This window comes from Microcaecilia unicolor, chromosome 3, assembly GCF_901765095.1.
Source record: "Microcaecilia unicolor chromosome 3, aMicUni1.1, whole genome shotgun sequence".
Classification (NCBI taxonomy): domain Eukaryota; kingdom Metazoa; phylum Chordata; class Amphibia; order Gymnophiona; family Siphonopidae; genus Microcaecilia; species Microcaecilia unicolor.
Genome location: NC_044033.1, coordinates 344,492,654 through 344,564,742, shown reverse-complemented (window position 1 = coordinate 344,564,742; position 72,089 = coordinate 344,492,654).

Genomic DNA, 72,089 nt, shown 5'->3' with positions numbered 1-72,089 from the left:
GAAAGGAAAGAGGTTGGTGAGGAGCAAATGGAGTTCTTTTGCTCAGGACAAAAGGAGGTGGAAAAGGAAGAGACTGCAGAGAGAAGCCAGAGATTTGGGGCCGCTAAGTGACATTGCCTAGATGCGGTCTGGCTTCATGGAACTGTGGGAATTAATTACCTGAAAGAGGTCAGTCTGAACATTTGTGGGAGGTTGTCAGAGTGTTGGTGTCTGGCAAATGAGGGTGGTGAAAATGCCTCTAACGCCTAGGCAGTAGCAGAGAGGAGCGGAGGAATAGACTGAACCACAGGTTTTCCCAAGTCTTTAGCTAATTCTAAGACTGAACAGTTGTTTGTTTGGTGTGTTGGAAAAGTGAAGCAAAGTGCACGGAGACCAACAGCTGTGGTACAGTGAACATACTGTTTTTCCCACTGGTACCGCGGTGTAATAAAGTACTCTGCAGGATAAATTTGGTACTGTGAATAATTACTTTTTGCAAGTGAGCAGAAGCAGTGCCTCTTAGGAGGTGGATTAGCCCCAATTGTGTGGGTGAAGACAGACAGCATGGAGAGGTGCGGGTCGAGAGCGGACAGCACGGAGAGGTGCTTACTGACAATACACTTGCCTAAAGTTAAGCAAACAAACATATCTCATTAACTTTAAAACAGCCAGTTGTGCAGCCGTAGTTAATCAATCAAATTCAACTGGATTATGCTGTGATAATATTCAGTACTACCTGGCTAAAGTCTAAATGGAACCCAGACACACCTTAAATAATTTGGCTAAACAGAATTTAATCAGTGAGCAGGAATGGGACATTTCATAAGACTTGTTCAAGTAATTCCCAAAGCTATGCTGACACATTTTTTGAGTAATAACAGAGGATAAAGGTATTCTGCAGGGATCAGTCCTTAGTCCTATTCTAACATTTTTAAAGCAATAGTTCAGAAGGGTGTTGAGTAAGGCTTGCCTCAACACCCTAGATGGTGTAGATAACATGAGGATGAAATCTAGCAAAACTTGAAAAATGCTCTAGAATTTGGCAGCTAAAATTTAGTTTCTCAAAAAATACTAAGAAGCCTTAGTATTTTTTTTCCAAATTTTTCAAAACAATTCTTATGTGCTCAGAGTGACAAAAGTTAACCAACTAGCACCCACCGGTTGCTTTTAGTCTCAAAATATCAGCAACTTCAAAAAACAAATTGCCAGTCCATTTTCCAACCATATCTCAATCATTCAAATTCCTTTCAATATCTGCTACATTAGAAAAGCTGTCCAATATTATCAGTCTTCTGTAGTCAATGTTTCTAATATACTCAAATGCCCATTATAAAAAGCATTCATCAAAAGGAAATGTACTTATCTGCATCCATTCTGCTTTCAGATGGACTGCTGATTTGTTATGGACAGCTTGATCTCTAACATTCTCCATTTATATTAGATAGGTTTCTCATTCTTATTGGATCCTGGCAAAGTGCTCAAAAACAATCTGATCTGCAATCCAGTGCTAAATACATGATAATGTGAAAACAAACAACTCTTCCAAATTCTTGTTCCGTTCCCAACATGGAACCATATTTTGCTTTCTTAAACATCATCAAGGAATCTCCACATCATTGTTGATGACACATTGAAACCCTCTGCTCAGTGTGTTGCGATGGCCAAGAAAGCAAATAGAATGTTAGGTATTATTAGGAAAGGAATGGAAAACAAAAGTGAGGATGTTATTATGCCTTTGTATCAGTCCATGGTGTGACCGCACCTTGAATATTGTGTTCAATTCTGGTTGCCACATCTCAAAAAAGATATAGTGGAATTAGGAAAGGTACAGAGAAGGGTGGCGAAAATGATAAAGGGGATGGGACAACTACCCTATGAGGAAAGGCTGAAGCATCTAGGGCTCACCAGCTTGGAGAAAAGACAGCTGAGGGGAGATATGATAGAGGTCTATAAAATAATGAGTGGAGTTGAACGGGTAGATGTGAAGTGTCTGTTCACGCTTTCCAAAAATACTAAGACTAGGGGGCATGCGATGAAGCTACAAAGTAGTAAATTTAATTTGAATCAGAGAAAGTTTTTCTTCACTCAACGGGTAATTAAACTCTGGAATTCGTTGCTTGAGAATGTGGTAAAGGCAGTGTTTAGCGGGGTTTGAAAAAGGTCTGGGTGGCTTCCTGAAGGAAAAGTCCGTAGACCATTATAAATTGACTTGGGGAAAATCCACTGCTATTTCTGGGATAAGCAGCATAAAATGTATTGAACTTTTTCGGGATCTTGCCAGGTATTTGTGACCTGGATTTGCCACTGTTTGAAACAGGATACTGGGTTTGATGATACGTACATAAATTAATTAAATAATCACATAAATCACATAATCTGCCATGCTTTGCTTTTTCTTTTTTACTTTGGAGAGTTTTAATTTGTGTTGAGTTCATGGATCATGTTCAAAAGTTGGTTCCTGTGCACTACTTTCATTGCATGCAAATCTAACTCATGCATATTCATTGTGGATATCCTGAAAACCTGACTGGCAGTGTGTGTCCCGAGGATTGGGTTGAGAACCACTTCTCTAGGCAATTTTATAGGATCCCACTTGAGTATATAAAATTCTATTCTACATGCTCAAGGGCCATATATAATTTCCCACCATGAAAAGCAGGTGCAAAAGTCAGTGGGTACTTTACAGGGCCGGTCCTAGGGTCTCTGGCACCCCCCTGCAGACTATCAGTTGGTGCCCCCCCCCAGCTTCTCCTTTCTCTCTACTCCCACCCTGCCCCGTCCAGCGATTCTCCTTCTCCCCCACCCCCCTCCCATTTATGGCTACCTGCCCGCCCTCTTCTCCCCCCAACATCCTCCTTTTTCTTCTTGCCACCCTGCGTGGTTTGTCTTTTTTAATTTACTTCCATCTCAGCGGCTGCATCATTTCAAAGCCCTGCCTGTCTCTAGCCTTCCCTCCCTTCGTCAGTTCGTTCTCGCAGAGTCCCGCCCTCGAGGAAATGATGTCAGAAGGTGGGACTCTGCGGGAACAAACTCACGAAGGGAGGGAAGGCTAGAGACGGGCAAGGCTTTGAAATGACGCGGCCGCTGGGATGGAGGTAAATAAAAGATTAAACCCCCAAGGGCGGCGCGGTATGGCTCCGCAGCGGCGCCCTTGAAGGCAGGCGCCCCCCTGCGGTGCTTACCCTGCTTACCGGGTTTGACCGGCTCTGGTACTTTATACCTGTGACAAGTGTCAAAGTGAAAAAATGTGCTTAATTCCTCTTTAAAAACTAGTGCAAAAGTAACTGTGGATTCCGTCTCAAGGTACCCACTTTGAAAATGGTTCCCTTAAAGTTGCAGCTCTTGAAATTCTGTAGCTGGCAAAATAGTATAACAACAAAGTGGCAGCAAGCAGCTGTTCCTAGCATAAATGTGACAGTGAACTAAAACATCAGTGAGCATGACGACATTGGTGTCTAAATGTCAATGATTTATTGAAACAGCGAAGTGAACCCGAAGCTCAATTTAAAATCAATCACATAGCTTGGAAACTGATGGCCAGGATTTAAACTTCAAAATAAAAGAGCCGAAGGGATTTAAAAAATGGATGAAAAATTGAATAGTATTTCTTGAAAAAAAAAAGAGGAAATATGAAGCATAAATAAAAACATAACAACTGCAATATTGGGTCAGACCAAAGGTCCATCTAACCCCATATCCTGCTTCCAACAGTGGTCAACCCTAGTCATAAGTACCTGCCAGAATCCCAAAGACTAGTAAAATTCCATGTTACTTATCCCCAGGGATAAGAAATGGTTTTCTTTGGTCTACCTTAAATAATGGAGTATGGCCTTCACATTCAGGAATTTCTCCATACCTGTTTTTAAACCCAGCTATGCAAACTGCTTTTACACATTCTGTGGCAATTAGTTCCAGAGCTTAACTATGCATTGACTGAAAAACATATTTTCTATTTGTTTTAAAAGTATTACTGTGCAATTTCATGCTATGTTCAGGATTTTGTAGACCTCTATCATATCCTTCCTCAGCCATCTCTTCTCCAAGCTATAGAGCTCAAATCTCTTTCGTCTTTCCTCAAATGAGAGACAATCTATCCCCTTAATCATCTTGGTTGCCTTCTCTATACCTTTTCTAATTGTGATAAAGGAGATGGAACGCGTCTCATATGAGGAATGGCTAAAGAGGTTAGAACTCTTCAGCTTGGAAAAGAGACAGCTGAGGGGAGATATGATTGAGGTCTATAAAATCTTGAGTGGTATATAATGGGTAAAAGTGAATCAATTTTTCACTCTTTCAAAAAGTACAAAGACTAGGGGACACTCAATGAAATTATAAATAAATGGTTTGAAAACAAATAGGAGGAAATATTTTTTCACTGAAAGCATAGTTAAACTCTGGAACTCGCTGCTGGAGGATGTGGTAACCGGTTAGCATATCTGGGTTTAAAAAAGGTTTGGACAAGTTCCTGTGGGAAAAGTCCATACTCTGCTATTGAGATACACGTGGAGGGGCATAATCGAACGCAAACGCCTATCTACATGGGCGTTTATCCCCGAGAACGGGTCAGTGAAGGGGCGGGCCGAACTGTATTTTCAAAAAAATGGACGTTTTTGAGCTGGGCGTTTGTTTTTTTTAGCGATAATGGAAACTAAAAACGCCCAGCTCAAAAACGTCCTAATCTGAGCCTTTTGGTCATGGGAGGGGCCAGGATTCATAGTACACTGGCCCCCTGATATGCCAGGACACCAACTGGGCACCCTAGGTCAGTGCAGTGGACTTCAGAAAAAGCTCCCACATGCATAGCTCCCTTACCATGAGTGCTGAGCTCCCAACCCCCTCCCCCAAAACCCACTACCCACAAATGTACAACACTACCATAGCTCTTAGGGGTGAAGGGGGCACCTACATGTGGGTATAGTGGGTTTTGGAGGCCTCCCATTTACCAGCACAAGTGTTACAGGTAGGGGGGGATGGGCCTGGGTCCACCTGGCTGAAGTGAACTGCGGTACCCACTAAAAGTGCTCCAGGGACCTGCATACACGCAGGCCTCTAGGACTTGTTACTGCTGTATAACATTGGCACACCAGTTGACACCTGAAGACTAATCTCTCCGAAAACGTCCTCTGTTGGAATAAGCACTTTTACTCACAGTTAACTGCAGATCAGAGGTTGTGCCCCACTGGCAATGAGTCTCCCTGGTACTGAGATTAGCAGTAGGTCAGAACTGGCAGAATGCTGTACAATGCCCTCTTTCAGCCACATTCAAGGTAAGAACTAAGTTCTCTAACGTGGCTAACACATGAAAAGATCTAAAACTGGCTTACAAAAATGGCCACTACCTCATGGACTACCGGAAACAAAACTGGACACCCTCTGACCCAGTAGGCAGGGGGAAAAGCACCATGGGAGAAGAGCCTACCAACTACCAACATCGTGAGACTGTAAAACAAGCTAATGAAATCACGGAGACCAATACCCTACACCCACCACAATGCAATGCTGATGTGACCCTGTAGTGCACACGAGAGCCACATCTGACCCAGAGAAAGGCTGTGACAGGATCGAACACATTCTGCTGTCATGGAGGTGGGTACGGCATTTGAGGCTGGCATAGAGGCTGGAAAAAAAGTTTTTAAAGTGGGGTTTTTTTGGTGGGAGAGGGTTAGTGACCACTGGGGGAGTCCGGGGAGGTCATCCCCGATTCCCTCCAGTGGTCATCTGGGCAGTTGGGGCACTTTTTTGGGACTTGTTTGTGAAAAAAAGGGTCCAAAAAATGACCCATAATCGTGCCAAAAACGCCTTTTTTTTGATTATCAGCTAAAGACGCCCATCTCTCCTCGGCTGATAACCACGCCCCAGTCCCGCCTTCACCACGCCTCCGACATGCCCCTGTCAACTTTATTCGTTTCCGCGACAGAGTGCAGTTGGAAACGCCCAAAATTGGCTTTCGATTATACCGATTTGGGCGCCCATGCGAGAAAAACGCCCATCTCCCGATTTAGGTCGAAATATAGGCGTTTTTCTCTTTCGATTATAAGCTGGACAGGGGACTACTTGCCCTGGGATTGGTAGCATGTAATGTTGCTACTGTTTGGGTTTCTGCCAGGTAGTTGTGACCCGGATTGGCCATTGTGGGAAGCAGGATACTGGGCTAGATGGACCAGTGTTGGTTCTGCTACAAACTTCCTTGTTTTCCAGGGAAGTCTTGTATCAAAGTTTCCAGGTAATGCCAAGTTGTCATTGAAAATCTGTAGTTCTGTATCTACGATGGCACTTTGGTGGTCGGTGTCTGGTCTTTCATCAGCTGGTTGATGAAATGAAGGTGCAATGTTGGTGGCAAGATGATCATCTCTGGATAGATCTCTGCATCAGAGTCCTGGTCTATAAGTTTAAAGGAGTTCTCCATCACTGGAGATGTATGGTCAGGTTTTAGAAGAAAGTCTGGTCCTGATAACCACATGGTTTCCATTAGACAGGATGCTGGCACTGCTCTGGTGGTATAGCCTGCTGGAATTTGGTTAGTTGGCATATATTGCCACTGTTCTGGTTGTGTTGCTCAACTCTGTTGCTGATGTACATGTAAAATCTTCTGATTTGGTTGTAGATGTAGCCCAGGATGACTTTACTGTCAGTCTAAATATTGACTGTATCTATTTGAACGCCCATTTCACTGAGTATAATCTCTGCCATCTCTATTGCCAGCACTGTTCCACACAATTCTAAGCATGGAATGTTGTGGTGCTAACTTGGTTTCAGGGGAGATCTGGGAAATTATAGACCGGTGAGTCTGACGTCGGTGCCGTGGAAAATGGTAGAGGCTATTATTAAAAACAAAATGACAGAGCACATCCAAGGACATGGATTACTGAGAGCAAGTCAGCACGGCTTTTGTGTAGGGAAATCTTGCCTGACCAATTTACTTCAATTCTTTGAAGGAGTAAACAAACATGTGGACAAAGGGGAGCCGGTTGTTATTGTGTATCTGGATTTTCAAAAGGCGTTTGACAAGGTACCTCATGAAAGGCTACAGAGGAAATCGGAGGGTCATGGGATAGGAGGAAAATTTCTATTGTGGATTAAAAACTGGTTGAAGGATAGGAAACAGAGAGTGGGGTTAAGTGGGCAGTATTCACAATGGAGAAGGGTAGTTAGTGGGGTTCCTCAGGGGTCTGTGCTAGGACCACTGCTTTTTAATATATTTATAAATGATTTAGAGATGGGAGTAACTAGCAATGTAATTAAATTTGCTGATGACACAAAGTTATTCAAAGTCGTTAACTCGCGACAGGATTGTGAAAAATTACAGGAGGACCTTACGAGACTGGGAGACTGGGCGGCTAAATGGCAGATGGGATTTAATGTGAGCAAGTGTACAGTGATGCATGTGGGAAAAAAGAACCCGAATTATAGCTACATCATGCAAGGTTCCACGTTAGGAGCTATGGACCAAGAAAGGGATCTGGGTGGTGTTGTCGATAATACACTGAAACCTTCTGCTCAGTGTGCTGCTGTGGCTCGGAAAGCGAATAGAATGTTGGGTATTATTAGGAAAGGTATGGAAAACAGGTGTGAGGATGTTATAATGCCGAAGTATCACTCCATGGTGCGACCACACCTTGAGTATTGTGTTCAATTCTGGTCGCCTTATCTCAAGAAAGATATAGTGAAATTGGAAAAGGTGCAGCGAAGGGCGACTAAAATGATAGCGGGGATGGGACGACTTCCCTATGAAGAAAGACTAAGGAGGCTAAGGCTTTTCAGCTTGGAGAAGAGACGGCTGAGGGGAGACATGATAGAGGTATATAAAATAATGAGTAGAGTGGAACAGGTGGATGTGAAGCATCTGTTCACGCTTTCCAAAAATACTAGGACTAGGGGGCATGCGATGAAACCACAGTGTAGTAAACTTAAAACCAATCGGAGAAATGTTTTCTTCACCCAACGCGTAATTAAACTCTGGAATTCATTGCCGGAGAACGTGGTGAAGGCGGTTAGCTTGGCAGAGTTTAAAAAGGGGTTAGACAGTTTCCTAAAGGACAAGTCCATCAACCACTACTAAATGGACTTGGGGAAAATCCACAATTCCAGGAAAAACATGTATAGAATTTTTGTACGTTTGGGAAGCTTGCCAGGTGGCCTTGACCTGGATTGGCCGCTGTCATGGACAGGATGCTGGGCTCGATTGACCCTTGGTCTTTTCCCAGTGTGGCATTACTTATGTACTTATGAATCCCACATGAGCTAGCCCATTTGTGTCTATAACTATCAAATAGGCCATTGTAGCTATGGCTTTTTCAAAAGCGCCTGAGAAGATGCAGATCTATTTGTTACAGGCAATACTGAGTGCTGCAGGGATATAAGTTAATGGGATGTGCAGTTGCTCAAGAGTCTGTAAAGAATCTTTCCATTTCTCCCACTCTTGTTGCATTTCTGGTAGCAGTAAGAGTAAGATCTTGGCATTTGGGTTCAAAGGGTGCAAATAGTCAGCTATGGGCTACAAATGAGGGCGATGTTGCTCAACCTCTGGGGAGGGAATTTCTTCCCTGTTGTCAGGTATCTGATTACACTCAATAAAAGTTGTAACTGGGTCTTGTTGCTGCTATCCATCACTTCATCACATTTCCTCCTGCTTTTCTCCCTGTCCTCTTTGTTATTCCTGTACAGGTTTTGAGGTGATAGGAATAGCGGTCTCCCTGGATGTCAAATAGGTCAAAGAATTCTGTCCTTGCCAGGGACTGGTTACTCTGCTCATCTATGATGACATACACCTTTATTGACTTTTCCGGTTGCTCTTTTGGATATACTTTAGGTACACAAATCTTGGTGCATCTTGTTTGCAATATTCTGCACCCTGCACTTTTCCCAATTTTTCACTGCATCAGATTTTCACTGAGGTCACACATTAGAAGCTTTAAAGCAATGCACTTAACTTGGAATATATTTCATTATCCACACGTGATACTTTTGAGAAATGTCCACCAAAATCTTTATTAGAAGAATCCACTGGATAATTCCAAAATTCTTCACTTTGCTGTTCAAAGCTAGGTGAGGTGATAAGGCTTCAAAAAGCCAGCTAAACCATTCCCAAGTAAAAACTTTACCAGTAGACTCTCAATTCTTAATCCAACTCTTCTTTAATGTAGCGGGCTTTGATCCTGGTAACCTGAGTTTGATTCCCACTGCAAGCTCCTAGTGACCCTGGCCATGTCACTTAACCCTCCATTGCCCCAGGTACAAAAAACTTAGGTTGTGAGCCCCTAGGGACAGAGAAAGTTCCTGTATATGATGTGTACAGCGCTGTGTATGTCTAGTAGTGCTATAGAAGTGATTAGAAGTAGTAGTATTGGTAGTAGATAAGTGGATTTGAATGGGAAAACATAAATTGCATGTTTACTCTTTCCAAAAATATAAAGACTAGAGGGCATACAATGAAACTATTAAGTAGTAAATTTAAAACAAGTCAGAGAAAATATTTCTTCAATCAACATGCAATTAAACTCTGGAATTCATTGCCAGAGAATGTGGTAAAATCAGTTAGCTTAGCAGGCTTTAAAAAAGGTTTGGATAAGTTCCTAAAAGAAAAAGTCCATGAACTATTGTTAAAATGGACTTGGAAAGGTCCTCTGCTTATTCTGGGATAAGCAGCATAGAAATCTGTTTTACTCTTTTGGGATCTTGCCAGATAGTTGTAATCTGGATTAGTTACTGTTGGAAACAGGATACTGGGCTTGATCGACCTTCAGTTTATACAAGTATAGGATGCTTATGTATTCATGTCCTTATGCAGCAAACACACAATGAACACCTGGCTGATGTTCACAGGGACACTACTTTCATTTCCATCTCCCAAATGAAACTGGCTTTTAAGCAAATCAGAGATGTTCTCTAATTAGGGATCTGCTAGTTTAATTCCAATGTTACACTGGGCTTTAATGTTCGATGTGTAAAGTAGAAAGATGCAGAACACATGGAAGGATGCAGGAAGGGAGTTCACAACCAGGTAAATAGGAATTGTCCATCATCACCTACAAGCACAGAAATAAAGTAGCTTATCTTATATAAATGCTTGTTGGATGAAGACATTATTAGCACCACATTATTAGCACAGTCGATTACAACAGTTCCAATACTTAGGGGGGAAGTTATCAATGTGGCCTACCATTAAGATGAGTTATTTAACCACAGGGTCCCATTGAATAAAATGGGAGCCTGTAATAAAATAGCATGATTTGTGGTAAAATAACCTGTCTTGACAGTAGCCCAACTTCCCCCCCTTACTCAGATGGCCAATATATTATAAAATCATCTTTTACAGAGGTAAGCAGGATTGCCCTCTCAATCACTGGTGGAGACCTGAGGTCCAAATGGGCAGATGACTGCCATTTATGCCTACCTCAAAGCAGGTAGAAAATAAATTCTGATGGGGAAGGTTTTTTTTTTAAATATACATATATTTACATTATTAAATGAGAAATGCACAACTATTTTGGACTGCCCAAACCATGCCTAGAACATGCCTTTTTTGAATCTGTGCATCCTGTTGTTTCTACACATGTAAATAACAGCACTGCAAAATCAGCACACATATAGTGCCTTCTAAAATGATCTCCTTAACAAACTGGCGTAAATTATACAAAACCAACCTACGTATAACCTTCAATACTCATCAGTCACAGCATATTACTCAAACTTAGATTTCTATAGCCATGATTTAACCTGGTTCATAAAGGGCACCAGATCTTTCACTATTCAAACTAGCCCACTCCTCAAGTCACTTCACTGACTCCCTGTCCGCTTCCGCATACACTACTACTACTACTACTTGACATTTCTAAAGCGCTACTAGGGTTACGCAGCGCTGTACAGTTTAACATAGAAGGACAGTCCCTGCTCAAGGAGCTTACAATCGAAAAGACAAATGTACAGTCAGTCAAATAGGGGCAATCAAATTGGGGCAGTCTACATTTCCTGAATAGGTTAGGTGCTAAAGGCGACATTGAAGAGGTGGGCTTTGAGCAAGGATTTGAAGATGGGCAGGGAGGGGGCTTGGCGTAAGGGCTCAGGAAGTTTATTCCAAGCATAGGGTGAGACGAGGCAGAAAGGGCGGAGCCTGGAGTTAGTGGTGGTGGAGAAGGGTACTGAGAGGAGGGATTTGTCCTGTGAGCAGAGGTTACGGGTGGGAACGTAAGGGGAGATAAGGGTAGAGAGATAATGAGGGGCTGCAGACTGAATGCATTTGTAGGTTAGAAGGAGAAGCTTGAACTGTATGTGGTACCTGATCGGAAGCCAGTGAAGTGTCTTGAGGAGAGGGGTGATATGAGCATATCGGTCCAGGAGGAATATAACACGTGCCACAGAGTTCTGAACGGATTGAAGGGGGGATAGATGGTTAAGTGGGAGGCCAGTAAGGAGTAGGTTGCAGTAGTCAAGGCGAGAGGTAATGAGAGAGTGGACGAGAGTTCAAACTTCTCTTACTGACCTTTAAATGCATCCATTCTGCAGCCCCCCCATTACCTCTCCACTCTCATCTCTCCCTATATTCCTCCCCGTGAACTCCGCTCACTGGACAAATCTCTGTTGTCATCCCCCTTCTCCTCCACTGCTAACTCCAGACTTCGTTCCTTTTCCCTCGCGGCACCTTATGCTTGGAATAGACTTCCTGAGCCTGTACGTCTAGCTCCATCTCTACCTGTTTTCAAATCTATGCTGAAAACCCACCTTTTCATCACTGCTTTTGGCTCCTAGACACTACTCAATTGCCCTCCCCTTGTTCCTTCTCACCCAATACTTCCTTCGCCCTTAATTGCCTTGTCTGTCTGTATTTTTACATTGTAAGCTCTATTGAGCAGGGACTGTCTCTCTGTGTCAGGTGTCCAGCGCTGCATGCGTCTGGTCATGCTATACAAATGTTAATAATAATAATAATAATTTAGACAAAGAATTCCAAAGGATAGATCCCCCATAGGAAAATGTCCTCTTCCAAGTAAGTTTAGAGTGCACTTTTTTCAAAGAGGGTAAAACGAGGAGAACCTCTTCTGCTGATCTTAAGGACAAATTAGAAATTAGATTCAGTCATCCAGTGACAGGGAAGGACCTAGTGTACCTGAAAAGAAAAGAAAAGGTGTGACCAAAATCCAAATAAATAAATAAAGTAGGGGATTATAAACCTCTTAAAAAAAGATGCTCTCAAAACGCTTGAGGCACTCGTAGATCAACGTAAGGATTTTGAACTTAAAGTAGGCTCCTACCCGGTTAACTAGTGCTGACCAGGTCAAACTCAGATGCTGAGTGGCAAATAACTGGATAGTGTTACAGAATATTCATACACATTGCTGTGCCACTATCTGGTTAGTGACAGGGCAGTCTGGGGGTGGCTTTGGAGCAGAGCCAGGAGTTACCTGGGCAATTTTAATATTTAGAGGTAAAACCTGAATAACTATCTGGTTGACTTAGGGGCCGGGGCCCTTTTGCTAAATGGTGGAAAGACCACTGCGGGCTTACCACGAGCCAGTCTGGAGCCACCGCCAGCCCAACATGGGTGCCGGCAGTAGTTCCACACCCAGTGTATGGCATTTCTGCTGTTAGTGGAAATATTAAAAAAATATTTCTGCAGGGGTATACCTGGTAGTAATCGGGCAGCGCCACTTGCTATTCGGTTACCACCGGATTAGTGTGGGAGCCCATGCCGCCACCTCAGTGGGTGATGGTAATTGCTTTCCCTCCCCCTCCCCCCCCCCCCCCCCCCCCCCGCACGGCCATGTCTTTTTTCAGCCCTTTAACCCGCTATGGTAAAAAAGGGCCTCAGCACGTGGCAAAAACGACTCCCGCCGCTAGCGCAGGGTCCATTTTACTGCACCTTAGTAAAAGGGCCTGTTAGGACAGCAGAAAGGCTGGGTATTGCCTCTGAATAGCAGAGACACCTAGGTAACCCATGGCAGACTACTGAATACCTAGAAATGGTCCTGTTAACCACATGGATCTGGTAAAGCTTGGCTATTTATAATAAAACATAATATCTGGGTTCAATACAGCTGGCAGCAGCCAGTGTTTAAGAAAATGCTGATGCCGGCTGGCAGAATATTGTTCAGTAAGATTTTAGGGATGTGCATAAGCAAAAACAAAACAATTATAATGTTCTAGTACATGTGGAGGGGCATAATCGAACGCGAACGCCCATCTCCATGGGCATCTATGTCCGCGAACGGGTACATGAAGGGGCGGGACAGACCGTATTTTCGAAAAAAATGGGCACACATCTTTTTTTTTTCGATAATACGGTTTGTGCCTGGCAAATGCATCGGATTTGTGCAGATTTGAGCTGGGCAGTTACTTTTTTCAGCAATAATGGAAACCGAAGGCGCCCAGCTCAAAAACGAACAAATCCAAGGCATTGGGTCGTGGGAGGGGCCAGGATTCATAGTGCACTGGTCCCCCTCACATGCCAGGACACCAACCAGACACCCTAGGGGGCACTTGTAACAATTAAAAAAAAATTAAAATACCTCCCAAGTCCATAGCTCCCATCTCTTGGGTGCTGAGCCCCTCAAATCCTCCCCAAAACCCACTGCCCACAAATCTACACCATTACCATAGCTCTAATAGGTGAAGGGGGGCAACTACATGTGGGTACAGTGGGTTTTGGGGGCGGTTTGGAGGGCTCCCATTCAGTGGCGTTCCTAGGGGGGGCTGACACCCAGGGCGCATCGCCGATGCGCCCCCTCCCCCCCGGGAGCAGCGCCCCCCCCCCCCCCCGGAACAGCACGACGCCCCCCCCCGGCGAAAGAACCCCCCATGGGTGCACGCCGCTGGGGGGGGGGGTGCTGCGCGCCTGCCAGCTCTTTGTTTTCATGCTCCCTCTGCTCTGGAACAGGAAGTAACCTGTTCCGGGGCAAAGGGAGCATGAAAACGAAGAGCCGACAGTTGCGCGGCACCCCCCCAGTGGCGTGCACCCGGGGCAGACTGCCCCCACCGCCCCCCTTGGTACGCCACTGCTCCCATTTACCACCACAAGTGTAACAGGTGGGGGGGGAGGATGGGCCTGGGTCCACCTGCCTGAAGTCCACTGCACCCACTAACAACTGCTCCAGGGACCTGCATACTGCTGTGATGGAGCTGGGTATGACATTTGAGGCTGGCATACAGGGTGGCAAAAAAAGTTTTTAAAGTTCTTTTTTTTGTGGGAGGGGGTTAGTGACCACTGGGGGAGTCAGGGGTGGTCATCCCCAATTCCCTCCGGTGGTCATCTGGTCATTTGGGGCACTTTTTTGACCCAAATTCGCGCTAAAAACGCCTTTCTTTTTTCGATTATCGGCCGAAGGTGCCCATCTCTCCTCGGCCGATAAACATGCCCCAGTCCCGCCTTCACCACGCCTCCGACACACCCCTGTCAACTTTGCTTGTCAACTTTGCCCAATTTTGCCCAACTTGCCCAACTTGGCGTCAACTTGGCTTTTGATGTATGTACATACACGGTAAGGCGGTGGAACACCAAATGTGCAATGATGGTTCCATCTGTGACATCACCACATACTCCCTTTGGGGATATAATGGTTGGAATGGGTATGGTCTGAGCACATTTAAACACTTTATAATTGCATTATAAAAAATTAAAAAGTATATAGTTTATCCAAGGTATAGTAGGTAGTGAGGTTGCAGACTTGGTATTGTATATTTTGTGGTCTTCCGTTGATATTATTTTATGGACCTGAGTATGACATCTGAGGCTGGCATAGAGGCTGGCACGAAATATTTTTAAAGATGTTTTTGAGGGTGGGAGGGGGTTAGTGACCACTGGGGGAGTAACGGGAGGTCATCCCCGATTCCCTCCAGTGGTCATCTGGTCATTTTGGGCACCTTTGAGGGGCATAATTGAACAGGGCGCCCAAGTTTTCCTGGGGCCATCCTCGCAGGACGGCCCCCGTGAAGGGGCGGGGAAACCCGTATTATTGAAACAAGATGGGCAGCCATCTTTCGATTTGATAACATGGTCGGGGGCACCCAAATCTCAACATTTAGGTCGACCTTAGAGATGGTCATCCCCAATTTTCGGTGATAAAGGAAACCAAGGATGCCCATCTCAGAAACGACCAAATTCAAGGCATTTGGTCGTGGGAGGAGCCAGCATTCATAGTGCACTGGTCTCCCTGACATGCCAGGACACCAACCAGGCACCCTAGGGGGCACTGCAGTGGACTTCACAAATTGCTCCCAGGTGCATAGCTCCCTTACCTTGTGTGCTGAGCCCCCACAAACCTCCCCAAACACCCACTCCCCACAACTGTACACCATTACCATAGCCCTAAGGGGTGAAGGGGGGCACCTACATATGGGTACAGTGGGTTTCTGGTGGGTTTTGAAGGGCTCACATTTACCACCACAAGTGTAACAGGTGGGGGGGATGGGCCTGGGTCCGCCTGCCTGAAGTGCACTGCACCCACTAAAACTGCTCAGGGGACCTGCATACTGCTGTCATGGAGCTGGGTATGGCATTTCAGGCTGGCAAAAAAATTGTTTAAAGTTTTTTTTTAGGGTGGGAGGGGGTTGGTGACCACTGGAGGAGTAAGGGGAGGTCATCCCCGATTCCCTCCGGTGGTCGTCTGGTCAGTTCGGGCACCTTTTTGAGGCTTGGTAGCAAGAAAAAATGGACCATGTAAAGTCGGCCAAGTGCTTGTCAGGCACTCCTTCTTTTTTCCACTATCAGCCAAGGACACCCATCTCTTAAGCATGCCCCAGTCCTGCCTTCGCTACACTGCCGACACGTCCCGTGAATTCTGATCATCCCTGCTACGGAAAGCAGTTGAGGGTGCCCAAAATTGGCTTTCAATTATGCCGATTTGGGCCACCCTGAGAGAAGGATGCCCATCTCCCGATTTGTGTCGGAAGATGTGCACCCTTCTTTTTAGAAAATAATCCTGTTTTTGAAAAAAAAAAACACGTACGGGTGAAAACGTCCAAGTGTTCGCCATGGACGTCCTTGCTTTTATCGATTATGGGTCAAAAATGCTCAAGTGTTAGGCACGCCCAAGTCCCGCCTTCGCTATGCCTCTGACACGCCCCCTTGAAATTTGGACGTCCTTGCGACGAACTGTAGTTGGAGACGTCCAAAATTGGGTTTCGATTATACCGATTTGGAGGTCTCTGGGAGATGGACGTCCATCTTCCGATTTATGTCGAAAGATGGATGTCCTTCTCTTTCGAAAATGAGCCCGATAGTAATGTGATGCAAAGTATGCAAATTAATGCAAAATACTTCATCACAATGTAAATAGGATAATCCAGCTTGCCTTGCAGCACTGGCCACAGCAAAATGTGCTTCCACCCTTCCCTTTCCCTCTTCCCAAAGATTACCCTTGAAAATTCCCCCACCGAAGAGCCCCACCATAGAGGACTTCCTCCATAGAGGCTCCCTCCCACTGAAAATAGGCCTGTCCACTATGGATCCCCTTCAACACAACTTCCTTTAAGGCTCCACCAAGCCTACCTTATATCTCCCTTGTGGTCTAGCGTAAGGCAGGCAGGAACAAGTTGCTTCTGCTTATACCAATTCAAAATAAGAACCTAACCCCTAGCAATACTACTGTGAGACTGTTATATTATGTTGAAGGAAAAATGCATTTTTAGTTTTCTTTTTCTCCCATGGGAAATCATGAGAGCTCGCCCATGCCATATTAATCTTTTACTTTATACAATTTTAATGAATATAAAATAACAAAGGCTTGGGAGAAAGTTAAAGAACAATAATATCCATTTGCAGATGTTTCTTGCTTTTTTTTAAAAGACAATGACATCATTTCTGCAGCACACAACCCAGTAGCCTTCTGAGAACAGTTAAAACATATCCTGTGCACAATTCCTAAAATTCACAGGAGCCTGTATAAAAGGATATACTTGGACTGGTTCTTTCCTTGCTATTTGGTGCAAGAGGGTATGCATTTGTTGTACGCTGCATCCATTAGCATGCCTTAAATAATTTAGATTGAAAGTTATTAAGGTGTGGTAAAAATTAGCCTTTTACCACACCTTAATTTACCACCAGAGTCAAAAATCTGAGGTAACACACTACTGCAGGTCAGTAACTCCCACAATAAAAGCAGAACACAACATGTGATCAACCTCTTAAGCTGCATTGTTATGCTTCCTGGGAGCATCATACAAATAACATGCAAACCCCAGTGCTCCCAGGGAACATTTCTTAAAGGGTTTAGAATATAAGGTACATTCCCCCTCTAAAGGCACTTCTTAGAGATCCCCCTTAGAAGGTCCTCACTGAAGATGCCCTTTTATGAATCCCCCCCCCTATAGTAGTCCCCCTCATAGAATCCCTCTTCATTGAAGATGCCACCTTGTAAAAAGCCCCCTATCAGTAGAGCTTCCCCGACTCCCTACTCCCTCTTCAGTTAATCCTGCACATGCCAATTCTAGGTTCAAAATGGCTGTAGTATATTACTATAGATTAGTGACTCCAGCAGTAAATAGGATAATGAAAATTACCTGGACTTTAGTGCCCAATGTTAGGGAGGAAGTGGCATTGAGGGTTGCAGACCCAACATTGCTCTATGGCTGGCAGGATGCAGGGAGCCACTGTACTGAGTTGGAGGCAGAGTCAGGAGCAGCCAAACCCGGAAATGCTACTGATTGCGAGAGAAGGGGGCATTTTGGGTCCAGCACTGCTCTGGGTAGGTAGGTTGGGTGGTGTAGAGGTGGTGTCGGGGCCATGAGAAGAAAGAGGAAGCTGGCAATGTGAGAGGAAGCCCCCCCCCCCCCCGCCCCGTGAACCCAGAAGTGTCACACAGCTGTTTTATTTATTCGAAAATGTTATTGGGGCAATTGAGCAGCAGAAATTAGGAGGGAGTTTGCTGGCAGAGTGGGGCATGTTAGAATGTTGGCCTATCACAAGCTGCTTCGTGCATGCCAAGTGCCAGGTCAAGGTTCTAAACTGCCATTTTAGTCAGTTAGGAGGGAACTGCAAGCAGGTAAGGGTGGCTGTGTCAAGTTATCCTGACCTGAAAGGTTTGAATTGGAAAATTCTTTGAACTATGGTTTAAAATTTGCATACACAGGGGTTTTTTAGAGAGAGAGAGAGAGAGTGTGTGTGTGTGTGTGTGTGTGAATGAAAGTTGTTTAAAGAAAGATACACACGGTAAGAGGAAGTGGCTGAGGAGTGATAGAGAAGGGTGCCTGAAAGAGCAAACGCATGGAGTTAGGTCCGTTCTTGAATGAATGTTTTCAGGAAAAATAGGAATCTTTGAGAAGTAATAAATTCAAATTTTGGTAAAGTTTAAAAGTCACCCAGAGGAGTTTTGGCAGCTGACAGTCTGGTGACACAGTTCTGACGGCTCTGAATTAACACTTACCAGACGGAAGCTTATGAGATTAGTGTCAACTTTCACAGATCAAATTGTGAAAGGACTTTTTTTAAAGAGAAGTTTTGAACTCTATGAAAGTCTTTGGGAAGATTAACGATTCAGAGCACCACAAGCAAAGGCAAGAGGTTGTCATTTTTTTTAAATTCCAGAACTGATTTGTCCTTCTGTGTGTGTAAAAGTAACATAATCAGTACCTTCAACCTGACTTAGGCTGACTGCAATGAATTGGTATTCCCAGATGCTGAATGAGAGAGAGAGAGAGAGAGAGAAAATAACAAAAAGGGAAAATATTAAATCCTGGGTGGGAAAAGTCAGACTAAATCTGATTTAATTTTACTTTCTTGGGTTAGTTAGTCTGTTATAAAAAGTAGACCGATACACATATATAAAAACAAAGAAATAATTTATTCAAACCAAGATAAAAGCAGTACCCAACGTGGCCACGTTTCACCCTCAGGCTGCGTCAGGGGTAAAACTACAAATAAAAACATAAAAATAGTGATAACATCATCTCAAGTTATGTACATATATATATATAGTGGAAACTGTACAAAGCAGATCGTAGATAATTCTTGGACCCCCCCATATATATATATATATATATATATATATATATATATATATATATATATAAAGTCATAACAGCAAATGATAAAATAAAGTACAATAAATGCATTACACATTCAAAAGTAAAATGGAGGAGGCGATAAGACAAGCCACTTTCCAAACATATAAAAGTGTATAAAACGTTGGATGGATTTAATCAAATCCAATAATGTATCAATAAATACCTAAAAATCAGGGGGTGATCAACATACCCCTTCAGAAAAAGCCTAAAACAAAATTAAAAAGATATACATTAATCCCATCTTGATCAGCCCATGTATCACAAACTCTACATCTCACCAGTCAGCTCAATTAAAATTCTCATCATATCAACAATTGACTATATTTCATGGTGTAAAGCATTCAATTACTCACTGTTATAAATCTTCTACAAATAGACCACCTTGAATCCTAAAACTTTATCAGTCTTTACTATATAACATCATCAAAAGACATGGCTGCATAAAGGAAACTAACTTTCAAAAGACCATAACTCATTCTATAGTAAATATACTTATACATCTGCTTTACTCCATGCTGCCATCTCCCATAACATCACATAGATTCAAGCTAGCTACTTACTGTGCTTGTTAACAGACTCTGCTCTGGATCAAAGTGCAACAGCATTGCCATCTGTTAACAAGCACAGTAAGTAGCTAGCTTGAATCTATGTGATGTTTGTGAGATGGTAGCATGGTGTAAAGTAGATGTACAAGTAGAGTGTTTTCTCTTTTAAAAAAAAAAAAGGGAAGCCACAGCACAGATAGTATTGCTGTTGCATTTTGATCCAGAGCAGTGTCTGCTGACAAGTAGTCAGCTTTAATCTATGTGATGTTATGGGAGATGATAGCATGGAGTAAAGCAGATGTATAAGTATATTTACTATAGAATGAGTTATGGTCTTTTGAAAGTTAGTTTCATTTATGCAGCCATGTCTTTTGATGATGTTATATAGTAAAGGCTGATAAAGTTTTAGGATTCAAGGTGGTCTATTTGTAGAAGATTTATAACAGTGAGTAATTGGATGCTTTACACCATGAAATATAGTCAATTGTTGATATGATGAGAATTTTAATTGAGCTGACTGGTGAGATGTAGAGTTTGTGATACATGAGCTGATCAAGATGGATTAATGTATATCTTTTTAATTTTGTTTTAGGCTTTTTCTGAAGGGGTATGTTGATCACCCCTGATTTTTAGGTATGTATTGATACATTATTGGATTTGATTAAATCCATCCAACGTTTTATACACTTTTATATGTTTGGAAAGTGGCTTGTCTTATCTCCTCCTCCATTTTACTTTTGAATGTGTAATGCATTTATTGTACTTTATTTTATCATTTGCTGTTATGACTTTTTATATATATATATATATATATGTACATAACTTGAGATGATGTTATCACTATTTTTATGTTTTTATTTGTAGTTTTACCCCTGACGCAGCCTGAGGGCGAAACGTGGCCACGTCGGGTACTGCTTTTATCTTGGTTTGAATAAATTATTTCTTTGTTTTTATATACAGTATGTGTATCGGTCTACTTTTTATAACAGACTTTTATGTAGCAAGTAGACTGTTGCCTTTTTTTTTTTTTTTTTGGGGGGTTAGTTAGTGACAGAAAGTTTTCACTAAAACAGACTGTAAATGCAGGAAACTCATAACTCAAACTGCACAGGGGAGATAGGTTTCTTTATTGTTGATTTGTTAAAGTCAGGAGAGTAGATTCACCACTCTTGTCTGGTCAATGTTGGAGGGTCTTGGTCCATGGAAGAAAGGAGAAGATAACTGGCACTCAACAATCAAGAAAGCTCTTGAAAGAGGTGAAAAGCTAAGTGACTGAGGTTTCTAAAAAGAGTGCATACAAAGAAATAAACACAAAGAAAGAGCCCCCCCAAGCAACAGATACAAGACAAATAAGTTAGAGGGAGGGAACTTACCTGATTTGGGGTGGAGATTGTGGGGGTGGGTCCTAACGTAGAGAGCAGAGCTCCTGTGTACCTAGAAAAGTAGAAAGATATTGAAAGTACCAGGTTGCTAACTTTTACAATGCTGTGGTAGAGCTACTGAGGCTTTAGCACATGCCAATCTGGCACTACCACTGGCCTACTGCAGGAGTCTGTGGTAGTAAAGTTTGACCTACAATTAGATTTAATTAGTTCACCTCCGAAATTACTGCAGTCTCAGACAGCTGAGTTTAATTGGGGGTTTTGGTCTTTCAATATGCAAAAATAAAACCAACAAACACAAGACTGGCTCCTTTTTTGTATTAGCTTCAGCATAGCTTTAAAACAACCTCCTCATCCTGGATAGGACAACTTTCAACATGACATTCTATCCTATCCTCTGCCCCCAGTTGTTAAAAAAACAACAACAAAAAAACAATCAAACCCAGAACACACCAGGGAACCTCTCCCAGTCTGCAGTGCTTCCAAGTCCATATTAGCAGCCTTCAAATTTTTCCCTGAGTTAATGCCTGCCTTCTTGGCTGTTTTCTCCTTAGGCATTACATCCCACTACATAATTTTTAGTATCTTCTAGAATTCCAGCTCTTCTCCAGCTGTTACCACTCAAGATTGCTCTCAGTACTCTCATCTTGGCAGGACTTTTCTCACAGGACATCTCTGCCTGTCCTTCTCCTAGTTCAGTATTTGGAATTCCTTGTAATACTCCTCTACTCCTCACCTTGTCTCTAATCTAAGAGAAGTATAAATAATACTCATGGAATTAATGTATCTCCTTCCCTCTTCTCTGGAATTGGGCCATTCTCTTCAATATTCATAGAGATAAGGTAATTCTTCCATAAACTCTGGCAGCCTAACTCCAGAGCTCTCCCTAGTTTCTCCCATCCTGCTTACTTTAAGGGAGCTAGCTAAGGGTAGCAGGGATTTCTTCTGAAAGCTACCACTGGTAAACGGGATTTTCTTTAGGGCTGTCCACCAAAGAAAGAGCAGTATAAACTCCTTAACAGTTTCTTCCTAACCTCCAGTTAAGGGATTGTGATCCTGTGAGAAGAACCTTAGGGTCTCCAGGCTCTATTCACTGTCATAAGTCCATATTATATTTGAGATATATTTCATGCATTTGCATGTGTTATCCAGACTAAAAATGAAACAAAACTAATGCACACCCTAATTACAATTGCTTCAGGTAAGGATGCAGATTTAAACTCAGTTTCTCCAATCATCTGACCAGACTTACTTGTGAATTCTTCCAAATCTATGGCTAGGTTGTTCACTGGGAGGGTTGTATCATATACCTGCTTTAGCTCATCTCTGTGGAATATGTTGCTTTTTGATGTTGAAAATTACTCTAGTTTTATGTCTATTTTGAAAAATAAATTTAAAATATGCCTTGGCTGAGATGTGGTTTAATGAGACGAGATGTTGGTTAGAATTGGTAAGATTAAGTACAGTTTTAGAAAAGGTTGTTTGTTTCAATGTTGCATTTATTACATAATATGAATGTATTTTTAATTATGGTATTTGGGTGGAAATCACTTTCAGGACAATTCTCTAATTTGGCACTATTGTGCCACTTACGTACATCAGAGGAGCCAAAATTGACAGTAGTGCACATGAGCACATTAGACGCAATTCTATAAGGTCGCACCTAAGTGCTATAGAGCGTAACTGCAAAGGGGGCATACATGTGGGTAGAGCATGAATGGACTATGGGTGTGTCTCCAACTTAGGTGCATAACTTATAGAACACTACAGATTACATGCTGTATCTCAAAAAAGATATAGCGGAATTAGAAAAAGGTTCAAAGAAAAGCAACCAAAATGACAAAGGGGATGGAACTCCTCCCATATGAAGAAAGGCTAAAGAGGTTAAAACTCTTCAGCTTGGAATGATTGAGGTCTACAAATCCTGAGTGATGTACAATGAGTAGAAGTGAATCAATTTTTCACTCTTTCAAAAAGTATAAAGACCAGGGGTCATTCAATTAAATGATATGGAAATTCTTTTACAACAAATAGGAGGAAATATTTTTTTTCACTCAAAGAATAGTTAAGCTCGGGGACTCATAGCCGGAGGATGTGGTAACAGCAGTTAGCATCTCTAGTTTTAAAAAGGGTTTGGACGAGTTCCTGGAGGAAAAGTCCATAGTCTGTTATTGAGATGGAGATGGAGGAAGCCACTTCTCGCCCTGGAATTGGTAGTATGGAATGTTGCTACTAACTGGGTTTCTGCCAGGTACTTCTGACCTGGATTGGCCACTGTTGGAAGAAGGATACTGGGCTAGATAGATCATTGGTCTGACTCAATATGGCTATTCTTATGTTCTTATGCTTTTCATTGGGCACAATTACATCTGCAATTGACCTGGCGTAAATGGTCATGCCTAAATTTATGTACCAGTTCAGGTTTATTCTAATATTCTATAATTGCATCTTGGTGCACAGATTCTTTTATAGAATTGATGCTCAGTGCGTGGCATCAGGGGGCCTAAATAGAGGCATCAAGTTATAGAATTGCCCCCTTTCTGTGTATTAGGTAAGGTTAAAAATAAACCTTAGATTCTTGCCTTTCCTAAGTTCTCTGCTCTGTGATCGCACCAATGCAGACATGTTATAGCAGGTTTCACTGGTTATAATAAGGGAAGCTTGTAATTAAATGGACTGCTCCTGGATTCACTGAATGCAACCTTTGCTAAGCAGCCATTTCCTGTGTATAAATGGTTCAAAATTATTCAGGAAATTGCTTGAAAATGACAGTTGATGTGAATGTCAAATGACTGTAACAATTAACAGAGTCATCTACCAGAATCCAGAGGTCAGTGCCACAATGAGTTGCAAGATAGCCTCAAGGACTGAGGAGTTTTTAAATAAAATTATAACAGTATAAAGTAACAATATAGGATAGAGAAAGAATGAGTTGGCTTTTACTAGCCCAAACAAACCTACATGTAATGGTAAAAATGAAGACCTGTGTGCATTGTTACCACCCTGTCCTAACACTACCCAAAAATGCCTCAATGAAAATGCATAGAAACATAGAAAATGATGGCAGATAAAGGCCAAATAGCCCATTCAGTATGCCCACCCATACCAATCACTAGGCTCACAATCCCTTCCCGACTCTTTGAGGTCCTCTCTGCTTTTCCCATGGTTCTTTTTTTGTAATTCAGATTCAGTCTCCCATCGCTGGGAGGCCATTACACACTTTCACCACCTGTTTTGTACAGAAATATTTTCATAGATTACTCTTGAGTCCACTGTTCTTTCTAAGCTGAGCAGGAGTCCTCTACCTACAGTCCCACCAGTGAGAGATGCTGTTTCACTATCACTTTTTCAATAGTGAGGAACAGGCAACCTCTGCAGGACTCCAGGGAACCTGCCTGTCCCTAGCAATTGAAAACAGAATATTGAAGTACCGCCCCCCCCCCCCCCCCCCCTACTGGCAGCAATGCAGTTGGAGGACTTCTGCCCAGCTTAGAGGGAACGGTGCTTGAGTCTATCCCCTTTCATCTTCATCCTATGTCCCCTCATTCCAGATCTTATTTTCAATTGAAAGAGGCCTGCCTCCCATGCATGTATGCCACAGAGGTATTTAAATATTTGTATTGTATCTCTCTTCTCTTGTCTCTTTTCCAAAATATACATATTGAGATCTTTGTTTGTCCCCCATATACATTTTATAAAGAAGACCACTGACGATTTTAGTAGCCACCCCATTGACCAACTTCATTCTGTTTATATTTATTTTTGAAGATGCAGTCTCCAGAATTGTGCATGGATCTCCAAATGAAGTGTGACTAGAGAAGTCTACAGAGGCACTATCACCTCCTTTCTCCTGCTGGCTATTCCTCTCCCTATGCACCCAAGTATTCTTTCGGTTTTTGCCATTGTTTTTGCTATCTATTTAGCCATCTTAAGATCATCTGATATGATCACCTTCTGGTCCCGATCTTCTTATTCGTAGAAGTACTTCACTTTCTATACTGTACTGTCCATAGGGTTTTTACACGACCCTTCATTTTTAAGCATTAATGTTAGATGTCAAATTCTAGACTGTTCTTCATGTTTTACTAGATTCTTCCTCGTTTTATCCAAACCTCCTAAATTGTGTACCCTATTGCAAAGAAGCAAAGCTTGGCCAACAAATCTTCTGCATCATCACATACAAAAAATGTTAAACAGAACTGGACCAAAGACCTATCTCTGTGGAAAACCACTGGTAATTTACCATTAACTTCCCCTCCCCCCATTTTACTGTATTTTCTATTTTTAATTTCATTTACATATTTGCTTTCTTAATTACTTTACCAGCTTTTCTTTGCTTTTCCATATGTTGTTGCTTTGATTTCCTCTTTCTGTGATCCTGTATAGTTTGTGAAGGTTAACCTCTTTTCCCATGCGTTTTCATGCATTTCTTTTGAGAATAATAGTAACTTCCTTTCCCACTTATTATTTTTATTTATTTTCCTAACAAAAAGGTTTGTTGTCCTTAACATATCTGCTTTCACTTTTGCTCATTGTTTTCCTACTTCCCCTAGATGTTCCTGTCCAGCTGACAGTTCATAGAGGTATTCCCCCCATCTTGTAAAAGTTAGCTTTCCTGTAGTCAAGGACTATCACTGCAGGTTAAAGAAGGAGAGCAGAGAAGTGGTTAATCAATGGAGGCAAGGTGTAAGACTATGTTTTCTCTTTTTGGGGTTCCTCCATGTAGGGTTACCATATGGCTCCAGAAAAAGGAGGACACAGTGATCCAGTCCGGGGTTTGCTTCCATTGAAAGCAATGGAAGTAAAACCCAGACTGGCTCAATCTGTCCTCCTTTTTCTTGAGCCATATGGTAAACCTACCTCCATGTCTGTGCTTTACCAAGTAGTGCAGGAGCAACCTAACCTCAAAGCCCTTCTGTCTCCATGGAGGTGCTATCCCCAGCAGCCAGCATTTATCTTTATAGCACCCAGAGATATAAACTCCTGTGAGGAGAACAGAGAAGTAGATAATTACCCATTCATTCTATAGAAGTCGCCAAAAAAATTTGCACCACAATTTAATTGACTAATGAGTTAATTAGTGTGAATAATTGGCTTTTAACCCACAATTATTGACACTAATTAGATTTAACTAACATTTACACACCTAAAATTTACAAGCGATCTGAAAAAGGAGGCGCATAAATGGGAGGGTCAAGGTTGTATCGGGGGCATTTCTAAAATGAATGCATGTTGTTATTGAATAATGGGGATATGTGCCTAATTTAAGTGTGTACATTTGCACCACATTTTAGTTGGTGCAAATAGCCACACCTAAAGTTAGGTGCGATTTCCGGGTTTAAGCGCTATTCTAAAAATCGTACCTAACTTTAAGCACAGTTTATAGAATAGCGTGTTTTTGGCACCATATATAGAATCTAGCCCTCAGTGTAGAAGGTGGTATGGCAGAGACCTTTTCCCCTTTTAGGTCCCCCCCTGTCTATGTCTTACCAGGAAGTGCAGGAGTAGTGTAACCATCAAGTCCTGTAAGGGTGGGTGGAGGTGCCTCCATGGAGATTCCACCCATGTAGCCAACACTGCAGCTTTAAAGCCAGACACGGGTGGTGTAAAAAGGAGCTGTGAGGTGTGTTGCTTTCTTTTTAGAGGTTTGTGTTCAGTGCTTGTTGAGAAAGTAGGATGGAGAGAAGAAAGAAGAAAGTGAAGCTGTATCCTAAGACTCCAGCTCCTCTCCAGGGGCCCATAGATTCCTTTGTTACAATGGTACTAAGAAGTTAATTGAAATCAAGGAAAACATTCCTGCTGACGTATATTTTAACCCAGGGTTAGAAACTTCTTTGAGCAATATTGCTTGATCCCCACCCCAATACCAGGGATTATGCTGGCCAATGCATCTTATTCACTGCTTCTCCAATTTGATTCCCCATTAATGTGGGTGGATAAAATTTGATATGGCACATAACTACTAAAGATACATGACAGAAATTCTGCCAAACTGGAGCTATCATTACAGAGAGAAGAGAAACAGATGAGAAGGGCCAAAAGGAGAATCATCTAAGGGAGGTGAGACAAGCCTCTGATGGGACAAGACAGATTTTACCTAGGACCTTCAGTATCTCTTTGAGGAAATTCCTGAAGGCAGTGGAACAGAAGGCCGTCTTTACATTCCACCAAAAGAAGTATCCAATCTGGAGCTCTGAAGACTTATCTCTCAAATAGAAGTATTTTTATGTGTAATAAATAGAAATAAATCAAAGCACTTGGGAAGCTTGCCAGGTGCCCTTGGCCTGGATTGGCCGCTGTCGTGGACAGGATGCTGGGCTCGATGGACCCTTGGTCTTTTCCCAGTGTGGCATTACTTATGTACTTAAATAAAATCATGCCTTTTTTATTGGACTAACCTATCTTTTGATTAGCTTTCGAAGGTAAAACTTCTTCAGAAAGGAAATAAGCAAATGTTGACAAATATCAGAATATAAAGTGAAACACAGAGGCTGTCAGGAATGCTGTCAACATTTGCTTATTTGTGATCTCAAGAAGAAGGGTTACTTCGAAAGCTAATCAAAAGATGTATTGTTAGTCCAATAAAAAAGGTATCATCTTATTTTCTTTTCTATTGTATTCATTTTTGTGTCTTTTTTGTGTGTGCTGTTTTGTTTCATTTTAGAGCACACTATTCCCCTAATTCTCTAAAACACAACTCGAGTTGCATGCACAAATTTGGGTATCTCCCAAATTGCATGCACATCTTATTTGACTATTAAGCCAATTAGTGTCAATAATTGGCTTTTTAACAAGCAATTATTGCTGCTAATTGAAAGCAATTAACATGTACACGTATAAATTTAGGCATGCGATCCACACCTACATTTTACGTGCGTTCCAGAAAAGGGGGCATGGAAATGGGAGAGTCATGGGCATTTTGGTGTGCAATGTTGGCATGGATTCCAGTTACGTAAAAGGGCCCCTTAGCATGCAACTGTCAGAAGGGTGTACAAGCAGGCAGAGCATGGGCATGTCACGGGCATGTCACCAAACATATGCAACTTGTAGAATACTGTCAGTATGGTATGCACACTTAGGCATGCCAGTTATGTAAACTATTGGCATGTCATTAGTGGGCATGTCTACCTTTATGTGCATGATGCAGCTTTGCACTCAGGCATGCGCTTAAGATATTATAAACTTGACACTAAGCACACCCCTTATGGTGCCTGAAATGAAGCGCCATATTGTATATCCATGCTATTAATCCTACACGTTCAGGGGAAGGCAATTGGTCGGATAATTTAGCCTTTTGACACAGCGAGGCATTGAGGAGACAGCACAAAAGAAAAAACAGAGAGCTGCTGATTGATTTCTTGAGAGTATTGCCATTTGTGAAAACTGGTGTTGGTTTACACAGTTCTTTCAATTAAAGGCTGGTTTTCACATAGGGGCTGGATTAGAAGGTATATCACTTAGAGAGTTGGGTGAAGATACCAGCCCGTTAGCACTTATATGGTGTTTTAATTACACATAAAATGAGGAACCCAATGAAAGAAGAGCTACACCACTAGGCAGCAGTGTAACTGAGTGCCGAAGATAGTGGGATTATCTGAGGGTACTCTAAATACAAAAATATGTATATATCCATATTATGGGTAGGAGACAGATGGGGTGAGGGGGACTCGGATGAGCAGAAGGGACTGGGTGGGAGTCAGATGGGGTGAGGGTGGGGGGCACTTGGATAGCAGAAGGGACTGGGTGGGAGCCAGATGGGGTGAGGGGGACTCGGATGGGCAGAAGGGACTGGGTGGGAGACAGATGGGGTGAGGGGGGACTCGGATGGGCAGAAGGGACTGGGTGGGAGACAGATGGGGTGAGGGTGGGGGGCACTTGGATAGCAGAAGGGACTGGGTGGGAGACAGATGGGGTGAGGGGGACTCGGATGGGCAGAAGGGACTGGGTGGGAGACAGATGGGGTGAGGGTGGGGGGCACTTGGATAGCAGAAGGGACTGGGTGGGAGACAGATGGGGTGAGGGGGACTCGGATGGGCAGAAAGGACTGGGTGGGAGACAGATGGGGTGAGGGGGACTCGGATGGGCAGAAGGGACTGGGTGGGAGACAGATGGGAGAAGGGGCATGGGGTCTGAAAAATGAGCAGGAGGGAGAATGGGGTCATGCCTGGGGCAGGGGTGGATGGGAGAATCAATGGATCTGGAACTAGGGACAGCCGCAGGTGGGAACTGGGAGCCGAAAAGAGGGGCAGTGAGAGAGGGGGGATAGATCCTGGATGGAATGGGGAGTGAGAGGGAGGGCAGATCCTGAATGGATGGGAGGGGGAAAGAGAGAGGGCAAATGGTGAATCGAAGGAGCAGAGAGAAAGGGCAGACAGTGGATAGAAGGAAGTGAAAGAGCAGACAGTGGATGGAAGGGGGCAGAGATAGAGGGCAAATGCTAGAGGGAAAGGAGAGAGAGAGGGCAGATGGTGGATGGAAGGGGGAGAGAGAGATGGCAGACTGGGGCAGATGGTGGATGGAATGGGCAGAAATAGAGGGCAGATGTGGATGGAAGGGACATTAGAGAGGGCAGACACTGGATGGCAGAGAGAGAGCGAAGACAGATGCTGGATGGAAGGAAGACGGTGAAAAGAAGATGAGGAAAGCAGAAACCAAAGACAACAAACTGTAAATATATATTTTTATTATTTTGCTTTAGGATATACTGTAGTATTTTAGCTGTGTTAATAAATGTTTATAAATAGAACATGTAAATAAGGTAATCTTTTTATTGGTCTAATTTTAATACATTTTGACTTAACTTTCAGAGAACAAAACCCCCTTCCTCAGATCAGGATAGGATACTGTAACAGCACTATACTGCATTGACCTGAGGAAGGAGATTTTGGCCTCTGGAAGCTAAATGTATTAGTCCAATAAAGTGGTATTATTTTATTTTCTGTATTTGTTTTATTTCTATTTGTTAATTTGTAAAGTGGTGATTGGTATTTGTTAGTTTTTTCAAATTTATATCTGCTGTCTTTATATTTTGCACAGTATTAGGAGACATTTTCTGTTTCTGTGGTGTTGCATTGTATGCAGAGTCTGGCATCGGGGGTTCAGTTTAATTTTTGTCTAAATAGAAAGTTTATGATTACTTATTCTATAGTGGATTAGGGTGTATCTGTGTTTGTGAAAACGACATGGCTTTCAGTTGGCATTGACTGTGCAGGATCGACGATCTGTACTATTTTGTCTGGTTTCATTTTACAATAGGTGAATTGATGTTCTAGTGCTCACTGTAGTGCTTAAGATGCTTTCCTTTTCCTTGTGTGACTCATAGAAACGACTGCTTATGGTATGGTAAAATTGCTCTATAGGTCGTGAGTGTTTTGTATTCTCGGTATGCCTAGTACTGGATTTGGGGGGGGGGGGGGTGTTAAAAAATGACTGGCCCCGGGTGTCAACTACCCTAGCTACGCCACTGCTGCCAACGTCTCCCTTCCCTTGCACTCGTTGGTTCCCTCAGTGTCCCGCCTTCTTCTGACGTCAGAAGAAGGCGGACACTGAGAGGACCAAGAGCGCAAAGGGAAGGGAGACGTCGGCAGCGCTCCGCTTTCACTGACACTGCTGCGACCGGAAGTAAAAGATTTAAAGGCCCCAGGGTGCGGAGGGAAGGGCAGAGAGGCATGAATGGGAGGGCGGAGAGGCATTGATGGGAGGGCAGGGCCCAGGGAGAGGACAAATTGCTGGAAGGGGAGGGGAGGGGAGAGAGGATTGCTGGCTATGGATGGAGGAGGGAAGGGCAGAGAGGGACAAGGATGGACATGGGGGCCCAGGGAGAGGACAAATTTCTGGAAATGGAGGGGAGGGGAGGGGAGAGAGGAGGCAAGGATTGCTGGCTATGGATGGAGGAGGGAAGGGCAGAGAGGGACAAGGATGGACATGGGGGCCCAGGGAGAGGACAAATTGCTGGAAATGGAGGGGAGGGGAGAGAGGAGGATTGCTGGCTATGGATGGAGGAGGGAAGGGCAGAGAGGGACAAGAATGGACATGGATGGGAGGGCAGGACCCAGGGAGAGAGGAGAAATTGCTGGAAATGGATATAGAGCAAGAAATGAAGAAGAAAGGAGAAAAGTAAAGAAATAAATGGAAAGGAAGCCCTGGAAATGGAGTTAAGAGGACAGATAGCAGCAGAATCAGATACTGGACCAGCATGATTGAAAAAAGAAAGTCACCAGACAACAAAGGTAGAAAAAAATTATTTTATTTTCATTTTAGCGTTTGGAATATGTCCACTTTGAGAATTTACATCTGCTATCTTATTTTGCAATGTATAGCAATTTGTTTCTAAGAATATTGCTGACAATTCCTTTCAGTGTGGCAAGTGGTGAGCAATCATTTTCATGGGGCGTGATCATTTTCACAGGGGGGGGGGGGGGGGGGCGCCAACTGATAGTCTGCAAGGGGGCACCAGAGACCCTAGGCACAGCCCTGGGTACCGTGTTGAGTCATCCCTTAATAAATTTTATATCTACATTGGATACCCTTGGTCTGATTCTGTTCCCCCCCCCCAAAAAAAAAGAATAATACATAGAATGGAGGTTGTCCCTCCTGTTCCCCATTATGTCACAGCCCCCCCTCTGAATCCCTTGACATATCAACCACACTATTCAGGATCAGACCCCCTTCCCCACCTGACAACCTCTCCCAGGCCTCCCCTGAAGGTTTCCTCAGAACAAGAGGTTCTTCCTTAGCTTCTGCCCCATCTAGCTCCAGGTTTCAATATGGCATTAATGACCTCTAATGGTAATTTCACAGTACTACTGTTAGGGAGAATCCTTCCATATAAAGGCAATCATGACAGCACATAGCACTAACCCACATGCAGCTACAGCTGGCTACACCTCTGTTCTACCTCTGTCACACCCGGTTCCCACTCCTACTTATGTTAAGCTGCTAGCATGAGGGTTTTTGTTTCTCTTTTTTTGTGGTAGGCACTAATGAAGTCTGTGTTAATGTCTATTGTGTGGTCAAACTCACACTAGCTGCTCAACGGAGCTTGGTCAAAAATGCCCCTAAGAGATTTGCAAATTTTAAAGGAGTGACTGTAACCAGGTGGAGACTCCACACAGAAGCAGCCCAAAGATATGGAATAGTCATTTCATTCAAGACATGAAGAATTTTCCAGAGGGGAAAGGAAAAATGGAAAAAGCCTGAGGTAATACTACTTGATTGACAGGGTGTCTTGGAATCATAGTTTCAGTCATGATTCCAGAAAGGAAATAATTCATGCTGATTTATTAAAGGGGCATGACAAGATAGTTCCAGAGGGACAGGACTTGTGAGGCTAATCAGAGTGTGGTTTTTCGCAGAAACAAAAGTCTTCTGAAGATACTGCAACAGTGATAAAGAAAAACAAAACATCTGCAGCTTCTTCTACTTAGTAGGAAACCATTGCAAATTAAAATGTTTGAAGGAAGGTGAACTTTAATGTACTGTAGTGCATTGTTTCCCAACCCTCTCCACTCAGGACTGTCACAACAAATATACATGAGACACTGATCCTACAATATATGCAAATTGGTCTCATGTAAATTCATTATGGATTGCCTAAAAAACTTTACCAGCTAGGAACCTTGCTTTCCTTCAAGCAGCTTAATTGGTCACGATTTACTGTCTTAATTGGTAGTGGTAGCAAACAGAGAGTAATAGCAATCTTTTTCTTGTGTGCACGCCCCCCTCCCCCCAAATACACCTGCAGAGCTGCAGAAGTAGTGGCAGTTCCAAGCAGAACCCTGCTGTTTAGGGCAGGAGAAGGGGCCATAGCAGCAATTCTCTTCTCTACTGTTTATTTTTGTGTGGTGTGTTTTTTGTTTTTAATTTTTTTTTGTGGAGGGAAAGTGCAGTGGAGAGTAGGGGAACAGGTTGCAGTGACAACTTTTTCATTTGTTTGTTGTAGTCATCATCAAACACCTATCCTGACTGCTCAAAGGCAAATGAAATGTTGGGCCTTTATTGTTGATTTTGCCAGGGATACCCACAGTGCTTCAGCATTATTGGCCAGCAAACAGAGCAAAAAAAAAAAAAAGCCTTTTTAAAAAGGAGGGGCAAACTGGATTAATGTGTGTGTGTGTGTCATATTGTCTTTATTGAAACTTGCAACAAGACAAACCAAGCATACAAACAAGCGATAAAACAAGCAATAAAACCCGCTAACTAATACATAAATAAAACCTTACTGGCCAATACCCCCGCCCCTCAACAAACCCTCCCACTCAGGGAGGCTGAAACGAAAAACCCCTCCAATGCCTTGCCCACTGTAGTCCAGAACAATGCTCCTTCTCCCTCACTGCCAGCTGCTGGACAAAATGTACCACATCCCCTGCCACCTCCTGTACAGACAGCCACTTCCGATATAATGAAGCTTGGCAGCGTGCCTGCCACAGGAAGTAACAAAGGGCTGCAGCGATGATATACAGTGTCTCCCTACACCACCCCTTTCCTTTTGGAAACCCTCCATAGGCCCATTCTGCATAAGATAGCTGGTGGAAGAAAGGAATCCCTAATTGGCGGGCTACTGCCTGACAGACTTGTTGATTGAACGGGCACTTGAGGAGGAAGTGGTCCATTGTTTCATCCTCCGTCACGCACTCCCCCCTCGGGCACTTACGATCATTGCTGTTTCTATTTTTCATGTTAGCTCGAACATAAAGCCGGCTGTGGAAAGTCAGCCAGGCCATGTCCGCAATCTTCCGGGGGAGGCGTGATGAATTGAGGAAAGCCAGACCTTCCTCCTGTAGTGGACCTGGGCAGTCCCTCAAGGCTAGACGTGTTGAAAAGTGTGTCTGAATAATGCGGTGTTGTAGCTGCCTCCTGTCCTCCTTCTGGATTTCCTGTACTGTGATACCCCATCTCTTCACCAATCTCAACAGAGGTGAGATGTACTGTGGCAAGTATCCCGCCTTCCCTCGCAGGGGCATTGCCTGACCTCCCCTCACCCAATCCCTCAAGTACCGCTGAAGCCAGGAGGCCATGCAGTCTGCCCAAGCCGGCCTCCCTTCCCGCAAGACCCCTCCCAGATTTTGTTGGAAAAAGAAACAACTAAAATGTACCACAGGGTTGACCATTCCCAACCCCCCCTCCCTTTTGGGCAAATAGGTCACCTCCCTCCGGATAATATTCATCCTGTTCCCCCATAGCTGTTGGAAAAACAAGCTGTATACTCTGGCATGTAACGATATAGGCAGTAAACAGACCTTGGATATGAACAGGAGAAGGGGTATCAGATAGGTCTTAATGACATGCAGTTTTTCCACAAACCGCAACTTATATGATTTCCACTGGGCCACCCTTTCCTCGACTCTCCCCAGCCCCTTCTCCCAGTTGATCGTATCATAGTCCTGTCTGCCTACCCAGAGACCCAGGATCCGTACTTCATCCCTTGCTACTGGGTACTGACTGGGAAGTTTGAAAGCTGGTCTGCCCTGTCCTACCCAAATTGCGGAGCTCTTTTCCTGGTTTATCTGGGCCCCCGCAGCCTGTGTGTATTCTGCCATCCAGGTCTGAACTCGCTCGGCTTCCTCCTTGCTACTGATTACTACTGTGACATCATCTGCGTAGGCGACACATCGCCATGTGTGTGAACCCAAAGAGATGCCCTCTAGTTGACCGCTAAACCCTCCACTCAACCTTCTGAGGAAAGGATCTAAGGAAAGGACGTACAGCAAGGGGCTGAGGGGACACCCCTGCCGTACCCCTGACCTCACTGCAAAGCTCTTGCCCACCCAACCATTTATTAGAGTGCTACTCCTTGCATTGCGATACAAAGTCTGGATCCACCCTATAAACTGGTCGGGTATCCCATAGCACCGAAGCACTAGCCATAGGTACTCCTGGGACACCCTGTCAAAAGCCTTAGACTGATCAAGGGTCAGCAAATACTTTCCCTTTGTCCCACCTTGACTCCTTTCCACTATTTCACGGATGGTACAAACTGCTTCCACTGCCCCTTTCCCCTTCACCGAGCAAAACTGTGCTGAGGACAAGAGACCACCCACTGCCCCAGCCAGGCGGTTGTAAATAATCCTGGCCATTATTTTCCTATCTACATTCAGAAGACTTATGGGTCTCCAGTTCTCGATAAGTTCCAGATTTCCCTTCTTTACGAGGAGAACCAAAATAGAACACTGCTGTGAAGGGGCCAAACGCCCGTTCTGCAAACAATTATTAAAAATTGCAGCTAACACTGGAATCAGGACCACACGGAATTTTTTGTAGAACTCTGGGGTCAGCCCATCGGGACCCGGAGTTGTACGTGCTGATAGCGTATCAATAGCATCATCTACCTCTCCTGTGGTAATGGGCCTAAGCAGTTGTTCCATCTCCCCCTCCGAAACCTTTTCCAAGCCTGGGGCACTCTGCACGTATGATAGCATGAAGTTAGAAACCAAGCTCTCTTTCCCCCACAATTGGGTGTAAAACCGAATGACCCTGGCCTCGATTGAACGTTGGTTCGTCAATCGCTGCCCTGCTTCATCTCTCATAGCATAAATGACCTTGTGTCCTACTGCTACCTTGCAATTCTGGAAAGGATCCGGGGAATACCGATGCCCATATTCCCTTTCCAGAAGCAAAGCAGCGTATCGATCATATTGCAACAGCCTCAACTGGGCCTGCAAAGCTTCTATCTCTCCCTTCTCTAGATGGTTGGAGACCGCGTGGTCCAATTGCTTACGAAGACGACAGCACTGTGCCTGTAACCCCAGACTCTGCTTCCTGGCTAGGGACCGGAAAAGGGCCTTGACTCGCCCCTTTACCATGTCCCACCAGGCTCCCTTATCATCCATCACCTCCCATAGTGTTTCTTGGTCTGCTAAAAAACCCTCAAATATTTGTCTGTTTTCCTCTACTTCTAATAACTTTGCACTCAGTTTCCAAAATCCTGGGCCTTTCTGCGCCCCTTCGCATATTGTTAAGACTGTGGAAACTAAGGCATGATCTGAATATTCCGTCCATCTATTCGGCTGCCCCTGAAACTTAGCCAACCCGCCTACAAAGAGCCAGTCAATACGGCTCTCCGTGTCTCCCCTTCTAAAAGTGAACCCCTTCCCTCCCGCCACCTCCAGTCTTGCCTGTTTTACAATTGCTGCCAGCTGGAGGCTGTCATAACCCACCTGACGCCTGGACCCCTTTCTATCTGCTTGCTGTAAGACCATATTAAAGTCTCCTCCAAATACCACCAATTTGCTTGTATATAAATACGGTTTCACCCGGAGCAACAGCTGCTTGCGTTCCCAACTAATCTGGGGCCCATAAAAGTTAATGATTCGCACTGCTACCCCTCTAATGAAAACGTCTAAGACAACACACCTCCCTATCTCCACCTCTATTTCCCTCGTAATCTCCACTTCTCGGGTGGCAAAAAGAATAGCCACCCCTGCGCATCTTTCTTTGGCCAGAGACCAGAATGAGGGCCCCCCTTTCCAATCTCTCTTGGCCCGGTGCAGGAGCTGCAAAGAATCCAAATGAGTCTCCTGCAACAGGATGCAGTCTACCTTGCACTGGGTCAAATCGCTAAAGGCGACAAATCTAGTTCTCTCTGCCTTTATGCTGGCTACATTCAGAGTTGCAAAGATTAAGGACAAGGCAGCCATGGTTTATTTCTTAAATTTCTTACCCCTCCTCATCTCTTCACCGCAATCCCTCTTCACAGATATTCCTGCCCCCATCATTTCTTCAGGATCCTCTATAATTTCTTCTATTCCAAATCCTCCCACTCTGAGTCATCTTCCCCGGCTTTCTTTCTACCCTTTTTTTCTTGGTTTCCTCTGGACCAGCCCTTTCCCCTTTCATCCCTTCCTTACCCTCCTCTATTTCCTGCATGAGGCCCTTCGTTAAACTAGTAGGATGTGATGTTAGACTTGGGGGTAACACTGCTGGCTCCTCTCTGTTAAGTCTTTCAGATGATTCATTCCTTGCTCCCCTCCCCTCCCTCCTCTTCTCCTCCAAAACCTCCCTTTGGGGTGGATTCATCTCAAGATCACCCTCTCCTTCACCTGAAACCTGAAACACTGCATATCGATTACTCTGGCTCTTCTCCAGAATATCTGTTCTCCCCGCTCGGGCTAGCCCCCTCCCCTCCTTCCTCCGACCCCCCTTCCCTCCATGTTTCCCTACCAGGGTCCATGCTTCCCCTTCTTCTCCCCCCTTCTCCCCACCTCCTTCTTCCATCCTTTCACAAATACCCCTTCTTTGAATGTGATCCAAACCTGATGCCCTTTTCTCCCCCTTTCCCTTTCCCTTAGTGCCTGCCTCTGTATGAATAGTGGTATTTGATTTATCCATTAATCCCTTTAATGCTTCCCGCTTCTGTCCTTGTATCCTTGTAGTTTCTGCTTGTGCCCCTTCCTCCCCCCTCCTCTCTTCCTCTACCTGATTGTGCGATGCTTGTGGGCACTTGCTAAAAGGGTGCCCCAAGCCTCCACACAGGTTACAGCGTATGGTAGTGCAGTCGCTGGTGTCATGATCTGTACTACCACATCGCGAGCACTTTAACACTGTACATGACATGCTTAAGTGACGGAAAGATCCGCACCTGTAGCACTGTCTGGGTTGTCCTGCATAAAAGCATTGAATTCGATCCCTTCCAATGTATGCGGCTGAAGGTATATGTTGGGTGACATAGCCTGCCTGTTTTAATTTTACAAGGGCACTCCACCCCCCCGCCCACACACGACTCTGGTCTGGTATTTTGCTTAATGGGGTCCTAATTTCGGCATACCGTCCCAACCAGTATGACAGGTCTGCAGCCATAAGAGATTCATTACGTACCAAAATGGTAATCTGGACTGCGTCCTGTCTACTGATGGGGACAGCCTTAAAATCCACCCATCTACCCTGATGCTGCACCTCTGTGTACTTTTCCCAAAACAGGTCCAAACCTCGCCCTGTTAAGAAACTAATATCATATTCAGGGATTCCCACAGGGTGTATGCATGCATACAAATCTTCAGGGATAAAGCCAAGGGAGAATACCATTCTTAAAACAACCTCTCTAGGTGGTGCTACCCCTGTGCCTACCCAACGCAGCTGGACAACATTTCGACGTTTTGGGGTAACACCGCTCCCGGGACCCCGCAACGGACCAGAAAATGGATTTCCCCTTGTCTCCATGTCTGACTCCTGCCTCCCCTCCTCCTTCCCTGTCTCTGCCCCTCCTCCCCGTACTACTGCTGCAAAGGATAAAGGGGCTGATACCAGTATGCTCCCCCCTTCCCCACTCCCTTCCTGCCTTCCTCCCCTCCCCCTCTCTTCCCCTCCCTCCTCTCCCATGTCCACTAACCCCACTATGTTCAGTTCACTTGTGCTGTTTCTGTCTCTTCCCCCTCTGCAATATTCTACTTCCAGTCCTTTGCCAGTTGCTGCTGTTCCCAACCAGCACTCGTTCCCTTGCTCTGCAACTGTCCCACTCAGACCAGGTCTGGGATCTGTCTCCTCTTGTAGCTGACACTCTCCTCCATGCACTTTCTCTGTTTCTGACACTGTCATACTCAGTCTGAGTCTTGGCTCCGCCTCCTGGTGCAGCTGACACTCTCCTTCATGTACTCTCTCTGTATCTGGCACTGTCTTACTCAGTCTGGGTCTTGGCTCTGCCTCCTGGTGCAGCTGACACTCTCCTCCATGCTCTGTCTTACTGGGTCTGGGACTTGGCTCCGCCCCCTGGTGCAACTGACACTCTCCTTCATGTACTCTCTCTGTATCTGGCAATGTCTTACTCAGTCTGGGTCTTGGCTCCACCTCCTGGTGCAGCTGACACTCTCCTCCATGCCCTGTCTCACTCGATCTGGGTCTTGGCTCCGCCTCCTGGTGCAGCTGACACTCTCCACAATTCTCTCTCTCCTTTCTGGGACTCCTGCTTTGATGGGCATGAGTTTCTGAGAAGCTCCCTTCTGCTCTTTCTTCTTGTTTCTGAGTGGCAGAATCTATTGGGAGCCCCTGCCTGTCACTGAGCTTCCCCCATGATGTCATCAGCACTTCTGATTGAGATTGGATGGCAGCTCTTGGACAGCCCTGCTCAGAGGTCTGCCCTATCAATTCTGTCCATGAGTGACTGTGGTGTTCCCACGATGTTCCCGCCCTCTGTCCACCATATTTGCTCTCAGCTTCTTCCATCTCTTGTAGTACTCCACTACTCCATTCCTGTACTTTCCCATCCTCTTTAGTCTCTGTCTCCATCTGCAAAACCCCTTGTTTTTGCTCTACTTTCCCTCCCGTTGTTCCTGGTAACTTCTGTACTTGCTCAGTGTGTAGTGATTCTTCTCCTACCTCAGCATTCAAACTGTTCTGATTCTCCTCAGCATTCAAACTGTTCTGATTCTCCAGGCTGTCTTTCTTCTCTGTCTCTCCCAGCAAACCTGAGCTCTTCTCTGTGGGTTCGGCTATGCCCTGCCAGCTCTCTAAGTATAAGGGACGTTTTTGAATTTTTTTTCAGTTTCATAGCTCTTTTGTGTTCCAAACTTGCCAGGCTCTCTTGCTGCATGCAGTGCTGGAGCCCCTCCTTATCCACAGTACCTGCCACAACTGGACTAGGAGCCTCTGTTCTACAAGGCTGGTAAGTGGATGGAGCACCTAGCTCTTGGGAATCCTGTAGGAAATAAAATACTGGTGATAACTGGGAATTATTTGTGTCAGTCTTGTCTTTCCCTCCTTCTGGCTGCTGCTGTTTCTCTTCCCCTGCTGTCCCTTCCAGCATAGCCTCTGGGGTGTCTGGAACCACGGAGTCCTGTGTGTCTCTGGGTTCTGCTTCCTGCTGGATCTGGGACTGCGTCTGGGTCTGCTGCATGCGTTCCCTGTTCAGGAAAACCTCACGAAGGGGATTATCTCTGCAGTTCTTTAGTTTTTGCAGCTGCCTTTGTTTTGCTGTAAGCCGCTTCTGGAGTGCTTCAACTCCCTTAACATACTTGTCTCGTGGGCCAGTGGAAGCCAGGTTACACATAGTTTTTGCTAGCTTCAGCCGCTTCCTCAGTACCTCTATTTCACCTTCTACTCGATTCATTTTCTTCACTGATCTAATAACCTCTTCAGGAGTCATATGCTGGGCCTCTTTCTTCTGCCAGGCCCTAGGCCTGGATTCCTCCTCCTCCTCTTCCTCACTAACGTCCTCTTCAGACTCTCCGCTATTCTCTTCCACCACCTCTCCTCTGATACTGGATGCAGAGAACCCTGCTCTGGAACCCGGGCCCTGCCTTCCTGCCCCCTGTTCTTCACCCAGCTTAGGAATGTTATGGCCAGGACTTACAGTCAGGGTGAGCTGGCTCCTCAGCAAGCGCTGCTGGGCTCTGGTCCTTCCTCCGTCCACAGGCCTGGGCTCTCCTGGTTCTCCTGGTTGCATGCTTGGGGCTTGGGTGGAGGAAGCCTCCCCTTCATAGTATTTCTCAGCTCCAAGTGTGCTAGGCCTTTCAGCCTGGGGCCCTCCTGCAGGGGGGCCCCCTCCCCTCTGCATTGTTCAGCAGCCACAGGGTACAGCAGCTCTCCTTTCAGCACCTCTTCACCACAGGTCTGTACTCTGTGTGTGTGTGTGTGTGTGTGTGTGTGTGGAGGGAGGGGGGGGGGGGGGGAGACATTACAGGGCCCAGACTAGCTGAGGACTATTACTTAGATGGGAAAAATTGTATAAGCAAGTTGAGAGAGTTTGTTTCCTGACTTAGCAATTTAGACAAATTACAGAGGAAAAGGGGGTTTAGTTACCCTCCTGCATATGAGATGATGCTATATTATCTGAAAAGCTCTGGCCATGCATGGAATTGTTGCTTCATACAATATACAGAAATAGGCAATATGAGAACATAAAAGTATTATTTTACTACAAATACCAGACTGTGTACATATTTCTGGTGGTTTGTAGTAGTTTAATCAGCATATGGGCAGTATCTTGTCACTGTGATACTTATAAACTATTTCATCATGTATACGAACAATAATTTCTTGAGTGTTGTACAGGGACTCTATCTTCTATGGTGTTTGAAGTTCAAACTCCTTGTGTTTATAATTTTCTTTGTAACTTTACAATAATGCCAATATATATATATATATATTAGAGAGAGAGAGAGATCTACTTATATAATAATACTGATCAGAAGTCACCATGAACACAGGAATCCAATATAAAATAAATAAATTCAAAATACTTAGCAAAGAAACATCAGACCAAAAATATGGAGAGAATGCAAGATATATATTCAGTTCTGATAGAAGGGCCTAAAAGAAATGTCATTTGCAAACTAGTGGATTAGCAGTTTCATAGTGATGTTTTCCTTTTCCATTTCCTGGAGTAAGTGACTGCTGATGGAGGTCCCTCAAAAATGTATACGACCTATGACATCTTAAGCATATATACAAGAGTAAATCAAATTAAATGCAGGTCCCAAAGATAATATTGCCTGCTTTAAACCCCAACTTTTTTCCCTTCTAAGCTAAATAAATCTTGAAATGTCAGGGTATAACCAAACTTTTGAATGAAGAAACAAAGACCCCCTCCCCCACCCTTGAAAACATTCAAAACTGAATCCTGGACAGAGTACAAGAAGGAAGTTACTAGCAAAAGTATTTTATATAACATATGAAAGTCAGTCTGTTCCAAATAAAAAGATAAATCTAGCACTAATTGTCCTCTTCTACGTCAACTGAGACCCCTTTTGAAGGAAGAAAGTGAGTTTGTAATATAGGTGGAAATGTGCCCCTGAGAATCAGCAGAGAGCCATGTATTTCTTGAAAAGTTCAAAATGTGAGATATTTTTAATCACAGGGAAATTTATAGCCTTCTCATTTCTATATTGCAATGAAGTTTTAATATTTTCCAATATTTTTCTAATTAACCTATTCAGCAAAGTCTACATTTTCATTTAATTCTTCAAAATCTGACTGACTTTTCTTCACTATCGTATTTTTCACTAAAACTTGTCAGTTTAAATACAAAATACATTTCTGCAAACAGTTCACTTTGGGGTGCTTGCTTTATTTCTATAATCTTCCCCCATGGCAAATAAAATTAATACTCAAGTTGTCCAATTTAACAGTTCAACCATCAACTTGAGATGCAAAGCACTTCAATAGAAAATATCTTGTCAACTTTATATTTTATTCACAAATTTTTCTTGGACCTCAGCAGTGCCACATAAGGCTAAAACTTCTCACAGCCCTAAGATTAACACCACCAATTCTTCATTGGTCCAGCATAATAACATTTATGTTATTGTTTTATGGGCAGTGTGCTCGCCAAGGCCACCATGTAATCCTGGAGATCTCTCACTGGATCCCCAGAAGCTGCTGTTAGTTATTCTGGGCTGTCTCCTGGCTCTCCTGCTGCATGGTCCACAGTAGCTGCCCACATTCTTATTGGACTTGGAGCCCCTCACGGAGCAGCTATACTTTCTGCTGCTGGTAGTCTGCCAGTTGCAAATTCTGTGCCAGTGGTTTGTTGCCATCTGCTAAACCTGCCGTCTGTGGCAGTAGGGCCCCCTATGAGCCGGATGTGGCTCCTCATCAGTCTCATCTGCAAATGCTTGGGGGGGGGGGAGGGGGATAGTTCCTGTTCTTCATTCTCTTCAGGCAGCGCCTGGCTGGTGTCCTCATTGTGCTCTTCCTCTCCCATGGTGCACTCCTTTGAGCCCTCAGCTGCCACTGATTCGCCCCCTTACTCCAGATGTGCCTGCGCTACCTGCTGGCTGCTGGTTCTAGACTCTCCATCAGACTCCATGTCCTCACCTGAATAGGGAAAGTAGACTGATTCCTCCATGTACAGAGATATATATGCACTTTGTGTACATGGAAGGAATGTCCTGACGTTGCTGCAGATGTTTTCTCGACATGAAGACCAGTACCACCATTGCATTTTTTGTGCAGTGTATTTCCAATTGGTGGAGACTTTTATCTCTGAACATCTATGACATTTGCAGTGTGTCCTCTTTCTAAACAATTTTTCCAGTATTATTGAATATTAGAAAACATTTAGGGGGTCTTTTACTAAAGCTTAGCTTGAATTATCTGCAGCAGGGCTCATTTTATTCCTATGGGCCCTGCTGCAGATAACTCGAGCTAAGCTTTAGTAAAAGACCTCCTTAGGCTGAATTGCAGAGCCAAGGAAGTATAGAGAGGTTAGGTAGCTTGGTCAGGAGGGTGGGGCTTGACAGTAAGCAAGTGATAAAAGCCCTCTAGCAGGACAGAACAGGGAAGCTCTGGGAGGAGAGAAGCTGCCCTGGAGTGTGGGTCTCCACAGCTTGTATGTAAGCTACCCAAACCTGATATAAGGTAGGCTAAAAAAAAGGTTTGGACGGCTTCCTAAAGGAAAAGTCCATAGACCGTTATTAAATGAACTTGGGGAAAATCCACTATTTCTGGGATAAGCAGTATAAAATGTTTTGTACATTTTTGGGATCTTGCCAGGTATTTGTGACCTGGATTGGCCACTGTTGGAAACAGGATGCTTAGCTTGATGGACCTTTGGTCTTTCCCAGTATGGCAATACTTATGTACTTATGTAAGCTTGACTTTAAGCTTTATAAGGATCCGGTTCTTGAGGTCTGACTGAAAGCAAACCTGTGTGATAAAACCTGGAACGTAGATGTGTATATGTACTGTGGGTTTAAAGCTGAGAATCATAAGCTTGTGTAAAATTGCCTCTGAAGTAAAGAGACTATATTCTTTCAGTTTCCATCATAAAGCATGGGCAAGCATTCCTGAAAAACAGGGGAAGATCAGTAGATGATGATAACAAGTGGGGAAAGCATGCAGAATATGGCTCATGAAATTCTTTTCAATCCCTCTGCATGTAAATGTGTGTGTGTAGGTTGAGGGGGGGGGGGGGGGGGTTGGTGGATGTGTGTATATGTTTGTGTGCATCTGTGCTTCTTTTGGATGTAATGCCTCCAAATGGGTTATTTTTGAGGCTACTGTAATCCCCTGCTGATTCAGTCCTGCATTGGTGACTACCAAATATCATTAGTCGTAGTCCAACCAGCCGCTTACCTCAAATCACCAGACAGTTCTGGATGGCAGGGTACATAAGACTAACCACGTTCTTTTAGTTCAAAACCAAAAGAAGGAAGGAAACTAAATAGATTATGAGTCAAGAACCAGACACTATTAAATGGTAATATTAACAAGTCTGGGGAATTTTTAATTAAACAAATTGTTAATTTCTTTGAACATCTTTACTTTCAATATTTTCTATATATAACACTTTTCCTTTTTCAGATGCAACCAGACATTCTGTTCAGAAACTGGGCAAGAAACCACAATATTAGACAAGTATTACTATTCAATTCAATTCTTTTTCCTGTTAACTTTCTCTAAGGAAATGTTTTTTTTCCTCTAAGAAATATTTTTGTCTTTCAGACCCTATAGATTTGAGGCTTCTCTACCAGGTAAGTGAGTATGTCACTACTATGAGGAGCATTTTCAATAGGACACCTAAGTCCATTTTCAAAACAGAAAAACATCTATCTTTTTTTTTTTTCCAAAAATGACTATTTGCTAGATATTTTTGTGATCTGTGCGTTTATCTTTTTGATTCGTTTTTGGGGAAAAAAAAGTCCAAGTGAAAAACACACAAAATCAAGCCATTGGGATGTAGGAGGAGCCAGAATACTTAGAGGCTCATTTTCAAAGCACTTAGCCTCCCAAAGTTCCATAGAAACCTATGGAACTTAGCCTCCCAAAGTGCTTTGAAAATATGCCTCTTAGTAGACTGGCCACACATACACCCCAAGAGAGCAATGGGGCACCCCAGGGGGGCACTGCAGTGGACTTAAACTAAACGCTCCCAGGTACACATCTTGCCATATATAGAATCTAGCGGTATGTGTTTCACTGTCCTTTCTCTCTTTTCCAGGTGTATGTATACACTTATCTGTAGAAAATGATCTTTCTTGAGTTTCTCTCTTCTCCTTGCTTGGATGGTGGAGCCCTCTCTGGTGTGGACTCTGGAATCATGTCCTACTACTGTTTAAACAACTCAAAAAGAGAATCTACCTTCCTGACTTGTTACAGGTTACTCTTTCTGTGAGGAAAGGGTTTACTTGGGCCAACTAACTATTAACAAAACAAAAAATAACTGAGGTCCTTAACTTAGGCACCTAGCTTGTCACTTTCTTCCCTAGACTAAGAAAGGCACAGGTAATTTTCCACATCACTTTCTCACTCACACATCCAACTTTCCATACACACTTGTGCCTTGTTATTAGACAGGCACTTAGGCTTGTGAACCCTAGGCCTTGCACTCAGGTTCTATAGACTCAGCTTCCCAGCAGTTGTATCAGGGAAATGTCTTTTAAAATAAATCCCTGTTTCCTGGGACTTCACTCCAAATTTCAAATAAAGCTTCTGTTATTTTCCCCACTCTTACTCATATAGCATGTAGCTCACCAGTCACTCTCACTGCCATACTACCTGACTACTAAGCCAGCACCTAGGCCTATAGGCCAAATCCAGACCATGTAGGCCCACCTGTTCTGGAAAAAAATAATAAATTTGCTCTCACACTCTCACACACTTCCCATAGTGTCAAAATTATTTTTCTTATAAGAAAATCACTTCTGGGATCCAATCTCCCTTACCTCCCAAGGTCAGAAGTATTAAATTTGGTATCCACTAACAACTGTTTAACTCAAAAACCTACTCTCAGTCACAGGGGCGACAGTGAGTCAGAGTCACCAGCTGACTTCCAGTGGTCAATCAAATGATGGCACACAAAAGTTTCAAAGGCAAAGCACCTAACTGAAAATTTCACGGTTTCCATTTTGAACCCATAGAACATAATGAGAAAAATAAACTTTCACCAAAATTAACACAAGCATTCCCATAAAAGTTACTCAGAAGGTCTTGTTACCTTTGAACCCATCAAATCCCATGTTCCATATTTTTCTCAAACATTACCTCATTTACAGATGTTAACCTATTTTTTCAAAAATTACTCCCCAAACCCTTCAAGAACCAGATACATCCACTCTAAAAACATTCAATAATATGCCATGCACACCCTCAAATGATATCTGCCCCCCAGAAAACCAAATCTGAAATCCAAAAATGCCCCAAACCAAATTTTCTCACTTTCTCTACAAAATGATTTTTGCCAAAAATGTTAAAGTACTAATCCACCTCAGAAGATTCTCAGGAATCCATACCTACCATCACATTTTACTAAAAATTAACCCCATAGCTCCCATCCCAACAGGTCCAAAACATGCAATTTTAAACAAAACAACATAAAAACTTGGGCCACCAGACCCCTTACCTTGACACTCATGTGCTCCTCACTCAATCTCCACCAACAGAATGGGTCCCAACGGACCCACAGCAACTGCAAGAAAAAGACCAAGGAAGCCGCAGAATTAAAGCTAGTAGGTCCAGAAATCGAGGCCTCGGCTTCAGTTTGGGCCTAATCACATATCCGGAGCATCACTGTACATATGTGAAAAGTTACACATACTACAGAAACCCAACTAGGCTGAGACAAGTGCTCCTAGGCCAAAGAAACATTTCCTGGCCAGGCAGCACCACGGATGGTTGTGCCCAGTGTGACCTCCTCCTGTAGGCCCCGAAATGCCTCCGTAACCCCCCTCCCCTCAGACCCAGCACTGGCCACCAATGATGCAACAGGCCACAGAGACAGCCCCAGTGCCCTGGAACCAGGTTATAAAAATAAATTAAAACAAATAACTTTTCTTTTAAAACACTGGTTACATTACCATGAACCTCATTCCTCAGCCAGAGTATGTGAAGTATTATCTCAGTCTCTTAAATTTACTGCTAATGCTCACTGTAGTACTTTCATTGTGCCAAATAAAGCTCCTTCTAGAATTCATACAATGTTATAAGTATAGGCAACTTATCCAGTTGTGCTTCAAATGTCCTTTTAATTAGGCATGTGGAAGCCAAAATGATGGGAAATAATTCTGTAGCTATCTACTATATATTCTTCTTCTTGGACTGCATTTCTTGGTACTTGAGGATCTTTTCTCACTCTACAGGATTCACACACAGAGTAATTGCTTGGGACTGACACTACTATAATCAATATGATAGATAAATACGAAGACAAGAGAGTATCTCAACAGCACAAAAATAAAATCTCTCTTGATATAAACTACAAAGTACATGGTATGATAGTCAATTCCTATGAAGTGCAAGATCAATGCCACTCTAGTGTTTTTCTCTTTTGCAACTATGTGTGATTTCTTCACATCTAGCTGTTTATTGGTCAGAATTGGTCCCTTATGATTATAACCTCTTCATTCTCTATCATTCTCTTAGGGTCATGATCCCAGTGCTATTCCAGTACAGAAATGTTGTAATGTATATAAAGTTTCCATTGGATGAGATGTGACAATTTGTTATACCTTTCAGTATAGAAAATTTCTGCCATAAGAACTTTGCTGTTGGTACATTATTAGTGATCATCTCAACTCTAATTTGTACATGAACAATGATCCGTGCATGCCTGGAGTTTTCACTATTAGGAAAGAGAATGCACTATTTGTGCACTACTTCCACATAGTATACACTATTTCAAAACAGAGCACACTACTATCAGCGAATGACAAAATAAGACATGTGTTTGTTTGTTTTCTGCTCATTTTCACTGGGAATGACATGAAATGATATTTCCTGTCATTGCAAAAGACAGCCCAATCTAGATTTGGGTATTTAAATCAGTCCTAGGGCTGGCATAAATGATCACACCTTAAATCAACCAGCTATGATAGTATTTTATAAAGAAAAATAGAACCTTAGTTACCCTTATAAAGTAGGCTTAAGATAGGTGCCTTAAAAAAAAACAGATATAGGTGCCTTTTAATAGATGCCCTGTTATAAAACTGTCCTCCACAAGTCACTAGCCAGGCAAAAGATCTAGGCATCCTTGTGGACAATGTGTTGAAATCTTTTACTCAGTGAGCAGCGGTGGCCAAAAAAGTAAACAGTATTAGGAATTATTTGGAAAAGAATACAACTGTACTTTGAATATTCTATACGTGGCACCCAAAGTTGGGTACCAAAAATTTAGTGCATAGCTGAGATGCGTGTGCAACTTAATAGCTTAACAATCTATTGACAATCAATAAATGGGTGCCAACAACCAATTATTAATGTTAATTGGCTACAATTAGAATTTACACACACATCTGGCTGTACTTTATTCTGTAATGTGGGGCGCCTAACTCCCATAGCACTCAACCCAAAAGGGGATGTGGTTGTAGGAGGGGCATGTGCATGTCAGGGGTGTTTTGAAATATTGCACACATTCATATAGAATAATCACTCAGCGTGCTGAACTTGGGCGCCAGCATTTACACCATGTTTCAGCAGGCATAAGTCTGGTGTGCAAAGCTAGGCACGAGATCCATGCTTAAGCACACCCTTTCTAGAATAGCACACAGTGCCGATCTTTTCTGGTACCCTTTTTCAGCATCATTTATAGAATCTGTCCCATTGTGTGTAATTCTGGTTGCTGTATCTCAAAAAGATATGGCAAAATTGGAAAAGGTAACTAAACTGGTTAAAGTGGTGGCACAACTCCTCTGAAAGGAAAGGCTATAGAAATTAGGGCTCCTCAGCCTGGAGAAGAGATTGCTGAGAGGATATTAGAAGTCTATAAAATCCTGAGAGGAGTGGAATGGGTAAATGCAAGTGAACTGTGCACTTTCAAAAAGTATAATTACTAGGAGACATAAAATAAGCGTATTAAATAGTACATTTAAAAGAAATAGGAGAAATATTTTTCACTTAATGCATAACTAAGCTCTAAAATTTGTTGTCGGAGGATGTGGTAAAAGTAGTTAGCATGGCTGGGTTTAAAAAAAGGTTTGACTCCGACAACATAAAAGCTTTCTAATTTTTGGGATCCTGCCAGGTACTTGTGATTTGGATTGGCCATTGTTGAAAACAGGATACTGGGCTTGATGGACCTCTGGTCTGACCCAGTTTGGCAATTTTTAGTAAACAGAAAAGAAACATTTAAATTGTCCTAATTGTATTTGGCATGATTGGCTTGATTAAAAAGAACTACCAAATGTAATTTGCTATGTTGCCTGTATATTTTATGTTATGAACTCTAGTTGGATTTCTGTAACACAATGCAAAGTATCAAGACTATCACTAGCAGTAACTTGGAGAGGTTGAGATCATACACCGCATACCCTGGCTTAGGAGTGAGGTTCATTGTTGTTGTGGCATGTACAACACTAACCCATTTGGAGACATTACCTTGACAGGGAATTTAAGAAATAGAATAAAACACAAAGCAGCTGTTAATGATATTCTCCAAAGTGCAGAAGATAGCTATACGGCATATACATAAATAGATAGATGTAAAATAAAAACAATACAAAATAAAACATATAAACAGAAAACAGGGATAGATTATCCAAAAGCATCTGCTACTTAAATAATGGGGAAATCAGCTCTTGTAGAATTATAAATGGCCTTAGGGGATAAAACTACTGCACAGATATTATAATTTCAGACCATTGATGAGTGATCCAATTAAATTAAGCAAGAGCGGGATGTGGAGAAGATAACAGTATAAGAAAGAAACTTGTTTTAGGGCAAGCATAAACCTCTGTAGCTGTGCTTGCTTTGTTGCAAAATACCTTCCAGCAACGTCAAAGAGAGAACTAAAAGAGAAAGCATAGAAAGAACTGAAAGGGATGCTTGTGGTCAGTGTATAGCACTGGTTAGATGAGATGACATCTACCCGGCATTTAGTTCAGACAGACTCCCGTCCCAAAATCAGGCTTATGTCACAAAACCCTGCAATCCCCCCAGCAAGAAGATATGTAGGCAATTAAATAATAACCATCGTACATGGAACCTGTGCCAATTTTCGCATGCATGCTTCCATTGCAGAGCCCCACACCCAAGCTATGGAATGCAGAGTACACACAGACAAGCATATACAATCACAAAAACCCGGCCACCAACATGCCAGCTCCAATGTGCACAACCAACAGGATAATTAACTTACTTGGAAATTGTATTGCTATGCATGCATTTGAATGTAACCTGTAAATTGACACGCGTACTAGAAGAGCATAATAATATAGCAAACGCTTTCTCTCATTCTAAGCTCACAGAATTCTAAATGCTCGCCCCAGTGACTGACACTATAGCAACCCTAAACCCCTGAGGAATCTGGCGGCTTAGTCTCCCTAGGTCTGGCGCTTAATCTGAGCTTCACTATCAGAGGCTACCAGAAATACCAGGGATCCGTGGAGACGTACCTTGACTTCTGTGCCAAAAGTCAGATGCAGCAATCCACCTGGCTCCACGTCTATACCCTGATATGTTTCCTGCTGCGGAAAACGGAGAAGGGCTTCAGTCATGTAGTAGTATGCATGCAACTGGAGGCATTGGCGCTCTGAACCCCACGAGCCACTTCACCGTATGGCAGGTTATGAAGGGATGGGCAAAACAGGCTACGAAAAAGCCAGACATATGGCACCCCATTACACACGCTATCCTTTCCTTGTTACTGGTCTTGCTTAACATAGTTTGCACAGATCACTTCGAGACTCTCCTTTTCAAGTGTGCATTCTCATTAGCATTCTTCGGTGCATTTAGAGTAAGCGAATTAGTACCCCACAAGAGCACACAGACAAAACCCACGGACTGCTCGCCTCAAATTTACTATTATATGCAGACAAATTATGCATTAACATTTGCAGTTCTAAGATGGATCAGAAAGGGAAAGGGCAGGTCGTCACACTTAGCCAGCTGTCATGTAGCAACACGTGCCCTGTTCAAAATGTATGCAGTTATGTGGCGATTCGACCTCACCCTGGTTACTGGTACATAAGAACAGTCACCCAGTAACACTCTACCAATTCACAGTGGTCCTCAAATTGGGTTTAGCTGCAGTGAGTTTGGAGAACAGGGCCTTCAGGACCCACTCATTTAGGATAGGGGCGATCACATCAGCCAGTAAAATAGGCCTTTACAAGGATCAAATTATGTCCATAGGACGATTGTTCTCAGACAGGTATAAGATATACATCAGGCCTCATCTGTGTTAAGATATCATCACAAAACCATCTGTGCCAAAACATCATCTTGAAACCTATCCTAGCAGGGGAGTCGGCAGGTCTTTATGCATTCACCATTTGTTGTATCTGTATCACATAGGTCTGTGCACTGTTTGGATCTATAGCCATTGCTTTGTGCCCTGGGCCCACAGAAGGGTCTTATCCCACCCTCAGGACTCAGGGCTCGGGACTCAGTCTGTCTGCAGCAGATGTTACATTGGTGTGGTTGGGGCAGTGCAGTATGAGGTGGAGCCAACTCCTGTCAACAATCCTGATACGGCTTAATGGACACAGACCACCATGAGCATTGCTCATTCACCTAGGAGGTAATGTCCTCACCGTCACACACTGCATTGAGTTAGTTAAAAAGATGCCACATGACATTTTGGAAATTTGGAGGCAATGTCCAGCAACACACTTAGGGCCTCTTCTATCAAACTATGCTAGAGGTCCCCGCTGCACTAATGCCAACAAAGCACATTCACTTTGAATGGGCTTCGTCGGCATTGCCGCATGGGAACTGCTAGCATGGCTTGATAAAAGAGGCCCTTAGTGTAGTCCCACATCATACCATGATGCGTTTGAAAAGGGGAAAAGTCCCACTGTGTGGTAGACTGAATCGGACATAAGAGTAACAAGTGCATGCACAAGTTCCTCCAGAGTATGAATATACATGTGTCATACAGGGGCCACATCTATTTCATTTATACTGAAGCAAATTTTAAGAAATGTACGATTTTATTGAAAATGCTATTTTTTCAACAAACATTTAAACAAACATTTAACCTTGAGATGGAGGTGGAGGGAGGGATGCATTAATTGCTCCGCAGACCATAATTACAATCCCTGGAAAGTGTAACTATATGTGTTTACTTGTGACTGGGATGGTTAGGTCAAACCTTTCCTATTTTATATAATGGATTTCTTTTCTATTGTATTGTTTATTTTTAATGCAAACTACCAAGTTCTGTTAAAGTGGTATATCAAGTTTAATAAAACATAAACATAGACAAATGAGCTATAAGTGAAATATTGCCAGAGGATGTATTGCCAAGACACTGTACATCTCTCAGAAATAGGATTGGATGTCTTTAACAATGACATTCAGGACACCATTAAAAGACTCCTCCTAAAAGAAGGTCACAGCAAGGAACACTACGGAGGGGGGGGGGGGGCTCGTGACAAGTGATGTTTCACAGTCACAAGTTATGGCATTAAAACCCAAGGAGCCAGCAGGGGTGGGGGGCATTCACCATAGTCAAAGTATGTTTATTTATTTTTTTTGTTACATTTGTACCCCACATTTTCCCACCTATTTGCAGGCTCAATGTGGCTTACATGATACCGGAGAGGTGTTAATAGTCTCCGGAGTAAAACAAATACAGATAATGGTTAAGCTGAAGTAGGAAGGAACATGTGGTGGGGTCATATAGAGGATAGCAAGAACAGATGAGATTGTTTGGTGATCAGTACGAACTGTGGTGTTGTAGTGTCACTGATTTCAGGCATTTAAGTTGGGTCAGGGGGGTAAGCTTTTTGGAACAGGTGGATTTTTAGTTTTTTTCTGAAATGGAGGTGGTCACACGTGGTTTTCACGGTTTTTGATAGTGCGTTCCATGGCTGTGTACTGATGTAGGAAAAACTGGATGCGTAGGTTGATTTGTATTTTAGTCCTTTGCAGCTTGGGTAGTTGAGGTTTAGGTATTGTCGTGCTGATGCGGATGTGTTTCTGGTTGGTAGTTCGATTAGGTTCGTCATATATCCCAATGCTTCACCACAGATGATTTTGTGAACCATAGTGCAGATTTTGAAGATGATGCGTTCCTTGATAGGGAGCCAATGTAGTTTTCCGCGGAGGGGTGTTGCGCTATCAAAATGTGCTTTTCCCAAGATGAGTCTTGCCGCCGTATTTTGAGTGGTTTGAAGTTTCCTTAAGAATTGTTCTTTTACAAGAGACCCTCTAGAATAGGGGCATGCCCACACTTGAATAGAAAGATAGTCACAGAATCTCTCCCAGCTTGAATGGCTGGGGGGGGGGGGGGGGGGGGGGGAGAATGAGAGTGCCAGCAGCGGAGTCCCGGTAAGCTTGCTATGGCAGCCCGACACAGAATACAGAGAACAGAGAGCCACCAATTTGCATGGTGATGCCCAGACATCACAGCTGTCAATGGCTGAAAGATGGAGCCTACACTTAAATGATAGAATGCCCCCCTACCCCAAAAGGTCCGTCAAGCAAGGTGGCTCGTGGTTTACCCCTTATAGGACGTTATAACTGTTAAGAATTTATTTGTATAAGGTTAAGTGCATTAAATGTTGTATTTGTTTCTAAATATGGTTATATATATTGCAGCTAGTTCAATGCTTTGTTAGTGCTGTAGCCTTACAATAAATTCTGACTATTGGAAGAGACTCTCTGGTCACATGGGAGGCAAGAAAGGTGGGGGGGGGGGGGGGGGGGGGGGGGGGGAAGGGGAGCAGCAGGAATTGCAGGCAGCTGCGGCTACCCCTCTTGAGAGATTTGTTGTAGGGCAAGTTTAAACCTTTGTAGCTGTGCTTGCTTTATTGCAAAATACCTTCCAGCAACTTCAAAGGGAAAACTAAAAGAGAAAGCATAGAAAGAACTGAAAGGGATGCTTTTGGTCAGTGTATAGCACTTTTGAATGTGTGGAATGTCCTATCCACATATGCCAGCTGGAACAGATAAATGGGAGAAAGAAATACAATTAACTGGAGTTAATATATAATTACTTTTGTAATGGTTTTCTGGGGGATCCAATTATTTTATATTAGGTGAACAAGAACTATGCTATTTTAAATTGTAAGGGAAACCATCACTGGATGGAAGGGACTTCAGTTTACAAGAAAACAAGTGAGTGTACAATCCAGACTGCTGGAAAAATTGATTTCAAATCCCTCAAAAGCAGTGAGTGCTCAGATGTAATTGTTTACAGGATACTTTGTTCGTTATGGTGTAGAATGTGGGCAGCTGCCTCCTAAACTCTGCCATTGTGCTATTGTCATAATAAAGTGACTAAAGGTGAATATGTACTACACTTAGTGGAGGAGCCAAAAAAAAAACCCTTACAGAGGCTGTCTCAGTCAACTATCAGGTAAAAAGAAAAACAAAAAAGGCAACAGTCTACTTGCTACATAAAAGTCTGTTATAAAAAGTAGACCGATACACCTGAGGGCGAAACGTGGCCACGTCGGGTACTGCTTTTATCTTGGTTTGAATAAATTATTTCTTTGTTTTTATATATGTGTATCGGTCTACTTTTTATAACAGTCAGTCAACTATCAGGACACCACTAAGAAAGATCAGATGCTTAAGAAAGAATGACTGCTAGATTACCACAATTATTTTCTGCTCCCTAAAGGAATGTAACATGAAAAGTATGCTCAATTCTCAGGGCAAAAAGTGCAACCTATTTTTTCAAAGTACATTATTCCAGAATATGCTGGACATAGTCTTTTGATTTTTAAGAGCACACTATGATTTATAGCCAGTGGGTTTTTTCCCACTGTACACCTAAAGGAAATAAAAATATTTGATGAATTGTGCCCAAAATGTTCTTAACATAGTCATTCGCACGTCTCCTTACATTAACAACATTCACGTCCTTAAATAAATAAATAACACTTTTCTCGAACTGTGGATTAAATTGGCCGCAGCTTTTTCTGTTGGAATGTAATTGTATTTTACATGCATTGCCTGTCACCTATTATTTCTCTGTGATTACTCTGTGACCTCTGATGTGAATTACTTAGAGAGGTCACACAGCTATGCAACTTCCTGTGGGGGTTAGATGCAGCAGATGCAGCACATGGAGCACATGGAGCTCATGTTCTCTCCTAACCTGAGAGGATCTATGGTGGTGTGAGCATCCATTACCATCTAAGCACATGGAAGGAGCTGATAATACAAATGTATAGTAATATGTATATATAAGCCTGTCTGATTATAATCTAACTACAAACTGTGAGTAAACAGATGTTTTGTTACTTCAACTTTAAAGTGACTCAGCAGTGAATTATTCTGGGGTGAATGAGAGAGAGATGAAGAAAGAAATTAACATTTCTAAAGCTGAAGCTGTGTATACTAAAATCTGCTAATTATTTACTACAAATAATCCAACAAAAGGGTTATGGGCCCAGGGTCCAGGAATTGAAAAAGAAGAGAAATATTACCAGGCAGAAAAAAAGGCCACATTTTTCTCTTAAGTTTTAAAGGAAAGATTCAGTCTGTCTCTCTCTCCCCCCCACACAGCAGACAGAAGGCTAAGAAAATGGCTGAGGGAAGAAATTCACCATTTTTCTATTCTCTCAAGGTGCCTAGATTAACTGAGTTTAATTATCGGCAGTGGGAATTAAGATTCATATGTCTCCTTCGAGCAAAAAGATTAAATATATGCTTAGACCAAGACAGAACAGCTGAAAATATGGCTGAATGGGACAATGCAAACTATTATGTGAAGTGCATGCTTTTGGAAGCTCTCTCAGAGAAACAAGCCATATTAGTGGAGGGAAAAGATACACCAAAGGACATTTTATATAAACTGAGAACTATGTATGCAACTACATATGCAAAGCAGCAACCAATTTGGTTGGCAGAGTTGAATGAAACCAAATTAAGGGATAAAAGTAAATGTAATGATCACATTATGCATCTTATGTCTTCATTTCAAAAGCTAGAACTTTCTGGAATTCCCATGTGTGATGCATTGAAAAGAGCATTTCTTTTTACCTCACTATCAAAGAAGTTTGATGTTTTTAGGTCTGTAAATGAGGCCATTGAAGGGCAATCTTTTGAACAGGCAACATCAAAACTAAGGCAGGAATGCATAATAAATGATTCTGAGGAGATATGTTCTCAAAGCAAGTCAGAGAGAAATGAAACAAATTTCTTGGCAAAGAACAGAGGAAGGCGGAGCTATGAGAAAACTCCACCCAAGGGCAAGCTGATTTGCTACTCATGTGGAAAGGAGGGACATGTATCTAAATGGTGTAAGGAAACACAAAACACTCCCTCTAGCTCACCTAAGCCAATGGAACTAAAGAATTTTCAAACCAGGAAATGTATGAAGGACAAAGATAAACACAAGGGCTTTCTAATGACAGAAAAATCTTTGACTATGGTAAATAATAATTCAAATGAAAGTACTTGGATTTTGGATTCGGGGAGTACATGCCATTTAACCAATTGTAAAGATTTCTTTCAGGAAATGTGTCCAGAGGAAGGTATTCTTAAAACTGCAAACGCAGGGACTGCTAAGATCCAAGCAAAAGGCATTGGATTCTTAAAATGCAAAGTGTCTAATGAAGTTAAAGAAATTCCTGTAAGTGATGTCTTGTATATTCCCCAAGCAGTTTGTAATATGCTTAGTGTATCTACATTAGATAAGAAGGGATTTGTGATTCATTTTGAAAACAGTAAGTGCACAATCTCTAAAAATGATGAAGTGTATGCTGAAGCTTTTATGCATAATGATGTTTATAAACTGAGCATTTCAGGTGAAGCCTCACATATGGCGCAAGTAAGGAAGAATGATGGTAAATGTAGTCTGGAAATCTGGCACCGCCGCCTGGGACATCGTGATTTTAAGGTGATCCAGGATCTTTACAGTAAGCAACTAGCCACCGGCATTCAGATAAGTGCAGATGCTGGTAAAATGGAGAAATGCATAGACTGTGTTACTCAAAAAGGTGTGAGACCCTCATTTCCTGCATACACAGGAAATAGGAGTAATAAAGTACTGGACTTAATACACAGTGACTTATGTGGACCGTTTAATATCCCATCATTGGGAAATAACAGATTTGTGCTAATATTCTTGGATGATTTCTCTAGATATTGTGTGGCCTATTTGCTGAAAGAAAAAAGTCAAGTCACAGACATGCTGAAGAAATACGTAGCCATGGTGAGCAATAAATTTGAAAGAAAACCAAAGGTTCTTCAGACCGACAATGGTGGTGAGTTCACTTCACAAAGCATGCGCACATTTCTAGAACAAGAAGGCATTCAGCATATCACAACAGTAGCTTATACACCAGAGCAAAATTCTGTTGCAGAGAGAAAATTTAGGTCACTTGTGGAAATGACCAGATGTATGCTGTCAGATAGCAATCTCCCTAAAAGACTATGGGGGGAAGCCATTCTCACAGCAGTGTACCTACAAAACAGAATGCCAACTAAGGGCGCTGAGCGCACACCACATGAGACATGGCATGGTAGGAAGCCAAACCTGTCACACATAAGAACATTTGGAAGTACAGCATATGCTCATGTACCAAAACAAAGAAGGCATAAGCTGGATTCCACAACAGAAAGGGGCATTTTAGTTGGCTATGCTCCAGGACACAAAGGATATAGAATTTTGAATCTGAAAACTGGCATTGTTGGCATAAGACATGTTACATATTTTGATGAAAACAAAAGGGTTGATAAAGGCTGGATTATCCCAGATGAGCCTTATCATCCAGAATATGAAACTAGAACCATAATAGACATGCCAGTGTATATAAATGCCATACCAAGGCAGATGTCTGAAAGCAACTCACCTGTATCTAACGAGGAACAGGCAGAGGAAACAGACACAGAAAGGATCATTGAAGAAGACAGTACAGTTGGAGAAGGGGAATCAATTGGAGAAGTACTCTCAGATTTAGAGGATGCGGAAAGGTCAGACCAACCTGTTGTCAGACGCTCATCCAGGGAAAACAAAGGTGTTCCACCCCCAAGACTGTCTTACCTAACAAAGTCAGCAGAAGCTCAAGAGCCCTTAACATGGGATGAGATTGAGAAAATGCCAGCAGAAGAAGCTGCTGAATGGCATAAAGCTGCACAAGAAGAAATTGATGCATTGGATAAAAATAATACTTGGATTCTTACAAAATTACCTCCTGGCAAGAAAGCTATAGGATGCAAATGGGTATTCAAGTTAAAAAGGAATGCACAAGGAAAAGTGGAAAGGTATAAAGCCAGATTAGTGGCAAAGGGATATCTTCAAAAATATGGAGAAGATTTTGATGAAGTGTTTGCACCTGTAGTGAAACACACGACAATCAGAACACTTCTGAGCATTGCAGTCTCAAAAGGCATGCAAGTCAACCACATTGATGTGAAAACAGCGTTTCTTCACGGAGATATAACTGAAGACTTGTACATGGAACAGCCAACAGGTTTCATAAATACAAAACAAAGACAGCTAGTGTGTAAATTAAACAAAGGTCTTTATGGATTAAAGCAAAGTGCAAAATGTTGGAATGAAAAATTGCATGAAATATTGACAAATTTAGGATTTAAGCAAGGTGAAGCAGATAAATGTTTGTACACTAGGTGCACAAATGGACAATATGCATACATTTTAGCTTTTGTTGATGATCTGCTCATTGCAAGCAAAAGTGAGCAAGAGTACAAGGACATTGTAAAGTGTTTAAACCTCAATGTTGAGATAAAAGAACTTGGTAATGTGTCATACTATCTTGGTATAGAAATTGAGAAACAAAATGATGGTTCTTATCTTCTAAGCCAGAAGCAGAAAATAAATGAGCTTATTGAAAGTTTAGGTATGCAAGATGCCCAAGTTGTAAGCACTCCCATGATCACTGATTTTCTGAAGGATGAAACAGTAAGAGAACCTTTACCAGATAACATCCAATATAGATCAGCCATAGGTAAGCTTTTATATCTAGCTACCACATACAGGGCTGATATAGCAAATGCAGTAGGAATTTTGAGCAGAAGGGTCAGCTCACCTACCAAATCAGATTGGACTGCAGTTAAAAGGATGGTAAGGTATTTAAAGGGTACCATTGATTGTAAATTAAAGATTTCAGCCAATAGTAATCCAAACTAATATGTTACTGTGATTCAGATTGGGCAGGGGATCATTCTGATTATAAATCCACAAGTGGATATGTGTTTATGTATGGAAATGTACAAATTTCATGGGCCAGTCATAAACAAAGTATTGTGAGTTTGTCTTCTACAGAAGCTGAATACGTGGCCGTATCGGAAGCGTGCAGAGAACTGATGTGGATTGAAAAACTTTTGCTGGATTTCGGAATAGCTGAACAGAGACCAATCCAGATAATGGAAGATAATCAGAGCTGCATCCGACTGTCACAGAATGACAAGGTTCAGTCACGCACCAAGCACATCGCAACGAAATACCACAACGTGCGAGAGTTGGTGAAAGAAGGGGTCATCAGTCTACACTATTGTCACACCAGTGAGATGACAGCTGACATCATGACCAAACCGTTACCCAGAGAACATTTTGTGAATCTGCGTATAAAGCTTGGACTTTGTATGAATAAATAATTGCATGACAGTTATGCATGAGAAGGGGTTTGTTGGAATGTAATTGTATTTTACATGCATTGCCTGTCACCTATTATTTCTCTGTGATTACTCTGTGACCTCTGATGTGAATTACTTAGAGAGGTCACACAGCTATGCAACTTCCTGTGGGGGTTAGATGCAGCAGATGCAGCACATGGAGCACATGGAGCTCATGTTCTCTCCTAACCTGAGAGGATCTATGGTGGTGTGAGCATCCATTACCATCTAAGCACATGGAAGGAGCTGATAATACAAATGTATAGTAATATGTATATATAAGCCTGTCTGATTATAATCTAACTACAAACTGTGAGTAAACAGATGTTTTGTTACTTCAACTTTAAAGTGACTCAGCAGTGAATTATTCTGGGGTGAATGAGAGAGAGATGAAGAAAGAAATTAACATTTCTAAAGCTGAAGCTGTGTATACTAAAATCTGCTAATTATTTACTACAAATAATCCAACATTTTCACCAAATTCAAATCTCCTTTAATTATTAAACGCTTAAGGTGTAAATTCAACAATAATGTATTAAATCCCTGTTAGTCAGACGGTTTCGATCTGACATTTCAAGTTTTCACTGATGCCAAGGGTATGGCTCGCATTTCCATTGAACCGACCCTCCCCCCCAAGTCCATTGCAGTACCACATATGAACCCCCAGTTCCTTTTCAATAAACTCCCCAACTGTTTACTACTGAATTCACACTGGTAAAGTAAATCAGTGTTCAAATCCCCTGCTGTGACAACCAAACCCCTCTCTCCACCCAGCCACCCTACCCTCAACCTTAACAACCTCAAAACCATAATAACATCTCCCAAATCCCATAAAACAAAAAGGGGGGGGGGGGCTGGGTGGGTCAGCCAAAAAATTACCTTTCACCTGCCCGGGCTCATGACGAACTGTGAGCCCACTCTAAATTCTCCTTGCATTTTTTTTCTTTCTTTCCTCTCCCTTATTGGTTCTCACTCCCCAGCCTTTCCAACCAATCCACTTTCCCTACAACATTAACCCTTCACCACAACTGCTACCTTTTCCTCCGGAGGGCTCAACCAAGTTATACCACCCCAGTGGTGGTACAACATGGTTACTGGAGTGGAGGAGTAGCCTAATGGTTAATGCAGTAAGATAAGGTGAGATCCTGAAGAACTGGGTTCAATTCCCACTGCAGTTCCTTGTGACCACAAGTTGCTTAACCCGCCATTGCCTCAGGTACAAAAACACCTAAGATCGTGAGCACATTAGAGACAAAAAAAGTACCTGCATGTGATCTGTACAGCACTGCATACATCAAGTAGTACTATAGAAATGATAAGTAATAGGATCCATATTCTACGTATCCAGGAAAGAAATGCAACTTTTTTTTACTTAAATCTACAACCTTATCTTTCATATCATTGCATACACAGCTGCAGCAGTCAGGGGCCCTTTTTACAGAGCGGGGGTAAGCCCAACGCAGGCTTACCACTCGCTCTTCTGGGACTACCACTGGCCCAACACCCCCTGAGCGTGCACCATTTCCGGGGGGAAAAGAAAACCCCTAGAAATGGCTTGTGTGGCAATAACCCAACAGTAATCGGGTATCGCCACGCGCTTCCCAGTTACTGTCGGGTTAGCGAGAGAGCTCTTATCACTGCCTTTCTCCTACCGCATGGCCATGTGTGCTGGGGGCTTTTTTACTTACTGCAGTAAAAAGGACCCTGGCGCTGGGAAAAATGGCCCCCGTTGCTAGCGCAGGGCTCTTTTTCCTGCAGCTTGGTAAAAGGACCCCTCAGTGTTTATATCTGGATATTAAGCACTGTTATCTAGATATTAACAGTGCTGAAAATCTGGATAAACCTTGGCTGCCGGCACTTATCTGCGCACAAAAGTACTGAACATATACAGAGGCACAGTTTAATGAGACGTAGCCAACATGGATTTAGCAAAGTGATGTCTTGCCTCATCAATCTGCTACATTTTTTGAAGTTGTGAATGAACATGTGAATAAAGGTGAGCCAGTTGATTTAGGGGCTCATTTTTGAAACAGAAAAACGTCCAAAAGGTGACACAAAGCAGCAGATGGATGTTTTATTGGTCCAAAACGTCCAAACTGCTATTTATGAAACACATTTTAAAGATTTTTTTTAAGCAGTTCATCTGCAGTGCATCCAAATCATAAGAGGGTGTGTCAGTGGTGTGTTGGAGATGGGATTTGGGTGTTCCCAGAACTTGGACGCAGGGCCGCCAAGAGACTAAGCAGGGCCCAGGAGGAAGTGTGTTGGTCAAAATAACCCACTTTTGTTTTTCAGCATTCATATGCATAGCCCCACACGCAAAGACCCAGCAAAGAGATGGTGAGGAATGGGATTGGCAGGCAAGCCACAGACGTCATTGTACATGGTACAGAGCTGGAGATGAGGAGCGCAGTGTACTACAGAGACTGATGTGGAAGAGAGCCACACAGGCAGGTGGGTAGACATAGAACTGTGGAAGGAGTGCAGAGGACACAGTGGCTACAGCACAGAGGTGTGGGAAGGAGATATGTAGAGTTTGGTGATGGGGACAAGAGGAGGGAGTGGGGAAGGCCCCCAAAGCTGTGAAACAGTGATAACCTACACACACATTGCTGGAAATCCTGCCCTCCCCCTGCTACTCCCTGTGTCATAGCCTGTAATGAATAGTGAATTGTATTGCATGTGGTGTCCTCACCCCTTCCCCTACTGAGGAGCACCACACTGTCCCCCACTTGTGTAAAACAGAGTGTAGTGCAGCACAACAGATACCCCAGCTTCCTAATGATCAACCTACCTGAGCCCTCAGGCTGTGCTGATGTGTCAAGGGACCCAATGCCGTGGATCCCCTCCTGGGGCAAGAGCCCATGAACGATGCGCTCAATGGGGGTCAAGTTAGCGGTGTCATCTGCTGGGGAGTTGGCACCAGCCTTCTTCCTGACATCACGCCTCAGCCAGTGCCACTTCTGTTTGCAGTCTTTCACATCCCTGCCACAGTGGAAGACCGCGTTGACCCGGACCCTTACTGCCTCCCATGCTCTCTGCTTCATTGTAGCAGCCAGCCTCTGGCCCGTGGGAGCAAAGAGATGCGTGTGCATCCTCTGGATTTCCTGAACCAGCAGTTCAATTTCAGGGTCGGTGAAATTAACCTTGCGGGTGGGTGGTTGCTTTGGTGCCATTGTACCAATGCGATGCAAAGAATCAAAAATACTGAGAAGGACACTTAAATACTATCCCAGGGACGCCCTGTGAGAACGCGATGGGCGTCCTAATTTTGATTATTGACAAAATCCCTAAACGGCCCCAACTGCTCTGGCTATTTTGGTGTCCTCATTTCGATTATGGGTAGGGAACTATGGATGTCCCCAGCAGCACTGTGTTTCGATTATGGGTCAAAATGATAAACGTCCCCAGCTGCTCTTCCCATTTGGAAGTTTGCATTCCCTTTATTGGCACCTCTTTAAAACAGCTTTCTCTGTGCTTGCACTTTAGAAGTTTTTCTTTAGATTATGGGGTGGTAGTTCAAAGTGTTTTAGCTTCAGTTATAGTAAACCTTGTTTTTGCCACTGTATGCTTTTGTACACCTGTTTATTTGGGGGGGGGGGGGGGGATTTTTTTTGCCAATTCTTGAAAGATAACTGGTGTGTGGGCTTTGTACCTTTCCTTTCCAAAAGTTTCAGACTGGGTGTCAGCTGGTAGCTTAGCATATACTCTGCATTTTCTACATCTGACCAACTCTCCATTCTCTACCCTCTAGGAGTGCCTTGCTGTGTGTGATGTGGTCCCTCACTGCCCCCCATTCTCGCTCTTCTTTTGTTGAAGCAGGCAGCTTCTGGTCCATTGGAGCCAACAGATTATTGCACTCAAAGTTCAAAGTAAACTTATACCTCTCAGCCACCTCTTCCCTTTCTGCTATGTAGGTGCTTAACAAACACTTCTTGCATCTTGCAGGACAGCTGGTCAAGAGGATTGCAAGAGACAGCATTGGACTGTAATACACTGGACTCTGAGAGCCATGGTTGTTCCTATCCAATTCATTGTACAGATCTCTTGTTCTCTATTAGACACACTCAGTTGTGGCTGCCTGTGGGGTGGGGTGGGGTGGGGGAGGGGAAGAGGCCCTGAGAATGGATGTGTGCATCCCTCATGGTCTAGGGCTCCCCATTCTCTGTATGTTCTCTGCATTCAAATCTTACCTCTATTTTCACCAGGTTCACGGGTATCCACAGCTGGTAGTTTTTCTCCCGCTTTGCACCTCATGTGTCTCCCCGCTAGGTTCCATCCTTCTTTATGTGGTGAACCCCAGTCCCCTTTTATGAAGTGCCCACCCATTCTCAAGGTTGCTGGGGGTGGGGAGAGGGGGGGAAGCATATATGCACTGAATGTCTTTTCCACATTATTCAACACAGTCCTACAATCCTCCATAGTTATGGAACAACAATATTTCTAAATTCTATCCTGCAAACTATTTTCAAGGTGGCCACAGGTGCGTGCCTACCACGGCCTTGAGCCCTCAAATCATGGTGAGGAAGAGGGGTTCTGGTTACAGTTCCTATTCTAAATTACCTGCAGGTGGCTACAGCCCAGTGCCTATATAATTCCCCTAGCTTGTGCCCCTTCTGTACCTGATGTATTATATTGCAATTGTGATGAAGTAAACATCCATCTAATGCTTTTACTGTTGTTTTCCCTTTTCTCCTCAGCACTATATACCATTGCTGATACATTCAATGTGAAAGATGACCGAGCTGTTTGTAGCTCGTTCCTGGCCCTCACCAATGTGGTTTGGTTGTGGGTAAAGGTGTCTGGTGATCAAAGAGCAAACATCGTCTATGCACTACCTTTGGTTATCTGCAAGTTTCTACTTGGCAGATCATTAGTGCTAGACAACATACCTATTATTTACACAACTCTGTGCTGTGGGGCTCTGTGGTAAGGGAGGGAGAGGCTGGATGGGCATTTCTGTTCCTCAACAGAAATGTCCACCCAGCCTCCCCCCCCTTAACATACAGCCATGCAGTTTGGAAAGAACAGGTGGCCTTCTGTTTGGCCACACTTATGACACATATGTACCAAAGTTTCTGTGTCACAGTTCACCTGTCATGCAACCCAGATTGCTGACTCCTCTCACATCAACCCCAGCATTTGATAATACCACATATGTAGTGCACAAAGTACACACACAAACCCTGGTCAGTGCCAAAAGTGTAAAATTGTATTTAAACAAACTATATACAAAAACAAACCATATACAAAATTTTGTTTCTCTCCCCCCCCCCCCCCCCCAAAATCATTCTCCCCTCTCCTGTCCCTCCAATTGCCATTGTAGCAGCTCTCATCACCACCAGCATGAGCCGGCTAAGAGTCTACTGGCGGTCCTCGACAGAGTGCCACAGTGCTGCCACCTCCTGCAGCAACTGGTTGACTATAGCAACCAGTTGCTGCAGGAGTTGCAGTACTGTGGCACTGTTCTCTATAGCTGGTAGTGTTGGTGGGGCTGTTGGTGTTGGTGGGTCTGGTGGGTGCTCCCCTTCCTCCTCCTCCTGCTCGGCCTCCTCTTCCTCCTCCTCCTGCTGCGCCACTGGTACTTTCGCAGCTGCCTCCTCCTCCTGCTGCTGCCTCCCTTTGTATTGTGAGAGGGCAGGTGATAGGAGAACAAGGAAACCACGGGAGCGAGGGTTGCAGAGAGCAGGGGAATACTGACCGAGAAAGTTCCAATACCAAGTTCCTAGTATACAGAAAGCTCACCCTCTGGTGACTGAAACGCCAACTGAAGGGGGGAAGTGAGGAAGGAACTACCAATCCCAGGAACTCTCTCTTCCCAGACGAGATATGCAGAAACTAGGGGAGGGTGTAGAGGATTGGGAGATGATTTCTGATTCGGGTAATGAGGGCCAGCTGGGAAGGCTTGGGGAGGAGAATGCTGGTGATGAGGATAAAATGGAGGTGACTGAGGGACTGGGAGGGGGGGGGGGGAGAGCATGGAAATTGCTGCTCTGGCCAAGAAGGAGAAGGATATAGTGAGAGGTTTCCTGGCAGCTCCATTAACCCGGTGGTGGAAGACTGGAGGAGAGAAACTGAGGCAGTGGGGAGAGACTCTAGTTCAAATGGGACAGGTACACTTGCCTCTGAAACTAAGAAGAAAAACTGTTTTGTTTCCTTAATTGCTCTGTTGAACTGTGACACTGTGAGAGTATCCCCAGCACAGGAAAAGAGGAGGGAAATGAGAAGAGGCTGTATGAACTGCTCTAGGGCCTGAAAAGTGTTTGACTAAAAGACACAGAGTAAATGCTTTCGGTGGTACTTGGAAGGAAGCTAAGCAGGGTCAGCCCCAGCCAGGTCCTGGAAGAGTGACCCAGTTACAGTATGTAAAAGGATTGTCTTTGAGGTCAGCACATCCAACATTGCTTGCATAGCACAGGAGCTGGCTGACCTGAGGCGGGGGATGAGGAAAGGTGTGGTGAGCCCTGGGCTATACCCATGGGGCATGAGATGACATGACAGGGAACCCTAGACGCTGGTCTGACACAGAGTACACAGGATATGTTGGCAGACTCATTGGTCAGCAGCATGTTTGCATTATGATTTGTGACTAAGGTTGGCTGACCAGTTGTTGTTTTTGGGTTTTTTTTTGGTGGGGGGGGGAAGCACATAACTTTAATATAAGGCAGTAAAGAGTAGGACCTCAGGCAGGAATACCATGAAACAGTATCCACCCCAGAAAGGGGGATACAGAACTGAGGCATGTCATCTCATTCATCTCAGAGGAGATTAGTTGGAAGTTGCAGCCACACTCATGGGAGGGTAGCTGCAACCTCAGGTCTTGATCTGGGATAAAGGTGTTATGACTTACTAGTTGCCTATTAGCCACATGGAAACTGATATTGTACACAACATTTGCATTATTAAATAAATACATTTACAAATGAGTACCCTGTTTATAATACTTACGTCGAGCCCTGAGGCGCCATCGCACTGCCCTTATCATGTCAGGGCTCTCTCGCTTTATTTGGCGGAACCTGCGCTGCAGGGACTCGAGGTCCCTGTGAATGCCAAATCTTCTGCAAGATATAAGTTTGTACACCAGGAGTCAGGGGATGGCCCTTCTTGCTTTCACAACACAAATTCATTTGGCAGTCAAATTGTAGAGACACACATCACTGATTGGGGGGGGGGGCATTACATTGGTACAGGTGATGTCATTGAGGTGGACATAAGGACAGAGAGTACCGTTTGTGTACAGTATTGTAGGGATGTGTGAATGGTTTTCCTTTCTAGTACATAGATTCTATTAAGGAATGTGCATGTGCACATATCACTAATTACCCCTGAATGCAGACTACTACTACTACTACTACTATAAATCATTTGTATAGTGCTACCAGTCGTACGCAGCGCTTAACAATTTAACATGAAGAAAGACAGTTCCTGCTCAAAAGAGCTTACAATCTGAATCAAGACAGACAGACAGACAGGACAAATAAGAGATAATCAAGACAGACAGACAGGACAAATAAGGGATAAGATAGGACAGACAGATAGGACAAAGGGGAAAGGGACAACTGAAGAGAGGAAGACAAGATAAAGGCAACGAGCAGGTGACAAATTAGGAATTAAAAGCAGCATCAAACAGGTAGGCCTTTAGCTATAGGCTAAAGACTTGGAAGAAAAACTAGGCCACATCCATACCCGATGGCAGAATGGATGTGGCCTGATTTTTTCCTCTGTCTTTAGACCATACAGGCTATGAATCAGTGCACAGCTGAAAAAATGCAAAAAGCGGACATGACCCCCTTTTCCTCTGAAGGGCTCAACTGATTGAGATTTTCTGGATTGTTTTATTTAAAAATTACTAGTCCAACTGCTTCTACACTGGTCAGCCTGATTTCTGCATACTTGCAGCTAATCTGAGCCCCACATGCGACTACAGTTAGTTCTTACATTGCTGAGGGAGCTCTTATATGTGTAGCTACAGGAGGGGGACCTGATAGCCTGGGGGGGGGGGGGGGGAAGCAACCACCTTTCCAACATGTCTCTTATTTGACACCAGGCTTGGATAGAGACAGTTCTGGGGGGCAGGTGGTGGTGGTGCATAAAAAGAATGTGCCAGTGTTCTAAACAAAGGTGCACCAGGCACAAGATTTCAGCATCGCTGAAATTTGGCTCTTGCCATAAAGACATGTTTGTCAGGGAATAACCATTGGAAAGCGTGCATCACCTTATATGGACACCCATGCGTGATGGAATTCCTTACGTGCAAAGGTCTATATATGGACGACCATCCCATATATGGACAGGTCAGCATGTGGACGTCCTGGCATATATAATGGGTCTGCACGTGGACGGCCGTACGTGTCATCTTGCGTGCGGGGCCTTATCTGGATGAGTACGTGTTCATACGTGCTGAGTCTTACTACTACTACTACTACTACTTAACATTTCTAAAGCGCTACAAGGGTTACGCAGCACTGTACAATTTAACATAGAAGGACCGTCCCTGCTCAAAGAGCTTACAATCTAAAGGACACGTGGACAGTGAGTCTGATAGGGGCGGTCAAATTGAGACAGTCTGGATTTCCTGAAAGAGTTAGGTGCCGAACGCAGCATTGAAGAGGTGGGCTTTAAGCAAAGACTTGAAGATGGGCAGGGAGGGGGCTTGGCGTATGGGCTCGGGAAGGTTGTTCCAAGCATAGGGTGAGGCGAGGCAGAATGAGCGGAGCCTGGAGTTGGCAGTGGTGGAGAAGGGTAATGAGAGGAGGGATTTGTCCTGTGAACGGAGGTTTCGGGCGGGAACGTAAGGGGAGATGAGGGTAGAGAGGTAGTGAGGGGCAGCAGACTGAGTGCATTTGTAGGTAAGAAGGAGAAGCTTGAACTGAATGCGGTATCTGATTGGAAGCCAGTGAAGTGACCTGAGGAGAGGGGTGATATGAGTATATCTGTTCTGGCGGAATATAAGACGTGCAGCAGAGTTCTGAACAGATTGAAGGGGGGGATAGGTGGCTAAGTGGGAGGCCGGTGAGGAGTAAGTTGCAGTAGTCAAGGCGAGAGGTAATGAGAGCGTGGACGAGAGTTCGGGTGGTGTGTTCAGAGAGGAAAGGGCGAATTTTGCTGATGTTAAAGAGGAAGAAGCGACAGGTCTTGGCTATCTGCTGGATATGCGCAGAGAAGGATAGGGAGGAGTCACAGATGACTCTGAGGTTGCGGGCAGATGAGACGGGGAGGATGAGGGTGTTATCAACTGAGACAGAAAGTGGAGGAAGAGGAGAAGTGGGTTTTGGTGGAAAGACGATGAGCTCGGTCTTGGACATGTTCAGTTTCAGATGGCGGTTGGACATCCAGGCAGCAATGTTGGATAAGCAGGCTGATACCTTTGCCTGGGTCTCCGCGGTGATGTCTGGTGTGGAGAGATACAGCTGGGTGTCATCAGCATAGAGATGATACTGGAAACCATGGGATGAGATCAGGGAGTCTTCCTTATATGGATCATTATCAGGTGTGTGAACCTATTCATATATACATAATAAAATATATATGTTCCTTATATTTCCCATAGCTGCATGTTCTGCAAGTACAGTGCACGTAGTTGCGGACATCCAGGTACGGGAACTGTAAGGAAAATTCATAGTGATAAATACAGTAAAAAAGACATTTCTTACAGAACTGCCGAAGAACGTCCCTCTTACAGGCCCGACGTTCTTCGTTGGGCCTAGTAAGATGGACGTCCTTCGGCAGTTTTGCAAGAAACATGTCCTTGTTACTGTACTTTGCACTTATTAATATTCCTTATATTTCCCGTACCTGGATGTCCGCAACTACATGCACTGTACTTGCGGAACAACCAGATACATCAGAGAAGTCCAAAGTAGGAGTTTTAATACCAGCTGATTTGGATTGCATCTTTTCTTTGAACTACCCGCCATTATTAAATAAGGTGATGTAAGATTTAGACCGCTGGGAGGAATTAAGCCTATCTTGGGTAGGCAGGATCAGTGCGGTGAAGATGAATGTGTTCCCAAGATTTTTCTATTACTTTTCCAGCCTCCTCTTGCCTATCCCTAAAGCTTATTTGATTAAACTGCAGAGGAAAGTGTTTCAATATATTTGGCAATGGAAGCCACCTCGAGTGTGTAGGCAACATATGCATGTGCCTAGAGAAGAGGGAGGGATGGGGCTTCCGGATTTTTTGACTTACTATAGAGCATCCCAGCTTGTCACTCTCTTTGAGTGCCTTCCTGGACAAACGCTGGGTTCAATTAGAGCAAGACCTGTTCCAGGAAATGCCATTGCAATATATACCATGGCTCACATTGCAAGACTTGAGAAGTAGAATGACACGAGCACCATTTGTAGCTTCACACACTTTAGATACTTGGTATTCTATCAGAATGGCGCTTTTCCATCAACAACAATACTTTTTGGCAACACCAATAATACAGTGGTGGAAATAAGTATTTGATCCCTTGCTGATTTTGTAAGTTTGCCCACTGACAAAGACATGAGCAGCCCATAATTGAAGGGTAGGTTATTGGTAACAGTGAGAGATAGCACATCACAAATTAAATCCGGAAAATCACATTGTGGAAAGTATATGAATTTATTTGCATTCTGCAGAGGGAAATAAGTATTTAATCCCTCTGGCAAACAAGACCTAATACTTGGTGGCAAAACCCTTGTTGGCAAGCACAGCGGTCAGACGTCTTCTGTAGTTGATGATGAGGTTTGCACACATGTCAGGAGGAATTTTGGTCCACTCCTCTTTGCAGATCATCTCTAAATCATTAAGAGTTCTGGGCTGTCGCTTGGCAACTCGCAGCTTCAGCTCCCTCCATAAGTTTCAATGGGATTAAGGTCTGGTGACTGGCTAGGCCACTCCATGACCCTAATGTGCTTCTTCCTGAGCCACTCCTTTGTTGCCTTGGCTGTATGTTTTGGGTCATTGTCGTGCTGGAAGACCCAGCCACGACCCATTTTTAAGGCCCTGGCGGAGGGAAGGAGGTTGTCACTCAGAATTGTACGGCACATGGCCCCATCCATTCTCCCATTGATGCGGTGAAGTAGTCCTGTGCCCTTAGCAGAGAAACACCCCCAAAACATAACATTTCCACCTCCATGCTTGACAGTGGGGACGGTGTTCTTTGGGTCATAGGCAGCATTTCTCTTCCTCCAAACACGGCGAGTTGAGTTCATGCCAAAGAGCTCAATTTTTGTCTCATCTGACCACAGCACCTTCTCCCAATCACTCTCGGCATCATCCAGGTGTTCACTGGCAACTTCAGACGGGCCGTCACATGTGCCTTCCGGAGCAGGGGGACCTTGCGGGCACTGCAGGATTGCAATCCGTTATGTCGTAATGTGTTACCAATGGTTTTCGTGGTGACAGTGGTCCCAGCTGCCTTGAGATCATTGACAAGTTCCCCCCTTGTAGTTGTAGGCTGATTTCTAACCTTCCTCATGATCAAGGATACTCCACGAGGTGAGATTTTGCGTGGAGCCCCAGATCTTTGTTGATTGACAGTCATTTTGTACTTCTTCCATTTTCTTACTATGGCACCAACAGTTGTCTCCTTCTCGCCCAGCGTCTTACTGATGGTTTTGTAGCCCATTCCAGCCTTGTGCAGGTGTATGATCTTGTCCCTGACATCCTTAGACAGCTCCTTGCTCTTGGCCATTTTGTAGAGGTTAGAGTCTGACTGATTCACTGAGTCTGTGGACAGGTGTCTTTCATACAGGTGACCATTGCCGACAGCTGTCTGTCATGCAGGTAACGAGTTGATTTGGAGCATCTACCTGGTCTGTAGGGGCCAGATCTCTTACTGGTTGGTGGGGGATCAAATACTTATTTCCCTCTGCAGAATGCAAATAAATTCATATACTTTCCACAATGTGATTTTACGGATTTAATTTGTGATGTGCTATCTCTCACTGTTACCAATAACCTACCCTTCAATTATGGGCTGCTCATGTCTTTGTCAGTGGGCAAACTTACAAAATCAGCAAGGGATCAAATACTTATTTCCACCACTGTATATGCTTCTGGATTTGATGCACCAGCCCATATTAAAGCCTTTCACAGATGGGCAAAACAGGGTTGTAAGGTGTTAGGATAGTGGTTAGAGGTACAATGATCCCTTTTCCAGTACTACAAGAAAGATATGAATTAAAGGAGGGTGATTGTTTTTTCTTTGGGCAATTATATGACTTTATGAAGAGAAGGGTACTTCCTGATTGGAATTGGGGAGATCAAGGTTTGTTAAAAATTTTTCATATGAGAGTTGGAACAAGATTGATTTCTAGATTATATCGAGCATTGTTATTTAGTCAACCTATATGAGAAGAAGTGGGAGAAAATGCTCAATGTTCCTTTAACAACCGCACAGTGGCATAGGATTTATAAGCACCTAACGAGAGTCACCATTGCATCTAACTATATTGAACATGAGTATAAAATGCTATTTCAATGGTACTATACCCCAGCCAGATTATATAAGATGTTTGGCATGGGGAAGAAAGATTGTTGGAGAGCCTGCTCTGTTCAAGGTTCTTTTGAACACATTTAGTGGCTCTGTCCCAAAATTCAGTCCTATTGGCTGATGATTGCAGAGATGTTTCACGAGATGACAGGACTTTACTGTGTGCCAAGTATTCAGAATTTCCTGCTGAATGACTATCCAGCACATTGGGAAGATACCAAAGGACAACTGTTGATGCTGGTGGTGTCAGCGGCTCGCCTCCATGTGGCGACTGCCTGGCGAAAGCTAGAGCCTCCTAATAAGGAACAAGTGTTGCAAAAACTGGA